General features: G+C 41.5%; 4 protein-coding genes across 8 annotated transcripts; 2 read left to right on the top strand and 2 right to left on the bottom strand.

Moving 5' to 3' along the window:
- The first annotated feature begins 14,877 nt into the window (after positions 1-14,877).
- On the top strand, positions 14,878-16,614 carry cart3 (cocaine- and amphetamine-regulated transcript 3). Its single transcript, XM_030045544.1, has 3 exons — positions 14,878-15,098; positions 15,584-15,667; positions 15,975-16,614. The coding sequence occupies exons 1-3, from the start codon at positions 14,913-14,915 to the stop codon at positions 16,080-16,082; spliced, it is 378 nt and encodes a 125-aa protein (XP_029901404.1). The 5' UTR covers positions 14,878-14,912; the 3' UTR covers positions 16,083-16,614.
- A 10,496-nt stretch (positions 16,615-27,110) lies between these two features.
- cdkn2aip (CDKN2A interacting protein) lies at positions 27,111-31,822 on the bottom strand. 2 transcript variants are annotated; one of them, XM_030047969.1, is made up of 4 exons: positions 31,654-31,822; positions 30,969-31,218; positions 29,982-30,103; positions 27,111-29,276 (listed from the first exon to the last, which is right to left on the bottom strand). In XM_030047969.1, exons 2-4 carry the CDS (start codon positions 31,214-31,216, stop codon positions 28,693-28,695), a joined length of 954 nt encoding a protein of 317 aa, XP_029903829.1. In that variant the 5' UTR covers positions 31,217-31,218; positions 31,654-31,822; the 3' UTR covers positions 27,111-28,692. The 2 variants fall into 2 exon arrangements, with proteins under 2 accessions (XP_029903829.1, XP_029903828.1); XM_030047968.1 differs by lacking the exon at positions 31,654-31,822 and adding an exon at positions 31,367-31,631.
- Positions 31,823-31,935: 113 nt separating this feature from the next.
- tubgcp4 (tubulin gamma complex component 4) lies at positions 31,936-40,808 on the top strand. Its single transcript, XM_030047824.1, has 18 exons — positions 31,936-32,152; positions 33,152-33,280; positions 33,641-33,763; positions 33,869-33,922; positions 34,085-34,141; positions 34,873-34,952; positions 35,393-35,594; positions 35,680-35,845; positions 35,959-36,083; positions 36,187-36,237; positions 36,322-36,427; positions 36,612-36,719; positions 37,367-37,511; positions 37,598-37,775; positions 38,465-38,599; positions 39,166-39,282; positions 39,383-39,522; positions 40,546-40,808. Exons 1-18 carry the CDS (start codon positions 32,075-32,077, stop codon positions 40,550-40,552), a joined length of 2,001 nt encoding a protein of 666 aa, XP_029903684.1. The 5' UTR covers positions 31,936-32,074; the 3' UTR covers positions 40,553-40,808.
- tp53bp1 (tumor protein p53 binding protein, 1) lies at positions 40,798-62,785 on the bottom strand. Of its 4 annotated transcripts, none has more exons than XM_030047669.1 (29): positions 62,680-62,785; positions 62,217-62,454; positions 60,202-60,289; positions 60,025-60,109; positions 59,871-59,938; positions 59,638-59,754; positions 59,105-59,159; positions 58,844-59,013; positions 57,998-58,124; positions 57,808-57,902; positions 57,528-57,715; positions 56,250-57,429; positions 55,040-55,156; positions 54,691-54,882; positions 54,440-54,506; positions 53,505-53,594; positions 52,613-52,910; positions 50,980-51,048; positions 50,748-50,900; positions 50,262-50,479; positions 49,719-49,889; positions 48,666-49,063; positions 46,541-46,732; positions 44,382-44,558; positions 42,994-43,182; positions 42,757-42,851; positions 42,341-42,537; positions 41,526-41,662; positions 40,798-41,124 (listed from the first exon to the last, which is right to left on the bottom strand). In XM_030047669.1, the coding sequence occupies exons 2-29, from the start codon at positions 62,394-62,396 to the stop codon at positions 40,937-40,939; spliced, it is 5,301 nt and encodes a 1,766-aa protein (XP_029903529.1). In that variant the 5' UTR covers positions 62,397-62,454; positions 62,680-62,785; the 3' UTR covers positions 40,798-40,936. The 4 variants fall into 4 exon arrangements, with proteins under 4 accessions (XP_029903529.1, XP_029903538.1, XP_029903548.1 ...); XM_030047678.1 differs by having other exon boundaries at positions 48,666-49,060; XM_030047688.1 differs by lacking the exon at positions 49,719-49,889.
- Positions 62,786-71,075: the final 8,290 nt, after the last annotated feature.

Here is a 71,075-nt window from a genome sequence, read left to right as displayed (position 1 = left end):
TTGCATTGGGGGACTAACAGCCAGCAGTTCAGTCTTGTCAGCGTTAAGAAATCAGAAGACATCCAAGCTTTAGTAGCATGCAGACACTCCTCAAGCTTGGCAAATGCAGAGCGGTCATTGTGCCTGATGGGGATGAAGATCTGAGTATCATCAGCGTAACAATGGAGGCTTATGTTAGAACTACAAATAACATCACCTAGAGGGAGCGGGTTAGAGAACAGTGGAGGGAAAAAAACGACCCCTGATAAACACCATAGTTAAGCTCTTGTTACTCAAAGGTCACGTAGGTAATGTAGTGGGCACACTGTTTTTTCTCTGAGAGATGGGATTTAAACCAAGAGAGTGCCAGGCCACAAATACCATGAATAACCCATTTTCAGGCTTTCTGACAATGACAATACAGTGTGGTCAACCGTGTCAAATGCTGCATTCAGATCAAGTAAGAGATGAATAGATGCAGCACCAGCGTCCACGGCTAGTAAGAGATCATTTATCACTCCAGTAAGTGTGGGTAGGGAAGAATGACAGTACCTGAAGCCTGAGTGAAACGCCTCAGATTGTTGGAAGACATACGGTCCAGAAGCTGAGCAGCTCCTATGTTTTTCAAGTATTTTGGAGAGAAACAGGAGATAAGAGATTGGTCTGTAATTATTTATGGCATGAGGGGCAAGATTATGTTTTCTCAAGTGGAGGCCTGCCAACAGACATTTTAAAAGCAAAAGGTAAAGTGACAAATTTAGAAGATTGAGCACTGTTGGGCAAAGAACAGAAAAAGCTCTATGTAAAGTTTAGCAGGCAGGTGGTCAAGCAGGCAAGAGGCTGGTTTGACAGAGTGCACCAATTTAGAAAGTGCATCTGAAGGGATGGCATCAAACTGAGTTAAAGAGTTAAAGAGACGGTTTTGAACATCACCACCGACTGAATGTACTTTTTTGCATGAATCTCAAATTAGTCTCTATAGTATTGAGACTCTTTGAAACTTATTGAAACTCAAAATGCACAAAATCTCTCTCTGGTCTTGAGTATTGCTAATTTTTGTCTAGGAGATGTAAATGTGATGCAAATGAGATCTCATCTTGAGTTTTAGGCCCACCTTGCTTTGGGCACCACCTGTTGTTCTTCATGGGTGGTGACATCGCTTGCCACCAACCACCAAGCCCCCTACTTCACCAAAGATCTGGATTTGGCATTTAGTTATTCTCTAAGGTAAAACTGGATTGCTGCTGGTGAATGTTGCTGACAATATATGTAATTTGATGGGTGGTATAATTATGGATGTGGTCTCAAAAATTTCAGGAAATCAACACAAATAAAAATGACAGATTACATGTGGTGGACATGAATAACATGAAAATTACACTCCTCCATCATGAATGGATTATGGGACATTAGCAGGAACTGGACATGCCATTTTCATCTGTTTGTTATATGAAAAGGTTAGTAAACGGCTAAGTTTCAGAGAATAAAACATCTAGGGTTAATACTACTTTAAGGTTTAGACAACTAAAATTTTGGTCAAGGGTAAGCTTCACTTGCAATAGAAAGTTTCAGTGCATGATTAAGAAATGAACCAGGCTTTACCCCTAAAGATTCAAGACTCAGGATCAACTTTACAACTTTATATAACATGATCATGCATAAAGACATATTATGTAACAAATGGTAACCACAGAGAGAGGGGAAAAAATGTGTTCTTCGGGCGATGTGTCTTTGTTTCAGTTCTATGCCAGAGTCATATCCTCACGCTGGTTGTTCAGATGATAAAACAATACTTTAAAAACATTTCATGGGATTGCAAAGGATGAAAGGAACCTACTGAAACTAAGCTGCCAAGTTGCCTCATAATGAACAGACATCACACTTGATCGTATTATCTCAAACCAGTTGCTCAAAGAGTTGTCAGGCCCCACATGGGTTCTACTGCTCATTTATTAAGCGCAGCAATGGCAACTTCCCCTTACAGTGGCTAAAGAACAACACACACCATCAAAGGAAACACATATTTCACAGGATACAGATTTGGAACAACAGGCATTGGGCTGCTGGAGTTGAAAGTAAACGGATCGGCCCATCTACTCCCAGACCTGCAGCCTAACTTTCCAACAAATTATTTCAACGTCAAACTATTTTGCCTGTTTCTGTGCATCTCCTATATGTGATTCTTGGTGGAGAAACAGACTTCTGACAGGGCTATACTGGCTGCTAACATCATCTTCAAGCTATAACCCAAACCTATACTTTGCAGAAACTTATACTTTAAAGAGGAATCTGAAGAGCTTTTCTGTGTTTTACTTTCTTCTCCTCCTGCTGCTTCTTCATTTAACTTTTTGACCACTGTGAACTGATCTGCTCAGTGTCCAGTACATTCAGTCCATCTGCCTTCCAGTGCTTTTTCAGAGCTGATACCATTTGCAGACCACCTGCAGCATTTCCTTCTGCCTCATCTCCATGGTTGTGGACATACACTTTCTTGTTGAAATTTTTGCCAAACCTGCCCCTGAAGTCTTCTGGCTTGATGCCCCCGAACAAGTCTCCACACTTCCTCATTTGTATCGTTTCATGATTACACATTGCACCGAGTCAAGTCTTTATACTTCCATCTCGTTCCCCCTTGGCCTACTTGATCTTAATCCTTCTCCCTGGTTGTTATGACATGATGAGGGATTGTTCTACACCTTAAGATGTTCCTGCTCTACAATTTTCCTGCCTTCAGCAACTTTAAATCCACAAACACTAAAGAGTAGATTGGTGAACTGTCTCCTTGATCTTCAAGATGCCTGTATTTATTTATCTATTTATTTAGTCAGTAGGTTAGGTAGTTAGTTAGTTGTTTAGACAGGAAGGTCCCACTGAGATCTCTTCTTCCAGGGAGTCCTGGTCAAGACAGCAGCACAATTAGATCCACATGGGAAAAAAAAATCACGTAATAGAGCACAAAACAATACATAAAAGCAGTACAGGGAAGGGAGGGAGGCATGCCGGCTTTGCCAGCAATATCCTCCAATGCAATAATAACTCCATTTCAGATTTACGCTATGAACTTAGTGGCTGGAAAAATTGCATACCTATTTTGACACACATTTAGTAACATGCACTCAATATTAGGCCAATATTCATATTTTTTTTCAAATGGCGACATTGTGTCACAAAATATCAAAACGTTCTGATTCAAAATGATGTGACTAAAGCTGCATGGTTACGGTCAACACTTTTATCATCATACTGCTGCAATATCATACAGTGAGGTTAAAGGGTTTGCCAGCAAAGAAACCCTCTATCCAAAGTTTCAAGAAAATACCTTGAGCATGTCTCCCAGGGGTGCCGCCAGGGATTTTGGGCCCCATGAAAAGAAATCTTATTGGGCCCTTGAATAGCCGACCTTTTTATTTCAGGCCTTTTGAGGGCCCCCTCCCCCATTCTGGCCCTGGGTAATCAGTCCCGCTCTTCCCCCCACTACGATGCCCCTGATCTCTCCTGTGGAGCCCCATTTCAGATTCTGACATCTGAGCCTAATCAAATATGTTTATGCTGAAGTAAAGGAATAATCAATACGTTTCTCACTGTTAAACATTGCTGCTGTTGGCACAGGAGATTAAAAAAAAAAACAGAATAATGAAGGCATTCAGCATAGCATTTCTTTAAGGCAAATCATTTTAGAGCCTGTTTAGATCTTTTTTTCCACGTGACATCACTTGTCACTTTGAGTCGCCACATTATGGCAGTGAAAAGCCTAGAATAGTACAGACGTTATCGATTTTTTTTTTTTTTTTTAACTCATCTTGAATGGCTAGCAGTGCCTTTCCATCTACCCCTGACAATACAGAAACTTGAAATTGAAATTGATTTGACTCCCAGTGGCACCCAGGTGCATCTAAAACCGTGAGGAGATTTAATTTTTCATCTGTTATACAATGTGACCTCTTTTTTCTAATACTCATTTGTGCAGGTAGAATTGGATACTGATCTATGGTCCACTTTAACTATTCAACTGGACTGTAAATGGAAACCCATTCTTTTCCAGTGTGTGGTGCCATGTTCGGCTTTCACGGCTATGAAACCTGATGGGATACTCTCTCTCTCTCTCTCTCTCTCTCTCACACACACACACACACACACACACACACACACACACACACACACACACACAAGACTCCTGAGCATGTTTTCAGGTGTATTTTTTTCTTCCATTGAACTGCATTACAACTGATATGTGAATTGTTTATTTAAGTGTGTTCCTTTAAGGGAAATATTTGTGTGTGTGTGTGTGTGTGTGTGTGTGTGTATTTGTGCATTTGACGTTCTATGTGTTTGTGTATGTTCATTTGCATATGTGAGTATACACACACACACACACACACACACACACACACACACACACACACACACAGAGAACAGCAGAGATTAGGGAGATTCTGTTGTTACAAAAACTGCAACTGTAATGATTTCTCTACACTGCAATTACACAAATGAGTGTGCATTATTTAAGAACAAATATAAGCCGTGTAGGCAGACAGTAGAAGAAAGGTCCCAAACTCACAACCTTTAATTATCTCACAGTGACGCACAAGAGCTCTCCTGAAGGATGCTGGGCTGACAGAGTGAACTTGTCCAACTACATGTCATTTACCGATCTACTGCACTCAGCGCCTTGCCTTTGTCCTCACGGTTCAGAAGACAAAGGTGGAATGAGGTATGTCTCCCTCATGAACAGTTTATTATTCTCTGCAATGTCATTATTTGTCTTCTTCAATACTGTTTTATTTCAATTCACAAAAGTTAAAGTATTAATCCCAGTGAGGGAGGTTCAAAGCTCCTTCGTCATTCTTTTAACACGCTTGAAATGTTCCACAACATGACAGACAGCTTAAAACGGACTTGACCAGCCCACGCATAAAGAATTTCAAAGGCTTGTGTTTTGACTCTATTGGGCAGCCTTTAAGGAGCTTAGCATTATGATTTAATGGGGAGAACTGACAGGTTTTGGCATTAATCATCTCCTTCACCCACACAAGTTTGAAACAGAGCCTCTTCCTCCCCTGTGCTATGAATTACTGCTAAAGATGCAAATCATGTCAAATATTACCAGGAGATTAATAAGAGGGTGGGCACAGAAAAAAAAAAAAAAAAAAACATATGACAGGTCAAGTGAAGAGATTTATTTTGACATGAGACAATCACCAGACGCTTGAACACATGAATTGTGCCAGGAGGAGTTCAGCAAAGCTGGTTAAGAGCAAAACAGGACGTGTTGCAACTGGAAAAAATAGGTGAGAATATTTGTTGGGGCATGTTAGACCATCTAAAATTAACTGATTTCATTTTCAGATGCCCTGTGCGTACACTGAAAGACTGGAGAGCTGATTTGTTAGATGAAGTGGATTCATGTTCTGTTCATTCCTAAATTTTTGTTACAATTCACAGCCCATGATACAGAAAATGGAGGAAATGAGCAGACAGTCAGGAGTGAGGCGCCAGTCATAAGTCACTTGGTCAATTATGACCCTGGTGTGTGTAGAGAAGCTGTGTCCTGCTGCTTTAATCACACCTTGTCAAACCTGGACAAGTTGGTGATTGAGTATTGGTGAGCCTCCACTGGGACCCTCTGATTCATCTGTAATCACCGTTAATTTGTCCTTGGAAACTAGAAAAGGGAGAGAGAGAATCTTCTAATACTATAAACCAACATGCACAACATCTGTGATCAATATAGTAACAATTTTACAGAATGAGCCCAGATACTTCCCTGTGAGGCTTGTACACATGCACATATTCCAGTGGTGCACAAGTGCACATATACAGCATTATATTGTGTCATTTTGCATTTGTCAGTGAGTGGAAAATTGTTAATAATGGTCACAAACATATCCATATGTATTGCATTTACAACACTATATGGAGGCCTAGAACAAAAAAAAAAAAAAAGAAAAAAAGAAAAAAGAAAAAATGGCATGGCATTCATCAAATTAGACACATTATGTCATTAAATTATGTAATTAAATGTCAGTTAAAATAGGTGGAGCATTATTGACCTCTCATTAAAACAAATTATTTATTATAAATAATGTCAGTTGCTACAATGCATGATAATGATATTTGGTCACTCATGATCATGTAGGACTTTAATAAAAACATGGTATGAAATGCCCTACAGTTATAGAATTACCCTTAAATAACACTTTCCCTGAGGAAAACTCACAAGTAAACAAGAAATTGACAGATGAATAATGAAACTGTGCGAGTTCAGTTGAAATAGCAGCAGAAAGGGCATTCAAGTCAATGACTCATTCAGTCATAAGAAATTGGCAGCGACAGCCAGTAGTAAAGTCAAGAGAGTATGTTTGTAAGATATTATATTCAATCACATTTGCTTCACACCTTCGGTAATTTTGCTCATTAGTCGGGGTCTTTTTTAAAGGAATGAGTTGAGATGCAGCTATTGGACGTGAGTCACCACTGGAATTAAGACATGACCCTGATGATGCTTTGCCAAGAGCTCGCTCCTACTCCGTCTAATGACCAATCAAAACTCAAAGAGAGAGGTATCAGTGTGTGTGTGGGTGTGTTTGTGTGTGTGTGAGAGAGAGAGAGAGAGAGAGTGAGAGAGATCCAGAGAGAGAGAGAAAGAGAGGATTGCTCTGACGTTCCCCACTTATGTCACCACATCCTCCTCCTCCCCTTCCCTCCCACCTCATTCAGTTTCCATATGAGGTGTTTTCTTCAAGGGAAGTGTTCTCTCCTAACAAGGCAGCGGGCAGCTAAGTGACAGTTGTATTGGTGTGTGTAATTAAGGCTTGGCACCACAGCTCTTTTGCTCTTGACTGGAGATTTTCCCTGTCTCTGTTTCTGTGCTCTCTCTCTCTCTCTCTCTGTTACTCCCTCTCCTTCCCTTTACATAAACTCCCAATTTACCCAGAGCAATACATCACATCTCAAAATCCTTAGAGGGGAAAAACAGTTAAGCAGAAAAGGAGGTAGTTCTATGCACTGGAGGAAGAACGTAATTACTCCAACACTGGACCATGAGCACTGCAAGCACCTGTCAGTCTGTCTATCACTGCTAGCCAAGCAAATTGCTGCTCTCATGTGAAAAAAGTGCAACCACCGTTTTTATGTTTTCACTTCACCTGAGGGATTACATACAAAAGTCAAGAGCAACCATAGTTAAAGGAAAAATGCTTTTCTCAATATCACAGTTGAAGCTTGGAGAGCTTAAGTAAAAGTGGTTGCAATTTCTACCTACATCATATCTTGACTACATTAAAAATCTATTACACTGATCATCTGTGAGCTCTCATTTTGCTATTGTCACTTCCACCTAGGCCATTCAACATTTTGGCTCCGCTATCAAGCCTCTCATGAGGGCGACACCAATGAGACGGAAGCTGTGAAACACGCACACAAACATTAATTTATCTTGAGAGAACAAGATAATTAAGTTGGGATTTTCGATACAACAGAGCTAAAATATATGAATTAAACTGAAGTAGACAGGCATCCGTCTGATAAAGGCTGACATCATCACAACAGTCTGTGACCCAACTAATCATTAAATCATTATTGGAACAAACAAGACAGATGTATTTTTTTTTTTTAATTGCAAGGTGAGATAATTAAACCGTTATCACACACAAAAAAAGTTTGATCACTAGATAATTAAGATGTGATCTCAGTATAGGGGAGTTAAAAAGTGGATGAGCGATCGCAGCCGCTCTCGCTCTCCATGATTAGATGCTCCCCTGTGGGCTGAGAAAGTTTTCCATCCTTGGGTTTAAATAACAGCTCATTCAATCCCCTTTCAATAAACTCCAAAATGTGTGGTGCTTAAACTTAAAACAACAACAACAACAAGGCTTCTATTCTTTGCTCCTGAAAAGTTGATATTTTACAAGGTTTTCACCCGACAGCAACAATAATAAAAGGGGCACGGAGAAGGTGGAAAAACAAATATTTTGAAAGGTTGAGGAAAAGATAATGGGAGCTGACCTCTGCCCATTATTATAATATCTCACATCAGAAAGACTCTCAGTCTCTCATACACAGATACACACACAGATTCACCTAGGAAAACACACATGCACACGGACACACACACACACACCTTGATTAGATGTTTCCTGAACTAATGACAATTGCCAATGGTGGAAACTAAGAACTGATTAGAATCAATACCAGTAGCACTTAATCCACCGACTTCAATGAATGCACAGGAAATAATCTTGGTGCCGCAGGGGCACAGAAACACAGACCGCTAACACAGCAATAATGTACATCCTGACACATATGCAGGCTGATTGGGGGCGATAATTAAAGGTCAAATTTTTAAACTCAACATATGTCAGATACCACTGGTCTGGTTTTGACATCACTTGGATGGCTCTTTGCACCAAGTCCTTGTGTTTTTTTAAAAAAAGAGTTTGCACCAACTGGTCTGAAAGGGGCTCCATAATTAGAAGTCCATATTTCAAACTGAAAGATCATAACTACTAAATTTATATCAGCAGTCTAATGACTGGTGAGATGACACGTCTTGTTACTGATTGGCCCAGTGGGTTCCTGCATCATTCACTGGAGTCCACGTTACCTAAGCCACAATGCTCGGGGGGTGATAAAATATGATGACACTAAACAGTACAATTACAGTTAGTGATTCAAGAGGTGATGAGAGCAGGTCCAGATATAGGGCTCTTTTTTAGCAATCTATGCCCGTGGTCTGACAAGCATGGTGCAAGTGCATTTAGGGCGTGTTGAAGTCCACGTTTACTATTTTAACGGCAGAACAAAGGGTCATTGTGCCAGGTGCATGGTTTAAAAGGGTTGTGCATAGTCTCTTAATTAATCATGCGTGTTTTGAGTATAACATGCAATACAACAATTAGAGCACTATCTCCCATTCTCTTGCTATTATATTGGTGGATTTGCCAGGTAAGAAGGGGGGCTTATCTGAAGAGGTAAGGGGTCTGCTCGTGCATAAAGTGAAAGCAAATGAGCAAATCATCTTCCACAACATCTGGATTCTATTAAAGCTCCCAGAGGTGAAGCAGGCGTCCTTGTGTGCATAACAAGCAGAGTGTATGTGTGTTGTGCACCCGACTATGTAGGTGAGCATTACTATCTTGATAATGCGCCCTTAAAACAGCAGTGAAAACTGTGCCATTGATTTCAAACACTTTTTTTTTGGTCAGTCACACAATCACTTTCAACTGCCCCAAGATAGACTGCCCAAGGCTGCCCCAATGCGCCAACAATGAGCCGGACCACACCTCATTTTAACCCATTGATATATGAATTATGAAAGCCTGAGTCAAGATTTTTTTCTTATGTGTTTTTACTCTTCTTAAGGCATGAAAACTTTTGTAAGTCTCCATACTTCTTTAAGGATGCAGGACTGGTATTACCATGTCATGATACTAGTATTAATATGTTTTCAGCAACAAGAATTGACAGTCTCTGCATAAACCTCAATGGGGGAGGGAGCAGCAGAGAGCACTCTAACAGCTGATATGCAATTCCACCATAGAAACCATTGCATTTAGGAGAAATGACTTTAAAACAGCTGTCCACTGTAGTGACCGCTATGCGCCAAAGGGTTAAGACCAACACGCTCATGGGTGCACAGATGGGCACAAGTGCAACATGGGCACTGGATGTGTCGGTTGAACACTAGCAAAGATACTTGCATTGCACTTGGCGCCACTTTGCACCAGGGTCCTTTGTGTGGAATGAACAGGAGTTGAGAGGTGTCACGCTCAGTTTCTGGTTACTGGTGGTCTTTGTCTCAATGGACCAGTACTGCTGTGTTGTGATTTATTATGGACCCAAAAGCAGAGACAACAGGTTGAGGAAAAGGTTGAGGATGTACTGTTTGTAATGGAGGTGAGGTGAAGAGAAGATGATAATAAGCTGCTTGGAGGTTTGGTCCAGGCAGGTGGTGTGGTGGAACGAAGCCGGGCTGAATGGATGATTAGTTGAAGCAGGGAGCTGCGGCAGAGCGGCGTGGGCGAGCGGAGACAGAGGGCAGGAGGGAATCCTGAGCACAAGAGAGTTCACAATGAGCATAAACAGGTTCGTGGAAACGTTGTGGGAAAACACTGGCAATAACCTTAGCAGACAAGCACTAAAGTGGCCAAGAGAGTTATTACCACACTAGAAAACTGAACAATCTGGTGACAAGTGGAAGGAGTGCTGGGGTTCTTATCTTGGACTGTCTATGGGTTGATTGGAGACAGCTGAAGTGGTGAAGCAGGAACCAGGGGAGAGGGAGTGTGCTGCACCCACGCCACACACACACACACACACACACACACACAATGAGGCAAACAGGGAGGGGGGAGACAACAGGGAACACAGAGAAAACAGAGAGAGAGTGCAGAGTCACAGCAGGAGCCATGACAGGTACAGTTTCACACACTGAGGCTGTCTCTCTGTTGGCAGATATCTCTGAAACTGATGAACGGATGAATAGTTGATTTCAGTTGGTGATATGGATCTGGTATTTTTGCAATTAGTTAATTATAGTTTTTTAGCCATAACTAGAGAATGAAAAAGATTAAGGCTTGATTCCATCTATTTTAAAGGGACAGTAAACTCAAGTAAAAATGTACATTTCCTTTTTAGAATTATTATTGGGTACTATCTTCATTATTTAAAAGTTCCCAAAGGTAAAACCTACTGAGTTTTAGGGGCTGCGTTTTCTACAGTGATACGTTCAGATTGAAACTCTTAGCCCTCACCTTGTCTGATGTAATATTAGATAAAATAGTTTAATGCTCCTTGGTAAAATGGAGGATTTATATCCAGAAACAAAGTCAGCATGCCATTCCAAGAGGTAAGCAGTTACTGTAACTACAGTTTGTTGTCTAGTAGAGGATAACAGGCACATTGAAGAGTCAATCAAAGGAGAGCAGGATCAATCAAACATGAGGTCGTATTCTGATTGGATTGCTCCATGTGTTTTTAGTTTGACTCTGGAGAAACCAGCTAATAGGTCTGTCTCTGCATAGAAAAGACTTTGAAATCCTGCAATTTAATATTTTCTACACTCAGTGATGACAGTAAAAATCTTTAATGAGAAAGCACACTTTAGATTACCAAGCCTTTAAGGTATTTTACAAAGTTAACAAGAATTAAAACACACATGAACAGAATGACGTGAATTTGGAGAATAACTCCCCATCAGTGAAGGTTTGTGTTCTTTGAGTGCTTCTTGTGTTGGATGGTAATCATTTCTGCCCTTTTCTTTCTTGACGTTTGCAGCTTCATCATGGGTGGCTGACAGCCAATCACCCGCTCAGCAGTGTGAACAATTTATTAGAGCTTGTCCTTGGAATATGAGGAATCTGTGGGGAACCAGACTTATTTAATTACATGGTTGCAATAACAATAAAGAAATATAATGTGTTTATGTATGTTAGTTTTTGCTTGAACCAAACTCTTAAATATGTACAAATGCAATTCCATGACCACAGTGAGCACTGGTTAAACTGAAAATAACATCACTTGGCAGAGTGAGCAGGTTTAGGGCAGAGGACCTGTACTTTCATTTGCAGTGTGATGCCATGGTGATACTTGTGCTACAAGCTGTTAGTAACAAGAAGCAGGTTGGGGGCAACTTTCTCTCCCACAAGCTGATTAGCCTTTTCTCAGCAGGACTCTGTTGACGGTTAGGAGCTTTGGTGCACTGGATATTTCTATGCAGCAAGCACCACGGTGAGACCAAGGTTCAAAAATCTAATCAAATGTTTTCTGGCCACAAGGTATTCATGTATGATTATAACACTGCCTTCACAACTCTTTAAGAATACATGTATGTAACACTGGGACTTACAAAACATCCAGACTGCCACTTCAGTACTTGTGGCATAACAAATCCTGTCCTTTGTTTATCCCTACTCCATTTTGACCTTTGTTTCATTTCAATAGCACTCATAGATTTTGGTTGCTTCACCTTGGATTGACATGATCTTACATAAATGCACAATACGCAACAGGCAGTGAAGGTCACTGCTGGGCTCGGTGATGTGCCCACTAACACACGTATTGTGCATCATCTCAGATTGTTTTTTTACAGTTGAAGTTGCCCCGTTTTGTGTCTTCACAGGGACAGGAGCCTTCAGGTCCACTCCCTGACAGAAAACTTCTTCAACTTTGTAGAAAACCTGGCAAATTTAACAAAAATTATCTAGCTTTTTGGTGAGACGTATTCATGTCAACAGAGGATGAAGGAGGATGAAGCAGATGTCCACATCACAGTCCTGGGATTAATTGATTATTTTTTAGAATGTACATTCCAGTTACAGGATAATTCCTGCACTTTTCCTTGTGATATCCAGATTTTTGACTGGAGGGCCAGGTCAAATAAATGTCATACATTAGGACAAGACACTTTGGGCTGTTTAAGTTTTTGTCTGTTGGCAAAAGGACCAACTCATGAATTCTAGATTATTTCATCTATTCTGGACCTGTTGTGTCAGTGAGCTCCAAATTTCATTTGCTATATCCAGTTGTTGTTTTACATAATCTGTGAAGCCACATTACCTAACTGCTTCAAGCATCACACTCCCAACAAAAGAGGGCAAAGCTTGCATGCAAACAATTGAGAACTATATTTAGAACAGGGCAGTGGGGTCTGCAAAATTGTGAACCAATGACAAATGACTGCCAGGGGTACAGCTGCAAAAATAATGAACTGGTAGTTGTGAATGAAACAGGCTGGTTGTTGTCATGAATAAAATGTTAAATTGGCATCGAAGTCATTAAAAGTGGGGAGAGAAAAATGAGTCATGCAGCCTCCGGCACAATCAAAGCTCCCAGCTCTTCCATCGCTGCCTCTGCTGATAGATCGAAACCAGGCAACACTGATATAGGGATCAAAGCAACTTCTCAAAGCCTTTTTTTAGTCACCACCGAACCAGGATAACCAGACTCTGCTGGCTCAAGCACATGATTAAGAATACAATATGTGCTGCAGCAGCAGTTACTTGCTGGTCCGTACTGTGCACTGATGTATCCTCGGCACTGGCACAGCTGGTTAAATAGCTGTAGCAGATGTAAAATATTTTGTGTTGTTGCTCGTTGGTGGAGAATGTGGTTGGAACAAAGGATGGACATGTATAATTGCAGTTAATTGTAATCACGGTTTCGTATTGCAGCAAAACTTTGGTTTCACCTGATAATGGGAGACTAGTATTAGCTTCTTTGATTGTCAGTATTCCTATTTCCACCTTCCCTGCTTCCTCTTTTGTAGCACCAACATCATTCAACCCAAAAAGGGCAAACAGCCTTATAACTCTGCTGATTTGCATGATAAATATCATGTTATTAGAGTGTTACAGATACAAGCAACAAAAAGATCTTCTCATCTGTCATCATGACTTATATAGCTCTTCATGCTGCAGTATGCTCACAGAAAGTGAAGGTTAATAATTAATACGTTTTAAAATGTATTTCATTTTTAAATATTTTTAATGTGTAGATTGAATTCTTCCTATTTCCTAACTACTGCTACACCCAAACCCTCTCAAGCTCTCTCTCTCTCTCTCTCTCTCTCTCTCTCTCTCTCTCTCTCTCTCACACACACACACACACACACACACATACACACACACACCAATATCCTTATCTTTTTATGTTATTCTTATTTAAATGCTGTTACATGTGATTTCTTTCTAGACATAAGAAATCAAATAAAATGAAAAACTCAATGAAATGATGAATGTTACCTTGTCCTTCTCACCAGTATTGGGTTAGGGTTAGTTAATGAAATTATGGTTATAAGACATGATATATATGTATGTATGTATGTATGTATGTATGTACACACACACACACACACACACACACACACACACACACACACACACACACACACACGCACACACACACGTATATATGTATTTATGTGTGTGTGTGTGTGTGTGTGTGTGTGTGTGTAATATTAAAGTTGACATATCCATACACTCTCCCATCACATCCAGTTATTTGGTAGAAAAAAAAACTGTCTCTTCCTCCAAATTAAAACTAGTTTACAACTTTAATTGGCTAACTTGTTCAGAGTGAGTATCATCCTGCTTTGATTTTATCCTGCAAAAGGATGGCAGTAACAGCTGACATCAGCGTTCATTTTCATGATCATTTTCAGGATAAAGAACTGTATTCTCACCATATTTAAATGCATGAGAGGGCGCACATGCCTGTTCGGAAAATGAAAATATAAAAGTAATGTTAGGAGCAGTGTAAGTAACAAATTACTGCACAAAGACAGTGACAAGTAAAGCCATGTCACTGAAGAAAATGGGAATGCACAGCACACCAATTCTCCACCTGCCCAGCACTTCACTCCTATGACTTCCATTCTAAGTTCAAGTTGAGGGACAGTCTCTACCTCCACTCATTTACATCTTAAAAAATCAATTGATACAATCTTGTTATTGTATCATTGTCTCATGGCAGGAGATCATGGTGCTGATCACCACCAAGATCAAATTATTATTATTTATTTTTGTCCAAGGCCAATGTGCCCACAGAATTCATGAAATATGCACTTATATGTTTGCGCTTAGATGTTTTTTCTTGAGATATTTGCCGGCACAGAGACGAAGTAACTCAAAAAAATAAATAAATAAAAATAGCCCGTCTTTGGTGGAGTTAATGAATGAAAAGTAAAGGATCACTTTTTCAGGTTCTGATGCTGCTGCTATTATTGTTGTTACTGTTGACTTCGATGCAGATTTTTGCCCAGCAACTTTTACGCAATGACTCACCCACGGCCAACGGCAGCTCTTACGCATGACCAAAAAAAAAAAAAAAAAAAAAAAATTCAAAAGATAAGGTGGAGCGAGCAGATGGGAAGAGTCAGATAAAAAGGTGTTTGCAGTGGAGGAGCCAGTATCTGAGCCGGGAAAAAAGGGCCACACATGCTGCCGTGCACCGGGACCATGCAGACCTCCAGGCTGCGGACCAGGGCGCTGCTCTGCGCTCTGCTGCTGTCCGCCGTTGTTGGAGCAGAGATGTTCGAGTCGGAGTCAGGAGAGGAGCTGAGCCCCAGAGCCCTGCGGGACTTCTACCCCAAAGGTCCGAACCTAACCAGTGAGAAGCAGCTGGTAAGCGCATCTCCACTCCTACAGCCACTCTGACCACCGACTTGTATCAGGCTCTATGCAAATCTCATAGCGACCAAGTTTTCCTGTTTTATCACTAACTTCTTTCTCCTCTTGTTTTGTGATGTATCACCTATGTATTGCATTGTTTTTCTTAGTGATGTAGTGGTAAATAATGTGAGAAAACTGACCTCCTGTTGGCGCTCATATTGCAAATAGCCACCGTCACAGACAAATGATAATATTTTGCGAAAAGTATTTATTTAGGTACCATTTTTACCATTTAAACGCTTATATTTGCATTTCACTGTCATAAAGAAAAATTAAAAGGTGATTTACCCTCCATTGCGCACATGTCTATGATATTACAAATACTTTCTGCTTTTTTTTTTTTTTTTTTTTTTACCTAAACAGAATTCCTTCCATTGCTAGTCTACGGTAGTACATATTTGCTCAGTCAGTGTGTCTTTTTTTGTGTGTTCCGACAGCTTGGAGCTCTCCAGGAAGTTCTTGAAAAGCTGCAAGCTAAACGACTGCCTCTATGGGAAAAGAAATTCGGACAAGTGCCCACGGTACATACTAAATAATACTACTAATAAAAATAAGGATGCATTTCCTCAGATTTAAGACAGGTGTGGGACTTCCAAGAAGTTCAGCTGAGACGCTGCATGTACTCGCTATGCTAGTTTTCCCCACACCGTAATGAGTTAGGCTACCTGTGATGTGTCCCAGGTGTGTGTGTGTGTGTGTGTGTGTGTGTGTGTGTGTGTGTGTGTGTGTGTGTGTGTGTGTGTGTGTGTGTGTGTGTGTGTGTGTGTGTGTGATGCTGGGGTGTTGGGGGTCATAATGAGACCTTTCTGCTTGTTGCGTCCCTCTCAGTGTGATGTCGGGGAGCAGTGCGCGGTGAGGAAGGGCGCTCGGATCGGCAAGATGTGCGACTGTCCCCGGGGAGCTTTCTGCAACTTCTTCCTGCTGAAATGCTTATGAGATTCGCCTGATCTGAATGTATACGGGGTCTGATACGAAACGTTGTTACACCATTCTTATGTAATATATACTGCAGTCAATTTTTTTAAAGATACAACTAAACAACAGGGTGCACTTTGAATGACTGACCAACCCTTACGAAAAAGAACTATAGTAATCCTATGGCATATTTCAGAATGATACTAAACAAATACCACAGGAAAACTGTTGAGTCTTCATAGGAGTATTATAGTGTAATTATAATGAAAATACCATCCAAGAATCATACGGTTTTCATAAGCTCACTCACATACACACTGTACATTGTAAGTAGGAATATTATAGTAATGCTATAATATAGTCACTACAAAATCATCTGAGTGCCATATCGCTGTATAAGTCTATAGTAATTCGTCTATAGTCATTTTATGGGAATATTATAGTGATTTTTCATTTGGGCAAATCCAACAATATCTTTTGAACTTGAACTATTTTGTTTCAGATGAATGTTTGTGTATGACTCATAATAAACTGTCACATCTTGTTTTGTAAAGCAGTGGAGTGGCCGCGTTTTTTTGCGCACGCGCATGCACGCACACACGCAGGCACAATTAGTCCAAAACTATTCCTCAAGCGTAACACCCAGACTTTATCTTGAAAGGGTTATTGTTACAGTACGTGTGGTGGAAATAGTTACGAATGAAAAAACGCAGCCCTACTGTGTGTCCATTAACTGCCATGACGGAGTGGCTCCAGGCTTTTCTTTATGACATCATGTGTGGCATCATGGAGCAGGATACTGCATGTGCATTCTTAAAGCTTAGTTTCTTTTGATTGTAGATTCACAGCTTTATGAGTTCCACGAACATTTCCCTCAACATTAAGCCTAATTCATGATGACAGTTAGTGTTATGTTTAGTGCGTAGAGGAAATCTCTGTTAGAAATTTTAAGAAGTGTCTGCCTTTCATCCTAATATTAGAGAGGAATGAGCTGGTGACAACCCTGATATATGGTATAATTACTTTTTGACATTAACATCTAAGCACCGAAAACCCTTAAACTATGAAAGCAATAACAAATGACTCTGGACTGCAGTGCATCAGTTTTGGGAGTCAACTGATGAAGTCAAAAACTGTCAGCATGACAAGACTTTATGATTATAGAAATTACTGTGTTAAGTTCACTCTGTGACAGCTAATGATCTCTCACGTAAATTAGTTATCTCGCCATTGAAGGCAGTGAGGAAACATGTCTTTAAGTTGAAGTGCCACTTTTGATTTTTTCCCAGAGTGGGCAACATAATCTGTATCATTATGTTCCACACCACCAAGCTTGCCCTTGCCTGACTACTTCCAACAAGCAGGCATCAATAATGCAGGGGAGACAAGTACAAAATGTTCACTTAGTCCATTTTGTCTTGGCTCGGTGTGTGTGTGTGTGTGTGTTCCTGTTTGGCAAGTCAGCGTGAACCCTACAGTAAAGCTGTGGAGATATTTTAGTTTTTGCTGTAATCAAACACTTCCCTGGCTGTCTCGTCTTGCCTGTGTTGTCATTATCATTAATCCCATTTCAGGTTCCATACACACATGAATGACAGTTACTTGAGAGCAGATTTCTACCTGAAGCACCGAGGATACCTGTAGCATAAAGATTACTCATAGAAAGTGAAAGTCAAGTATTATTTCAGACAATAAACATAAACACTAGTACACCTCTTAAAATTCATCAAAGGAAAGATAATTTATTGAGAGTGCCTGGTTTTGCCCACCCAATACAGTTTCTATTTATTACGTAAGAGAGATGCAGTTTATGGTGACGTGAAAAAAGTACAATTTGCAGTTCTTTTTCTGAGACTTTTATGAGACTCAGGCAGCAAGAATTTAAGCCTCTGTTTGTTATTGATTCATATAGGAGTTACTTAGGGAAGAGAGAGAATATGTGTATGAGCTTGTAAAAGCCCAGCTCCAAGCAATAGTTTTGAAGCAACAGTCCCAAGATAAACCTAGATAAATAAATGTTTTCAGTGTTTGCCTTTTTTTTTTTTTTTTTTTTAAGTATTTGTGGGTGAGTTTGGGAGAGGGGCGATAAAATCAAAGAACAATAAAGAAAGACTGAGATGGACTTGGTTGTCCAACTTCCTCCTACAGTCCAAAGACCCACAGATCAGGTGAACTGAAGACTGTAAATTGTCCACAGCAGGACCATATAACCAGGACCTGCTTGTTGTGAGGAGACAGTGCTAACAATTGAGCCACCACATCCCCAGCCCCCAACAACCCTGATTAAGAATAAGTGGGTATGGAAAATGAATAGATAATAAAGCAATGACAGTGAAAATGTATTAGATGAGATAGATGGAGATAGAAGATAAATAGATTCCTTTATTGTCATTGCACAGAACTGAGCAGCAATCTTCCCAATGGTGCATTCACACATAACAAACTGACATTAAAAATAGGAAAGAGTTAAAACTAAACGAATAAAAAAATAGTATGTGTATATGTATTTGTGTATGTATTTGCTGTAACCTATAAAACAAGATTTAAAACAATATGATAAAAAGTAAAACTTATTAGATGAAACAAGATGAAAAGTGATGCAAGCTGAAATAAAGAATGCTATATGAAAATGACAGTATTCAGAATATACAGTACATCAACATAAGTCATAATGTATGTCAGTGAGCTGGATTTGTAAAGTTACATTGAGTGTTTTGTGAACACACACAACCCTGGTTGTTTCTCTTTTGTCCCTCTGTCTATGTGTTGCTGTGCTTGTATAAGTGTGAATTATAGACAATGTAATGATTGTTGTCCACCCAGGTTTTTCATGTTTTCATGTTAGGATTGTTGATTATGAAGGAGGCAAAATAAATCAAGAAAAGACAAAAGATTAATACAGATAAATAAAAGATAGAGTCTAGTCTGGTCTGGATTAAGTGGAGGGCAGCTTCACTCCTGAGTCATCAGAGGTCCTACCAGTGACCACAAAGAACTACAATTGACCACATAGCTGTCAAGATCCCTGCTTGGCCTGGTGTTTCCCCTGCCTCTCTGTGTGTGGTGTGGATGTCTCCCGGCCTCTTTCTCTCTCTCCCTGCACACCTGAGTCATCCTAATTAGCATACTTGCCAGTCATCATGCCGTCACCACCCTGACCCGTGAAGCCCGCACCAGCCACCGTTCCCAGCTGGATCACTGAACCGTTCACTCTGTCACAAAGCCTGCAGCCACACCAGCCTGCCCTGCCAGCCTCGCCAGCCACACCACTTCACCTGAGCCAGCCACCTGCTCACCTTCCCAGTGCGCTCTTCAGTAAATCCATCTGTTTTCACCACACCTGCCTGCCTGCCCTGCATTTGGGTTCACCTAACTCCAGTCTCATGGCAAAAGCCCACCATAAGGTTGCTAGTTTGTGATTCTTCGTGGTACTTTGTGATCCTTTGTGGTTCGCTGTAGTAGAGTGTGGTTCTTTTTAATTCTTTGTAGTAGGTGTGTTACTTTTTTGTTCTTTGTACTTCTTTGTGGCACACTTTGTGGTAAGCTTTGAAGTTTCCTTTGTGATTTTGTGGTTGTTTGGTTGTTTGTGATACTTTGTGCTTTTTTGTAGATCATGGTAGTTTGTTGTTCTTAGTGCTACTTTATGGAACATTGTGGTATTTTGTTTGGCTTTATACATCTTTGTGGCAATTTGTGACACTTTGTGGTTCATTATACTGTTGGTAAATTGAAGTGAATATTGGAACCCCTTGTGGGTGTTTGTAGCTAAGGTACATGTATGCTCACACTCACTCACAGACTAACTAATATTATACTAACACACTAACTAATATTATAATGTCAGTGTAGCACATGAAGGTAGTTATATGACAACAGTATATCAGATCTGTCCGAGCCAGAATAAAACACTAGTCAGTCCAGACAAATATCCTTATATAGAAATAACAGTTGGAAAAATCAAAGCAACAGATTAATACACTTTTCTAAAGTCTACTGGCACAAACCAGACAAGGGAATTAAATGTGTGACACTGTCCATTTTCACTCTCCTGAAAGAGTACCAGAGAACGTCAGTCTCTGGTACTTTGGACTCGAGAGTTTTTTGAGGCTGAGATGACACCTCAGGAGATGTCTGTTCATTTGGATTATATGGTCTGCAGAATAAAGTCAACCATCCTTGATGTGCTATTTGGTGCAGAGCCACCTAAAAACAAAGGCTCTCAACCTTCTGCATCACATGACCATCATTAAGAATAACTTCAGGGAGATGGAGGAACAGAGAGGAACCTTGTGGATGAGGAAAAGCTCTTTGAACAGAGTGAGTAAATAAGAGGCATGGTGATAGAGGTGACAAACCTTTAAATGAAGATTATTGTGGAGGAAGGACAAGGGGGCCATGAGGGAACAGCAAGGGAAAGTGACAGATGGAGGACAAGATGGCACAGCTAGAGAAAGTGAGAAAGATAGACAGGTCCTGGACAAGATGGTTTAAGTACAGAAAGACAAAAAGCACCTTGAGAGAGACAGATGGAGAAGAGGATGTCACGGCTAGAGAAAATGCTGCTAGAGAGGGGCAGGGAGGCGGAGGAAAGGAAAGCACATAACAACAAAAAAGTTCATGTTGAGAGAAAGTCAAGTGGAGATGACGCAGAGGAAAATCTCCTGAAATAAGAAAGAAACATGGCCAAAATGACAGAATGAGAGGAAAGGGTCCTGGGAAGAGAAATAAAGGTGGAGAATGTGATGCACAGAACAAGAAGAAGTTCCTGGAGACTTAAAGTTGGGAAGATGACCTAGTCAAAGAAAAAAAAAAAATATATATATATATATATATTAGGAACAAAGAGAAAAAAAAAACAAAAAACGAAGAAGCCAAGAGCAACGAGGAACAAAAAAAAAAAAAAAAAAAAAAAAAAAATGATGGAAGAGGAGTGACAATTTTAAAAGAAAAAAATCTATAGGAAAAAGCCATGGAAGAAAAGAGGCAGAGGAGGAAAAGAAGAAAATATTTGTTGAAAAAGTGAGGGACGGGGGAAAAACAACACTGATATTTGAACTGTGGATGTATGTTTGACCCTCGCAGCCCACAACCTGCAAACTGATGAAGGTGCACCATGTCAAACCCAGCCAGCAGACACACATCAGCAGAGCATGTGCGTCAGCAGGTGCAAAATACTGGAAGATTGTGGAAAATACAATATACCTGACTTAAAACTACACAGCCAGGCAGGCCTCACAGAATGTGCCTTCAACTGCTGAGTTGTTTTTAATCCTGCCATGTGAATGTCCTTATATTTCATGCCACATTGACCTTTCATTGAAAATATTCTTGTGAATTAGTTAAAACTCATTAATTCTGAAATTAACATAATTTACCAAAAAGAGTTCATTCCTCTGTAAGTCATATTTCTCTCTTTTCTCTTCAAAGTGCTGTTCAAAAGATCACTACCATCAGCTTTCCCAACCTATTGACTGGTCCATACAAGGGAGAGAGATAACTTCAAAAGACTTATTGCTCAGTCTCACCCACTCTGTTCTTGGTTTCCGGGTCGGGATCATCTGGACCGCCTCCGCCTTCTTTTCCTGTGACTTTCCCCCTCCAATGCCCCAGCTACTGTTCCTCTGTCTGGCTTATACTGCATTTCTTGGGGAGGCTGTGAGACCAGCCCAGGACACAAAGGAGGCCCACTGGTCAGTCAGGATTTTCTCTGGAATCCCCACCTGAGATGACAACAGGACAAGCTTGCAGGCCATGGTTTGAGGTAGCCTTCCTGAAGTGAACAGCCTCTGGCTACTGGGTGGCATAGTTGACACTGACCAGATTGTGCTGCTGGCAACTGGCTGACTACAGGAGTGTCAGCACAGTCAAAATCCATTTGACTGGCACTCCTGTGATGGACAGTGGCACCAGGAGAAAGCAACAAGGCAGTTTGACACCGTTCTCTCACATTTGAGGCAGCACCAGCACAAATTCTTGATCTTAGCAGATAGATAGAGCCAACAGAAACAGCCCAATCTATTGTAATACTCAACTGTCTTCTGCGCTCTCCAAATAGGAGGTATGTATGGGCTATTTACATCACAGTGTCAATGCAGGATCAGGACAGCACTAACAGTTCCACCTGTTCCCCATGGCACAAAGCTACACTGTACAGGAGGCCACTTTTTAATCATAAAAAATTGCTGCTGAGCCTGGAGAAACACGTCAAGAGTTAGGGGTAGGACGGGCTTATCTTATATAATGTAGTATGGCATGCATAAAAAGTGGCACTGTAATTATGTTGTCCAGAACAATAACAATAAAGCTCTCTCCTCTTCTAGGTCAGCCTCCTGGGCGCCGACCTCATCCAGCAACACGGAGCAGTTTATCTGACCTTGGTGTTTCCAGGTCGTTCTCCCTATAAATCCCTTTATTGTCTGGTGTCTGGCAGCATGGGCATATACACTACTCACAAAAAGTTAGGGATATTTGGCTTTTGGGTGAAATTTATGGAAAATGTAAAAAGTTCACGCTACAGTGATATTATATCATGAAAGTAGGGCATTTAAGTAGAAGCATACACTGGTGATTTCCTCATCTCAAACAATTTCTTGAAACAAAAGCCAACAACAGCGGTGGATATACCACAACAAAAAATGTCAGTGTCAATAACTTGTCATGTGCCCTTGAGCATCAATTACAGCTTGACAACGACGTCTCATGCTGTTCACAAGTCGACTTATTGTCTGCTGAGGCATGGCATCCCACTCTTCTTGAAGGGCGGCCCTCAGGACATCGAGGTTCTGGGGTACAGAGCTCCGAGCCTCTACACGGCGACTCAGCTGATCCCATAGGTTTTCTATGGGATGCAGGTCTGAGAAAGTGCAGGCCACTCCATCTGAGGTACCCCAGTCTCCAGCAGCCGTTCCCTAATGATACGACCTCGATGAGCTGGAGCATCAAACACCTGATGCGAATTTTGCCGTTAAACTCCTTGTTAGAGAACAGCAACTTGTGCAAAAAGTACTGAAACACTGAACAGTTGGACATGTACATTCAAAAGTTTACAGAAGGTCACATTAAGTTCACCTGTAAAGGTTATAATGCATTTTAGGTTCATCCTGAAATTTCACCTGAAAGCCGAATATCCCTAACTTTTTGTGAGTAGTGTATATCCCTAGAAACCTGGACAATATCTCCTAACCAACGGCGGGATTGGCAAGTTCTTCACCAGCCCTACAAGTAACAACTACAGTCCTGGGCTTCCCAACACAGCGACTTGGGCTGCCACAATCTGACGCACATCTTTGTGGATACGCAAGAAGGTCCCCATTATGCAGGACCAGACAGCAGTAGGTCTGGATGTTGTAGTGTCACAGTGTCTCCAGACTCAGTGATTCCCCTCCCAGTTCCTCTGGTTGACAGGCTAGGGGAAGTAGGGTTCCAACATTGCAGAAGGTGTGGCTAGATTCATCTGGGCTCACGTACCGCAGATGGACCTCCTTCCCAGATCTTGGCTCCCCCCAGAGCAATTCACAGGCCACCCCAAGTTGTGTGGAATATGCCATAGTGTGTAGCTTCCTCCGTCTTTGTGCTTTCCACCATCTCCTTCTATGTTCTGGGAGCCTGCTGGCCTACAGCTCGCTCTTCCTCAAGGGGTAGAAAATTGAGGAAGTTATCCATGGCAACCTGGTCCACCACATCTGGCTGGTGGAATCGATGGATGACATCCTGGAGCTGAGCCATCTGGGTGTTGGGATCATCCTCTGTCAGTATCACCAGCAGTGGGACTGTTGGGCCTGATAAGAGCGGGCAGGAACAAAAACCCACTTTACAATTCCAGTCACGACCTCCAAATATGCTCCCATATCATACAGCCAGTTTAGTAAGTAGCTGGAAGGCTGACTTAAAGGGTCATACCTGTGATTTTGCATGTTTAGCATAATATCTACAAAATGTATATATTTTTATATGTTTCTGTTAATCCTTTCATAGCCATTGGTTTACATTCATCCCACAACAATATGAAAATTAACTTTCAGAGACTTCAAACCTTCTTCACACCAGTATGTCTCCATCTGCATTGTCCACAGCTGTAGTGCAGGGATGTGTCTGTCAGGCTAGACACACACTATGGAGACAAGGTATATGACACAATGTCCGTTTTGGGGAGATATTTTAGTGACAGCCATAACTGGGTGTGGAGTAGGGGATTTATGACCACTGCAGAGTGGCAGGGCTCTGGAGGTCCATTACACATGTTTCCTCACTGTCACTGCATTCTAGCCACAGCTCTGGGGAGTGGTAGACATGGTCTACCACCTGACTGGTGAGAAAAAATCCAACTACTGGGTATCAGTGGTAGTAACCAATCCAGGCCCTGTCAGACAGGATTCACTTGCATTGTTAGATGATGCCACCCTCAGTAGTGTTGTCATCTTCAGGCCCTGAAGAAAAGTGGATGCAGAGTGATATGCTCTTGACCTTTTTTAAAGAGGGGGTGTTATAGGGTTCAATGGACTCACTATGATTGGCTCGACACATGCACGCACACTCTCAGTGGACTGAGGCAACCATAGCGGAGCCAGTAAGAGAACTCCACAAGAGGGTGAACCCTATGTGAAATATATGTATGTAATTTTAACAGGTCTCTCTCAAAACAAACCATACCACTCATGCCCGCATCCTCATTCAAACCATTGGCTGCACTTCTTGCAAAAAAATCACACAGACATCTGATAGCAGGCATCCTAAAACTTGTCTGTTCATATTAAAACTAACAAGCAGTTACAGATGACCATATCCATAGTCTTAACAGCCCTATACAGGCTTGAAACAGTGCAAAAACAGTACAAACAGGAAAAACTGTACAGCTGGCTTGTAACCAAAGTTTTTCCAATTCTGTGTTATGTTTCTATGTAAGAATGATGGCCCATCAAAGGGTTGTGTAAGTTTTTCCTGCTCTTCATAAGATGATCCTGACCTGGGAAACCTTCAAGAGAAAATAAAGCTGGAGGACAGACGTGACAGTTTCCATTGTGAACATGCAACAATGATTCATAAAATGTGTGTATCAGCATTACATTCACTGTTATATCGACAGCACAGTAACAGACAGCCGGGCAGCCTACATCACTCATGACCTAAAAACCCTGCTGCCCTCTAGTGGTGAAAACTGAGTTTCTCAACACAGTTTGCAGACTCACTCTGGTTAAATCGGCAAGGTATGTGAAGAAGTTAGACCAAAGAAAAAAAAAAAAGTTAATCAGTGAATTTGGTGGTGAATTTCCATGGAATTATTTTCTGTCTAACTAAAAAAAAGCCCGCTTCAAAGTTCAAACCACAACTTAGGAAGCAATTTACTGCACTGCAACCTAGGAAACCACATGTTGTCCAGTCACTGCTTGTGCTCAAACAGCTTGCCTTTGCTAATTAAGTGGCAAACCACCAAAAATATGCCGTGTAATGATGTGAATGCACAGCCAAGTCAACTGTGTTGATAAGGCCAAAAGGATCCTGCTGGTAAAGACAATGAGGGGGTCAGACATGAGTGTCAGTCAAATCATTGTGTTTAATGACTTGATCTGAAACTGGTACCACCTACTCACTTTGTGTAATGAGCAAATAAGTCACCTAGCTGTATACAGACTTTCCAACTACAACTAATGAGCAGCAATACTATTATTTTTATGATAATAGTCAACATATATTTTGAGCTTTTTTTGTATTGTCTATACTCTCCAGGGTGCCAGATAAGCCCAGAGTGGATTGAATTGATGATAAGGCGGATGATCTGAAAACAAGAATTACCCCCTTTCATCATCAATAGCCATTAACAACAACACATTTTAAAAAGAAATGGTTATGTAGATAACCATGGATCTGGTAGAATGACGAATGATCATCATCATGATCTAGTACCTACTAGTATTACCTAATACTTAGTGCTGTAAAGGTGGGTTCAAAACTTTGCTCCACTTCTTGTCTTGAACATTCCAGGGTGTTTCGAGGGACAGGAATAAAAACTAGCAGCCTTTGGACTACATCTATTGTTAAATAGATAACCTTTGATTTGTTTCCATCTCATTCTGAATGATGAGACAGTCTTAAATGGGATGGCTCATACTAACCGGGTGGTGAGGAACAAGAGACTCCAGGTTGGCAAAACCTTGCTGGGCAGCAGACATAATGCTGTCTGTTGAAAAAGTAACAGTCAACATGTTTTCTTATATTTCTCACATGTAGTTTCAAGTTTCCATTAGTCACGAGTATTTGTCAGTGTTTTTAACTCAACAAGTTAGTCTAATACAAATATGACAGATACCTCTAACTCACTTGTGCACCCTGGGAACTGAACCAGAGGATATTATTCATCTACATACAAAAAGCACTAGAGTAAAATCACTGAGGCAGCCCTTGCCTAGTACCTTTAAAACTGCAGTGAGTGAACTAGTCAGCACCACTGAGGCCTATCTGGCATGAAATCATAGCAGCACCGATTTCCTGAGAGGTCTCACCAACAATACCACAACTGAGCTTAAATAGAGCATTACTGTAAGCAGCAGAGATGAAAGTTAGCATATCAAAAGGGTCAAACTGTTACGATAGCTTTACAAGACTATGCAGAATCAGTATTTTAGGTTTCTGGTATTGCAACATATACATGGTGGAACTCCCTGTACATATGGCGGACAAAAATGAACTTTTTTAGACATAGATTCTATGCCAGTAACTAATAACTAGACATTAACACAGGCAATGTGTGATATTGAGCTGGTTAATTCAAGTTGGACATTAATGTGTCAACTATCACACACAAAAAAAAAAATCACTGTATGTTAACACAAAGTATCAAGAATACTTACAGGTTTATCGTGATCAATTTGATAAAATTTTCCATCTAAAGGATGATTTGGACACATAAAAAACTATAATGACTCTCCAATTAAACAAACATATATTCATGTCTTTAATAGGGCCGATAAGAACACATAGGCCTTTCACAGGCTACTGAACTAATGTAGGCAGAAACAAAACAAAAAATATGCACAGAATCAAAATATACATCCCTTGGTTAAATTATGTTTATTTAAAAAAATATATAAACAGGACCACTGATGTAAACATATAATAATATGGACCAGTGTGGACATTCACACTTCAATACACTAACTTTCATTCAATCCAGATTGAGAAAAAAAAAATTTGGACACCACAGCAGCATTTCCCCCCCTAAATAACATTAGAACTATACACATTAGATTTAGGAAACATGTTCAAAGAAATAATCTAAACCCCAATAGTTTAAACATAGTGTAGCACTCAGTGGTTTTTCAATTTTCAAGGTTAGGCCTAAATAAACTAAAACAAAAGCCTTTAGTGCCTCTGTGTATGATTTGACAATGGCTATGTATTTGAGAAAAACACAAAAGTTGATAACTGTAGAAACATTAGTCAAAAATCACTCTGTGGCTATAGAATGAAACTCAAAGAAATCCAACCGTCAGCAGAGGGCTCATCTGAGTGAGTCACAAGGTGGAGTTTTTTTTTTTTTTTTTTCCCCACCGGTTAGCTGATTACAGCAGTCTGATGTGTTCCAAATTTTCAGCAAGAACAATATTGCATTCCAGAGCTTTCATCAAACTGCAGACAGGTCAGACTATGTTCACATCTACCACGTTTGCAGCAGTTCAGTCAAACTCTGTGGAGCATTTGCTGATTTCGTTTGGTTTGTTTTGCTGGATAAGAACAATGCCATTCAAACTGTGGTGGCACCAAATAACAGCACTGAGAAACACAAAAATGCAAGTCTCAGTCCTCTTCCAAGAGAACCGCAGTGCTGTTTGTTAGGAGTTAAAAAGTAACCCAACTAACTCCAAGAAACAACCTGAAAACACAAGGTTTTATAGGTATAAGGACACTGATGTTGACACCTACGCCAAAGGAGCTCCTAATGCTTGGAAAGCCCGGCATAACAAAATAAAACAAGGACAAACTGCAGTCCTGACTGACGTTCATTTTCAACTATTTAATCATGTCTTCCCCACTGGTATGAACACCAGGGAAGTTCAATTACAGCAAACACCTCAGAAAAAACCGCCGCGCTTATCTCAAGTCACAGGGACTGGAATAGAACCTTTTCATTCCCTCTTCTTGAAAAGCTTGAAGATTCGTCACACATTGGCTTTGAAAAAAAAAAAAGTCTTCTTCCTCTTTATCAACAAATGTAGCTGTGATCCTTGTGTTTTTAAAGTGTGCCTGACTAATCCAGGCACCTTGTTTTTTTGGGTGATGTTGTGCTAGACCATGAGTTATGATTAACTCCCTCAACCACCAACATCTCTTACTAGGCAGGAGTTAGGCATGGGTTAGACCAAAGACAACAAACAAAGTGTGATGGCACCCCTAAACAACCGAGCCAAAAAAAACCCCAAAACATCAGAGGGACCAAAACCAGGCAGTTTGGATACCTTGCTACCCATAATATAAGACAGTAAGCAAAACAAAATAGTACTCTGCAAGAATTCAAATCCAGCTGAGTATCATGTTAGGATGTTTGATGGCATGACAGTCTGGTCCCTACTCAGGATCACTTCAGTAGCTCCACTTCCCGATGCCCAGACAGGCACACTGGTTTGTTTGCTTGGTCTTCCTATGATGAACCGTCTTCCAGCTGCTCTGACTGAAAGGGGTAGCTGAGTGCAGGTGGAAACCCCTGACTCCTAGGTTGATCATCCAACAACATTAAGTCCTCTACATCTTTCCCTCTGTACCTCCGTCTACAGATCTTCACTGCCACTTTGCGACCCTGAAAGACTTTTAGGGCTTCTTTTGAGGCCATGGCTCTGGCGGCGGCCTCGTCACGCCCATACCCTGTGCCCATGTACACAGTCTGACAGCGGAGCTCACACACGTGGCCTTCCTTCTGTGTGCGGCCTGCAGGCAAGTCTGGGATGTCTTTCAGTGGCACGATCACACAGCTTAGGCTCTGTTTGCACGACTCCACGCAGCTGCGGAGGATCTCAAAGTGGTCCAAGTTAGGACCAAAGCCCCCAGCTGACACCAGCTTCCAGGCCACAGCCTTGTAGAGGCGGTTGAAGAAGGGCTGGTGCTCAGCAGGAGCCTGTGGTAGAGGTCCAGATTTCTGATTGACTGGCCGTGCTGCTGTCTTCCCAGCAGACCGACCATCCACTTCATTAGATTTGGGCCTTTTAACACAGCTGTCAGCATCACTCCCTGCAGATGACAGCACAACATGCATCACAGTGAGAGACTCCACAATAATGCCCTTTAATGAGGATACAGAATCCCAGCTCAGGTGTGGAGGTGCAGAGGACATGCTATATGTAATTAGATCGAGACAACATTGTTACAGAAAAGAATACTGAAACATCAGCCAGACAGTGGACCACAATCCTGGTCTAACAGTCTACAGCTATTTAGTGAAGACTTGCCGTCACATAATTGAAACAAAAATTGTAAGTAATCATACTTCTAATGACAATTATTCAAGTTCAGCTCTCATGCATTTTAATTAGTCCAAATCAGAAAAACACCAGTTTTTTGTGGCATTTTAAAAAATTGGTTTAATTACATTTCCCAGGGCAAAACAGTAAACAGACCATACTTAAGTAATAAAGTCATATGGTGATTAAGCAAGCCCACTTGTTATTTGGCAAAACCTTAAATGCTGACATGCAGATGAGTCAACAAGCAGATTCCAAGACTTATAAAAAGGCTACATTGTGGGCAGCCACATTCATGGACAGTGAGTGATTATGTGATTTATGTTTAATGTTATTATTATTTTTATTGTTTTATTTTTCTCTCTGAAGAGAATATCCTTCTCAGCAGGTAGACAAAGGGGTGAGCGTAGGGTAAACCCTTCAGGATTTATTTCACCCACTTGAATTTGACAACATTGATGAAAATGTACATTACCAGCATTGGCACTCCTCTTCCCTTTAGCCATGATTTCATCCCTTGTTGTTCGAACTGGAGCATCCTGAACAACTATTCCTTCACCCATCTCTTTGATCTTGTCCATTATAGCCTGTGGATACCTACAGGGTGAAAAGAGCAGAAAACAACACTCCTCATCTGTGCCTCCTTGATCTTTGGTTGCCAAACTTTATCAAATTTTATAGGAATCACTGGGTCACTGGCAAAATGATAGTATCATGATATTTTACCCAAGATAACAATGGTATCACAATACAGACGATTCTGCGACATGCACTATTTTCTGAAATAATCAGCTATGATACATCACAATATCTGTAAGTGAAGAAGAAAAAACAGCCTGGAAAAAGCAAAATAACTTCCCAATAAGCAGGAGTAAGTCGTGTTTTTCAGTGTTTTAATGTGCACAGCGCCTGAAACATGAACATGACAGAACTAGGGATGCATGATATTGGATTTTTTTTGCTGACATCAGATATGCTGGTATTTACCAACTCTATTGGCCAAGTGCTGATGCTGATACCTATATGTGCACATGTTTTTTTTTTCCAACCTAATTGCAGAGAACATCAAGTGTTTCCTGTGGTGGGATTAACATATTATTATGCCTACTTTGATAGTGTTGTCTCACTGATCTCACAGATGCAGACACAAAATACAATGCTTTTCATAATGTTCACATTCACTAGAGTCTCGAGCATTTAGGCATAATTAAAGTGACATCTTATTAGCCTGTCATATCGGCTCATTGTGCATCCCTAGCCAGAACGATTCCATTTAAAATACATTAAGGCAGGGAACAAGTACACGTAACAGAAACTCAAATGTGCATCTGTGTAAATGAACTTGAAAATTCAAATACTGATACTTGATACTAAGTGTGTCGATAATGTATCACAAGAGGAAGTAGTGCAATGTATAGCATTGTCAGTTTATTGTCCCACCCCTACTGTCAACATGTTGTACCTGCAGCCGAGGAAAACGTGATTGGCCCAAACCATGGAGAGAGACAGCAGCCTGTCTAGACTGTTGCTGGGAGTTCCTTGCTCAATAGTGGGGAAAGCCTCCATGTTTCTCAGGATGAACTCCCTTCTGGCAACCCACTGTTTGTTGGTCTCACAATAGCCCCTGAAAGTCTCCACCCACTGGGCCAGCTGCGGGTTCTGGCCCAGGTATTCAGAAACAATGTCCTCTCCACTCCTCTCCTCCGCCATCACTGCAACACAAACACAACAAACGCACGGAAAATACAGGACTGGTTCTTTATTTACGCGGCAGCTGTTGTACGATAACAATCAAGTTGTGCTTAGATTGAGTTGAGCTAACTAGGCCTTACATGGGAGTTAGAGGAAGAGAAGACATACCTTTGTAACTACTAAAACGCATGTTTACACCTCATTACAGCAGCAAACAGCGGTGTTTTGTTACGCCTGTGCCTGCCATTAACGTGTTAGTTAGCTTAAGTTTTGCAGAGTAACGTCACCGTTTGCTAAGGCTCACTTTAGCAAGAGCTAGCTGGAAACAACGGAAGCCAAAATAGCGTTAGGGAGAATGTTAACATCACCATTGCTGACAGGTTTAAAGTGTTAACAGCAGCTAGTGCAGCCTGTGTTTGGAAATTATTTTAAGAGAACAACAACAGGACACCAACCTTTGAAGGCTCTCTCCGTTGCGAGGTGCACCTAGCTGGCTACATGACCGACTGATGACGTCGGGATGATGCGGCCGTAGTTTGGATAAACTGGACTACAACTCCCATGTTAAGACGCTTCCGCTAACTTTAGCTGCTTGTTTACGTCATCACCCCGCAAAAGTCGTTTTGTGGCCTGAAACGTTGCCCTGGTGGTTAGCTACCCTCTTCATACAGCGCTACGAAAGCGAACAGATAACTATGTGTAATTTTTAAGCAAGAGACACAACACAGACAGACAATCAGAGCGCACGTCCTCTAATAAGGCTTTGCGTAATGACGTAAACAAACTGCGACAGCGTCACCGACAGTTTGTTTTGGTTGATGAATGGACAAGCCCCGCACAAAACTGACAAATTTCCTTCATCTGAACTGAATTAAGATGATTCATGAGCTGTTGCTGGCACTGAGTGGCTACCCTGGGACTATTTTGACATGGAACAAACGAACAGGTTTACAGGTAAAACTCACAGAAATGTTTCTGGTCCAGGTTGACGTTAGCTCCCGCCCTAAGATGTCTTGCATGTTCATTCATTTATTTTGTTGAAAATGTCATCATGCAAACCCTGTTAGTGTTGTTATAATCCTAATCGAAACAGTAAAATTACGAGCTCCTTGCACCAGAGTCACATAGTAGCTTTTAGGGCTGTGACGGTATGTTTATCTCCCGATTTGATACTATCTCAATACTATGTATTGCGACTCTACAAGTATCGCGTTTGATATTATGAATTATGGCAATTTTTGTTTTTTGATTTATCCTCTACTTTGTGTATGTAAAGTTTCAAACAGCTCTGGTTATCCTAAAGGTCACAATAGGTCATTTTATGCAGCGATGTCAAGTTTCAAAAAATGGTCTCACCACAATGAAATGGCTTCTATAAAGGCTGACATTATCACACATGAGTAAAATGGACCTCACTGAATCAACAAGAGTCTCAGCTTTCCAATCAAACCCAATTAATGCAACTCCAAGACTGTTTAGGCCCCGTTATGCAGAAATACATGATTGTACAATAGGTGAAAATAACGCATTTGTACTGCATGCAAAACCTGCATGGTTTTTGCCCCAAACTGCATGGGATTAGCACAAGGTGGGCACGTCTGCAAAGGGGAGACATGGAACCCACTTACATTCAGGTATTTTGACATCAGAGGTCAAACGAGCCCCTTGATTGCCAAAATTTGGCCTAACTTTGGTGCAATATTTAGTTCCCTTGCTGACAACCTGACATGCTTGGTACCAACAGATTCCTGAGGTCATGTCATTCCATATGATACCAGTATCTTTACTTTAAGTTGATTCAGTAATAATAATAATAATAATAAAAAAGATTAAAACATTGTTTAAAAAAAAAGTGATACTTAATTTACTTAAGGCGACCCCCCTCACCCCTCACCCCCACCTTTAGTAGTTTTATTGATATGACATACTTTTTTTTTTTTTTTTTAACCTCAGGTGTCTCAGGACCTGCCTTTCCTTCACCCCAGTGAAACCAGTGTCCTCAACCGACTTTGTAAACTGGGATCGGACTACATTCGCTTCACAGAATTTATAGAGCAACATACTGGCCATGTCCATCAGCAAGTGAGGACTCCCTACATGCTTTATGAAACATTTGGATAGATGTTGTTTATTGTATTTAAAATCAAAATGCAGTGATATAAGATATAAAAAAAGTTTTGTTGCTGGAAGAGGCAACTTACTTAACTCAGTCATTGTTTATCACCATTTAGTAATTGAATTAATCACTTGGACTGGATTTGACCAGTCAATGCAGTAATGCTGTAAGTCGTAAGGGCAAAAAAGTGAAATGAATAAGTTTAAAAACACTCCAATGACATCTTCAGTTTTGACAGAGTTAAGCAGGCCTATCAGTCTTTGCTATGGAATATATTTTAAATGAAGAGATTAAGTGAAAAGTTACATCCATGACCTGTTCTGTAGGAACATCACACAAACCAACCCAACCAGGCTGGACTCAATGGGATTTACCTGCGGGCTTTCTGTACCGGGCTGGACTCCATGCTACAGCCTTACCGACAAGCCCTGCTGGATCTTGAACAAGAGGTATGACTCATGACAGCCAAATGTAGCATTTTTTCCAAACAGCATTAATGGTAATGTCACTCATACCATATAACAACATAACAACTTGTATGCTCTGCGTTTCAGTTCCTTGGAGATCCACATCTGTCTATATCCCATGTGAATTATAAGCTTGATCAGGTAAAACTCAAATCAAATTCCTGAGCAGATAATATTTTGATATTATTAGTAAAATTCCTTTTTTTGTATGAGATTTGTAGCATAGGGCTTTACTGTGGAAAGTCTTTCCCATTGCTGAAACCTGGCCTGTTTATCTGACAATCATAACTTTTCTCTGTTCAGTTTCAGCTGCTCTTTCCCTCTGTGATGGTGGTGGTAGAGACAATAAAATCACAGAAGGTAAGAATTGCTTAAAGGAATAGTTCACACAGAAATGAAAGTTCAGTCATTATCTACTCAAATGAAGTTCCATTGTAGTTTAGAGGAAAAACAACCACACAGCATTTTAGGCCCCAAAAGGCATAGAGTCATATTTCTCCAAACAGCTTGTGCAGCATACCGGTAATTCAAATGTTTTGTAGGCAAACAAATTGCGCTGTGGGTCCAAATGTCCATTATTAACTTAATCGCCAAGTGGAAGATATACTTTATTGCTCTGGTAGAAGACATAGGTAGATATATAGATAATACAGTAAGTATACTGAACATTTGGTTGTACAGTACAATTTCTTTTCCTTCAAAACATGGATGAGAGTTGGGAGAAATATGATGGAGTTTATGAAGTTATGCTTGTTATAGAGCTGTAAAAAGATGGCCTATTAATTTCAATAGTTTGAAAGAGGGCTGAAGTGGAACCACAGTGGCTGACTCGCCGTGTGTTTGGTGGCCCTACAAACTTACAGTAAGTGGAGTTTTGACTGACATGGAGGTGAACGGATAATAACTCTAATTTTCAGATGAGCTGTTCCTTCAGATGTGCCCACTCTGAAACATGTAGAGACTCCTTGCCTCCCTCACTCAGTTAATTGTCACTGTGCAGGGACAAACTGTCTGATCCTTGAGCACCAGCTAGGTAACAGAGCTGACAGGAGCATGGCCATCTGCTCTTTCTCTTTCTCTGCTTGCTTTAGATCCATGGCTGTCAGATCCTGGAGACAGTGTACAAACACAGCTGTGGAGGCCTTCCCCCTGTACGCATGGCTTTGGAGAAGTAAGTAACCTCACTGTGGGAAGAAAAACAACTCATAACCGTAAAGGTGATGTGTACAGTAAGGGATTTTAATGTTACGTGATCGCCTTGTCTGTCCATACGTATGTCTGTCAACTGAAAACTCAAAAACTACTCAACAGATTTCAACAAAACTAGCTGAGAAGGTTTGGTCATGGGCCAGCAAAGAAGTGATTAACTTTTCGGGCCAATTGGCCTGAAGGGGGCATGGCATAGCACAAACAGGGCCATGCTTTCTAAATACATTCATGCAACATCAAGGTGACACTGACCAACTTTTGGCTGAATGGAGTGTGTCCTGTGACAACAAGATTACAGAAAGGAGCAGGGCTTAGCACAGACAGACAATTTCCAGTTATGATCTTGGCAGAAGTGTGCACACCACTGAGTGCCTTCTTTTTTTTTTGTTTTTCAAAATGCAGGATTCTCGCAGTGTGCCATGGTGTGATGTACAAGCAGCTGGCAGCTTGGATGCTGCATGGATTGCTGCTGGACCAGAGTGAGGAGTTCTTTGTGAAACAGGGTCCCAGTGCAGGAGGGGCCGCTGCCAACCAGGAAGAGGAGGAGGAGGACCTGGGAATAGGAGGGTTGAGTGGGAAGCAGCTCAGAGAACTACAGGACTTGGTGAGAGCACCAGCAACACGTTACAGAAACAGGCACAAATCCAGAGTTAGTCCAGAGTCTTATGCATCTCTGTGTTGTTGTGTAGAGGCTGATTGAGGAGGAGAACATGCTAGCCCCCTCTCTTCAGCAGTTCTCCCTGCGAACTGAGATGCTGCCTTCTTACATTCCAATCCGAGTCGCTGAGAAAATCCTATTTGTGGGAGAATCTGTCCAGATGTTTGAGAACCACAACCACAGTCCCTCCAGAGCTGGTAGTCTATCCTGCTGTGATCGAAGCAGAGCATCTTACTTGTTCTTTTTTTTTTTTTTTTTTTGGTGTCTCTAAGAGATAACAGTGCATTGTTATGTTGTTTCACTGTTTTAGGCTCCATACTGAAGCACCAGGAGGACATGTTCGCCACAGAGTTGCACAGACTCAAACAGCAGCCCCTTTTTAGCCTGGTGGACTTTGAGAATCTGATCGATGGCATCAGGAGCACAGTAGCCGAGGTGAGCTCATATTGACAGTATTATTGCTGCCTTTTCTTTCAGCTGAAAATACTCTGAGTGTGAGGAAATTAAATAATCACAATGTGTATCAACTCTCTGGCAGCATCTGTGGACGCTGATGGTAGAGGAGTCAGATCTGTTGGGACAGCTCAAGGTGTGTATCCCCAAACCTGCTTCTGGATTGTACAGTTTGCACAGAATTAATTATTTAGACTATTCCTTTTCTATTTCCTTCCAGATTATTAAGGATTTCTACTTACTGGGTCGTGGCGAGCTCTACCAGGTTTTTATTGACCATGCGCAGCACATGCTGAAGACCCCGCCGACAGCTGTCACTGAGCATGGTAGGCTTTAATCTTAGTATCTGACAAAGAATCATCACTGTTTCTACATACATCATTCTTCAGTTGATTAAATGTATTTACACTCAGGACTCATTGGCTAGTTATGATAGTACTTAGCATGGAAAAACAAAAAACAAAAAACATCCGTTGTGTTTGCTGCCATGACGCTGTTTCTTGTCTGCAGATGTGAATGTGGCCTTTCAGCAGGCTGCTCATAAGGTCCTGCTGGATGATGACAACCTCCTCCCTCTGCTGCACCTCACTATCGACTACCAAGGCAAAGACAGCAAAGGTTTGTTGCTGGCTAGGGCTGCAACTACCACTTATTTTCATTGTTGATTAATCTATCAATTATTTTTTTTCAATTAATCATTTTTAATCATTTATAGTGTTTGTTTGTTTGTACAGTGTCAAAAATAGTGACAGTTGCTCAAGAGTGATGTCTTCAAATTGCTTCCTTAGTCTGGCCAGCAGTCAGAAAATCCATTGTGTTATTTTTATAATGATATGAATGGAGGAAAGTAAGCATTTTTGAAGCTGTAACCAGCTGACTGAATGACTAATTGTTGCAGCACTATTGCTGATACATAGATTACAAGCTTATAATATAAAGCTTATATAGGAGATTAGTTTCATATGAAGGCAAGAGCAACCTGGATGATGTTTCACTGATAGAGTCAGAGAGTTAAAAATCTAGAGTGTGCAGGCCTTATCAGTGTAGTTTAACCCCCTGTGGTCTCATAACAAGGACACCATTAGGGGCAGATTCAGAAACTCCAGCGTACTACGCTGCCAGTGCTATTTGTGGTTGGAGAGCTTTGACATCACACTCAAAGCCAACAACTCTGTGTCTCCTATTTAAATTCAGGGCTGTAAGGTGTAGTGTAATGCTTTAGGTGAGCACCCTCTAGTGGGTGATCATTGTGTTTGTGCTTTCAGAGGCGACGGGCACCAGAGACGGAGCCACTCCTCCACAGGACACTTCCCCTCGAGAGGTGCCACCTACTGGCTGGGCAGCTCTGGGTCTGGCCTACAAGGTCCAGTGGCCTCTGCACATCCTCTTCACTCCGGCTGTTCTGGAGAAGTCAGTACCCATTTAATTTTCACTTGTTTTGTTATGTTCACCTAAGCACAGCTGACTTGTGTCCTCTTCTCCTGCTCTGTGTCCAGGTACAATGTTGTGTTCAGGTACCTGCTGAGTGTGCGGCGGGTGCAGTCGGAGCTGCAGCACTGCTGGGCGCTGCAGATGCAGAGGAAGCACCTCAAGTCCAGCCAGACAGATGCAGTCAAATGGAGGCTACGCAACCACATGGCTTTCTTGGTCGACAACCTGCAGTACTACTTGCAGGTAAACATGCAGTGAATTGGAGTGCACCACACACGGTGTTGCACAAAGAACTGTTGTGTTTGTGAAAAAAAATCCCTTTTTTCTTTCTGGGTCCTTCTTGTTCTTTGTAAATCTTTTTTTTAATTCCATCTGATAACTGTCCAAATGTAGACAACATGAAGTCATACTGAGATATTACCAGTACAGCTACAGTTTGATGGCAGAAAAGGTTTCAGCTATGTATCAGTCCCTCCCAATCAAAGAGAGAGCTGTCTAGTGCCACCATCTTGCACCAATCTTCAAGAATCATACACGGAGAAATATGTTGCAGAACAGGTAGGGAATCTTATTTTCTCACCCACAGTAGCAGAAAATAGACCAGGATGCAGTGCAGCCACAAGGCACAGTATGTTGTGTGTTGAGCAAGGGGGGCCACTTTCACTTTTTCTCAACCGGAAAAACTCGGTTTCTTGCTGCTGTTAGTGGTCTCTGCACCTGCAAGTCTTGGATGCAGCAGGTTCACACCCCTTCTCTGCAAAAGTTAGCAAAAGCCATTTCATTCCAAAATATCTCTTGGAATTCTTCTAACAGTGTAAGACAAGGGTTTCAAGCCCAAGTTGTTTCATCTCAAAGGGCTTCAGGCAACACATTGCTTGCAGCTGAACGTCTAACCAGACTTACCGTGTTTTCCTATTTGTGCCTGTCCTCAGGTGGACGTGCTGGAGTCTCAGTTCTCTCAGCTGCTTCAGCAGATCAACTCCACCAGAGACTTTGAGAGCATCAGATTGGCCCACGACCATTTCCTCAGCAACCTGCTGGCCCAGTCCTTCATTCTCCTGAAGCCGGTCAGCAACTAACATTTACAGTGGTTCTCTACCACTGTATCCAGCATCTGCACCCGCAGTATTGTCTAACACTCAGCTTTGTTCTGGTTGTATACTTAAATATTTATACACTTATACTCTGGAACCCGGTGCAACATTCTCAAGACATATTTACATTATTTTACAATAAGATAGTACTTTTTGTCTCCATTACCAACATCCATAGTCTCCCATTAGTGCGGTCAGATTCCAATAGGGAGTCATATGCAAGTTGTAAAGATCAGAAACCTATTTTTTAGATTCATATTTAAAATATTATACAATACATGTGCTCCCTAAAAAAGATGCATACTCTCTAAATTCTTTAAAAAATGGAAATACCATGTTTTTAATAATTTGTTTTGTTTGTTTAATTTGATGTACAAGAGAAAACCATCAAGTTAAATTGTACCATAAGTTAAAGTTGTTTCAAGTACCAATTTATTTGGCCAATAAAACTGACTCTGATTCCGGATTGAGCCAGATTTGTTCTTTGGCCACTCCATAGGAGCGTATAAACTGATTTCTATGAATCCACCACTCCTCAGGTATTCCACTGTCTAAATGAGATCCTGGAGCTGTGTCATAACTTCTGCTCACTGGTCAGTCAGAATGTGGCGCCGCTGGATGAGCGGGGAACTGCTCAGCTGGACATCCTGGTCAAGGTGCAGTCGCTTATCAGGCCCAGCTTGTAGCCAAGTCCTGATGTTCCATGAATTTGGGGTAGTGTCAGAAATGATTTGTCAAATTTGTGTCTACTTTCAGGGCTTCAGTCGCCAGTCCTTCTTGCTATTCAAGATCCTTTCAAGTGTGCGCAACCACCAGATCAACTCTGATCTGGCCCAGCTTCTGCTCAGACTGGACTACAACAAGTATTACACCCAGTCTGGAGGCACTCTGGGCAGGTAGGACACAGAAAACACAAATAGCTGTTTTTATACAAACATGGTTAAATCAGTGTTTATGATATCATGATGTGACACTTAACACAGACCAGGGTAAAAGATGATTTTTTTTAGCCCTTCAACTCTCAAATTTGCTACATAAGTTGATCCTGGGGCCAAATGACTATTTATTCTTTGAATTTTAAATTTACTTAACTTCTGCAGAAGGCAACTTGTGACACCAACCTGTCTTGGTGTAGAAATTTTTACCCGTCTGATACTCCAAGCTGGTTAAAATACACTGCCAACGACACATCATGTAAAATGTTGGGCCAGTGCTTTAAGTGTCATATAGCCCAGGTTCTTTTTGGCTATGTACAGCAAACAGTATCAGCTGAAGAGTTTGCCATTAATACAGCAGTCAAATTAGCAACCACAAAACTAACATGGTGTTTGTTTTCAAAAGTTAATCTGAAAACAGGTCTGTTTGAAAAGCTGAGCCTGTTTTGCATTTACATTTGTATTCACAGAAGATGCTAGACAGTAGTGTTGGCCTCAAAATCACATTGCTTTGTAACTGTTCCCATTGCAGCCCCATTTTAGACCAAGCAACAAACAGCAGCTATGCACCAGAGAAGTTCATACATATAAAGTAACGTTTTAAAGTTTTTCCCTCACTGGGAAGTAGGGGCCAGCACATCACCGTATCAGGTGGTTGGTCAGAAGTTCAGTCCACAGCAGCCTCTCTCAGAATGCATTGGCTGGATTGCCATGAAATTTGGTGACATTTATGTTGTCTCAAGAATAAAACCTGTCAATTTTGGAGACGCTATCACCTTTCCACTCGTGCCCCCAGCCAGCCACACTGTTAATATGGCACACTATTATATACAATGTTTGTTTTTTTTGCCATTGTCATGAAGTTTTGTTAAGGAACCTTGGCAGACCTGGAGTGTGCCAACACTCATTTGGACCTTTTGAGCATTTAATCAACGTAAAATTATTCAGTGGGGTCACAGAAACATGAAATTGCTATCGTTTCAGCTTCTGAGTGGGAGATTTGGATTAACATTTGGAACAAGGCCTGCCTACCCTGAACTCTCACACTGGACAGAAGACATGACTTGTGCACAACTCCTGTCAATCTCATCCTTGGCTTTTGTTGTGGCCAAAATACATATGTTATGCCTGGTAAAATTATCCTCAACTATAGAACAACTTTTTGTATAAATTGTAAATACTGCAACCCCAATGTGTGTACCATTCTTTTCTACAGTGCAAATAAAATTAAAACCATTAAAATGAAACAACTGTCACAGTTTATTATTTCATAAAAACAAACTGGTTAAAATTATATACAACAAAGGCATGCAACATAACTAATACTGGACATTTAACATGGTTGAAGGCCGTTTAATTAACACGTGGAGTCAGATTATGATGAGCGGTAGTCATGGTGATACTGAGGCTTGCTATGGTAACCCAAACATTCCCCAGAGATCAGACTCTGGATCAGCCACTCAGGAGACACCAGTGGGACTTTCTGTGATGTCACACTCTTCTGGACCAACGGTGGGCAGGCGTTGTCTGTCACCACAACGTCAAACTTGCCTGCAGGGATGTCTGCAAATGGACAGTAAAAAAAAAAAAAGACTGTCAGCTACTTGTAAACATAATATCCTTTTAGGGCAAAGTAAGGATGCACAATATACTGTATATCTGCATGCAATCAGTATCAGCTGATAAGGGCTTTAAAGTGAAATATCAGTATCAAATGAAATTTTCTGCCAATAAGATGATACTTTAATTATGCCTAAATGCTTGATGCTCCAGTAAATGTGTACATTTTGAAAAGCACTGTATTTTATGTCTACATCTGCCACTGGACCACTGCAATATAAATAGCCATAATAATATTTTATTTTCACTACAGGAGAGATTTGAGCCAAAAGATTTGGAAATTGTTGGCATAAAAATCTGTGCATGCCTAGTGCAAAGTATTTTGAGGGGCATGATGTCTGTACCAGAACTATCTTTGTCTGACTGGAACTGCCTGACAGTGGAGGCGCCACTCAAGGTGAGGAGCTGAGCCCACAGCTCCACCGGTTCCTCAAACACCAGCAGCACCCGCAAGGACTTGAATGGGCTGCAACGAGGGTGCCTGATTGGGGAGAGGAAAAAAAAAAACAAGAAGTAACTACACTGCAGTAGAAATTAATCTGACTTCTATCGCGTTTTGTTTCTTTTTTTGGGGCATTTTTTTTATGAGAATAGTATTTGTCTGGTATGCTGACAAACAATTTGCACCAGCATGATTTGCTTTATGTACAAACATACCACATATTATACATTTCTGTCCCACTGCAGAAAACTAGTGGCAGGCCATTCAGAAGATATTATCATTTCCCTTTCTTGATTGATTTTTTTTTTTTTTTTTTGTGAACCATATTCCATTTTATTTTTGTTGATGCAAAGGTTTACTAGTGTGACACTTTATTTATCTTTCTCAGAACACCATGGAAACAGCTGGTCCTAAACGTTCCATAATTATCTACAGCGGTCCCATTGGACACAGTAGCTGCATTCAGAAGTACACAGGGTGAAATGCAATAAAGGGTACTCCTAATTATCCTGAGCTTTTTTATGCCCCCATATGCAATTTTACAAGCATTGTATCATCTTACAAGGACATATGTAATCTGAACTCCCATTAATTTCTGACCCTGATACAACCCTACTGCAGCAACCCCACTTATCAACAGTACTTGATGTCACCTCCCACATCCATCACATTGAACCCCAAGCATGAGAGGAAACATCACGTTGAGCCTCATCTCACCATTCCACTATGCTGTCGTCTGGGCCGATGCCAGCGGGCAGCAGGTAGTTCCTGTAGTTGAGCAGCTTGTTCTCTTTGCAGCAGTCTCGTACCCATATGTGAGAGACGCATGGCACACCACTGGCTACACACAGCAAGTACTTCGTGGTACGGCAGTGCTGGTCCGCAATAAGCAGGCTCTGGTATGCTGCCTTGCACTGAGGAGGGAGTCAGTCAGAGAGGGATGATTGCATTGTTCAGGGAGCTTAAGATTTATCTCTACAGATGAGTACTGCAAAACTTCCCACTATCCATGAAGCTTAAACAGTGACCAAATCTCACACAATAGCCAAGGAGTGTTGTTTGTCTGGTTCTCTCTTTTGTTGATGCAATTAAAGCCCCATCCATTATGTGAAGTAGTTTCATAGTGCACTTACCTGTTCCTCATTGAAGTCGAGCAAGATGAAGCCTCCACCTGCCTGCAGCTGGGACTCAGTGTAGCCTTTGTTGTATGGAGCTGTCTGCACATATTCTGTTGGGGAAAGAATAATTATGAGTCCTACAATCATTAAAAAATGCTGAGAAGGGAAGCTACAACTGTTTTGGCATGCAGCAGCTGCTGCATAGTGAAATGTTCAAAGTTCAAAGTTGTGTTGTGAGGTCAAAGCATAAACCTTCATCATCATCGCTGGCTAGCGTGTTGGTCAGTCGATCGCTCTCAGATGAAGCAGTCAGCATGAAGGCAAAGCCCATGAAGAGAGATGTGTTCTGGGGCAGCGGGCCATGGGTCTGTGCCAAGTCACAAGACTGGCCGGGAAGGTCTGTGCCACTGCCAGACGTGTTACAGACACCAACACGCTGAGCTGAGGATATGAACAGGAACACAGCGACATGTTAAAGCAGAGAAGGTGGCAACTGTAGGAATCTGAAAAACAGAAAGCTGGGACATTAAGTATTATTCTAGGATGCCTAGCAAAGGAATGGAAACTAGCCTTTTGGCTAACTTGGGTACATTTACCTTTCTTTGAACATTGATTTATGTACATTGTCACTTTTCAAATAAATAAATTGAAACTGAAATCAAGTATTAACAAGTATCAAGACACTATTCACAGCTAGTAACACCAGTGAGTTTAAGAGGAATACACCTTTCTCATCTCCCCTCTACCAGTGGCCCAACACCAAGATAACACTGGCAGCAGATTAATTACCAAGTCAGGCTCGGCAGGGGATGAAAACAGCAGTAGAGGACGGACACAGGCGATTTGGAGGTCAAATATGTCTTAGTCATGCTCAATGCAAAATCACATATTACTGATTTCACATCATACAAGAATAAAATATGAAATCTGACAATCATTGATTGAAGCAACAACTCCAGTCTTATAAAAATATCAAAAAACACATAATTATTGAGGTTTCTATAAATCGTGCCTATTAAAAACATCACAGAGATACACTAAGTCATGCTCATACAACTAGAGTCAAGGTGCTGATTTAAAAACATTACAGAGGAGGTGCGACACTCACTCTGATGTTTCAGCCAGCACAGCCTTCATTAAGGCCATCTTAGCTGAAACATCACGGTCCAATGAATAGATTGGTATTGTACAGAATGAGTACAGTACTTTACTCTCTTCTCCTACAAAAATAAAAAAAATAAATAAATAATAATAAAAAAAAAATAAAATCAATACACTTCCATAAACTGTAACCAATGTAACACATACTGACAAACAAACTTAAAATTGATTGAAATCTCTTAAATAGTTTAAAACCATGTGCACTGACACCATAGTCGCATTATGGTTAAAATCTTTTTTGATGGCTATAATCAAACTGTGACTCAGTTTACAAAGAATGTGATCAGGATGAAGACAAAAAAGGAAATCATGGGTGAAAGAAACCTTGAACTGATTAGCGGTTTAAGAATTAAAAATCATGAGAGGGCTGCACTTTAAAAATCTTGCAATACTGGAATTACAAAAAGAAACAAAAAACAAACAAACAAAAGAACATGTGTTTAGCTGCAGTCATGGTTTAGGAGAGCGGGGGTCCGTACCAGCTCTGGCACCTGGGCCTCTGCGGCCTCTTTTGGCTGGAGTCCTCTCCACAGAGCTCATCAGCTTCCTCTTCCCAGACGGGCCGGGGGTGCGGGGGCTGCTGGACGAACTGCGGTTAGGAGTCACCTGACCCTCAGGGCCTCCCCTGCGCCTCCTCTTCCCTTCCACCAGGTTATCTGTGGAGAATATTCCAGTGTCATATTTTAACTGTGATCAAAATAACATAACCCTGGTCATGTGGCCGTATAAACTATATAGTCAGCATGAGCAGCAGTAGCCCCCATGGCAATCAAAGAAAAGGCCGCCACCCACAGAAAATCCAAGGAGAAAGATGTCATGGCTCTGGACAGTTTGACTGACAGGTTTGAGGCTGACAGTCTGATTGACAGGTTTAAACAAAAATTGTCAGAAAAAAATCTAGTATTCTTGAATTCATGAAATAATGGGATTTGTAAAATTTGAAGCAAATTTTAAACTGGTATATGCCACATCAAAATATTTAATACGTACACTCAGTGGCCACTTTATTAGGTATACCTGCACAATCCAATACTGGCCAATACGACTGTTCTGCCGTAAAGTTTACTTTTCGGATGCCTATAATGCTCAGGATTTCTTTTTGTCACAGTAACAGAGGTGTTCATTCAATTCTATGTTTGCAATTTGAGCTCACAGTTAATGCTGCTGTTGTACTGGACTGCATTTTATTGAGAGGTGTTTCTAATATTCTGTCCCCCTCATGTATATAAATAGGGAGGACAACAAATCAGAAACAACAATTAAATGTACACATTCTTCACAATGTCAACAAAAACTGAACATTAAAAACTTTCTTAAAAAGTAGAATTTATGGCAGAGCTACTGTACTGAACTGCATTAGACTGTACAGGTGGACATAATAAGGTGGCCACAGAGTGTATAATCAGCTTCATAGGCTGCTTTTCTGATGCTTGAGTTTTGTTGGTTATGAAAGTGTCATGAAAGAAATTAGGTTGCCTGGGTGAAGCAACTGTTCTGGAAAATTAAAATTCAGCAAAATTTAAGCAGCATTAAGCACAAAGAAAGAAATAAAAATAAAGAAAAATGAATATAAAGATAAACAAAACCGTGTCACAAAAAATGTTGCACTGCATGCTTCAGGGGAAAATAATATTTTATACAAGTGAACTCAGTATAACAGATCTGAAGAAATCTGAGTTTAATAAGTTAACTGCTAAACAATAAGCTTGTGCTTAAGCTTCATGTGAATTACTACGAAAGCACTATGAGCTAGGGCTGGGTGATTATGGCAGAAATCAAAATCACGATTAATTGAACATTTTACCTCGATTACGATTAATGAACGATTATTACCGATTATTATAGCTTGAATCTTTTGCAAACAAAACGGCAATGTCAAACTACAAAAAGCTGCATCTCTTCTAAACAAATATTATTTCAAGTAATATTATTGCTATATTATTAGGAGTAGTATATATATGCACTAATAATAATATAGCATGCCTGCGTAGTAAGCAGGCTATATTAATTTCTCAGAATTTTGCTCCCTAATGATTATTATTATTATTATCATTGTCATTATTAGTAGTAGTAGTAGTAGTACAATAATTAATCATCAGTATCTAGGCTATATATTATTGTCATATCTATATTATTCTTTTTCTTATTCACTACCCAGAATCACGGAGCGACGGACGTATGACATCATGACGTCAGTTAGCCTCTGTTGTTCTTAGCAGCCAAGCTGTGTGCTGCCTGTGGGCTAAACGATGCGGTGAGGCTCTTTTGGTGTCTCTTTTTAATCAGCACTGCTTAAACTGCTGGAAGTCTGCAGTGTACAGCCTGAGTGAGGAGGAACGTTTACGTTGACAGCAGGAGCATTTTGTGATGTGACGTGTTGTGGTGTGGTGTGGTAACCAGAATAACCGACATGGGCAGGATTATGTTGGTTAAGGGCCCTAAATGTCGATTTCGATTATTTTTCGATTAACTGCCCAGCCCTGCTATGAGCAGTAAAGTATTTTATGAATGTAATGTTTTCCCCTACAGAAAAGAAGAGGATACTAATTGTATTTGGTGTTCGTAAGTTGGACTGACCAAAGTATGCTCTTAGAAGATAGCATGAGAAAAGATGTCTGGCTCGCTGCAGATATCTTACCCAGGCTGATGTCGGAGGCCTTGGCCAGCGGAGTGGCAGGCTCGTAGGGCCCCAGGCTGTGCTGCTCCCTCAGCTTGTTGCCTTGCTCCAGGGACAGGATGACCGAGCTCCTGCTGTACCACTGCCGCTGACCCTCCCTCTCCACACTGTAGAACAGCTCGTGGCTCTCGGTTTTATGGCCCTTCACAACACCTGCATGCGCACACACACACACACGCACGCACGCACCCGCACACACACAAAGGAGGCAAAAGTTAGAAGATCATCAATATTCTTGGTTTGAAATTTTATTACAAACGAGGGCCACACCAATACCTTGGTTTCCTGCCATTGGCAATTTATTTAAATATCAGTCAGTGTTGTTCACTGCAGATGTGATGGAGGTTCATCTCTGACCAAAGCTACATGAAGTAAGTTGAAAAGCCTTGAACTATTAGGACATTAAAAAATGTCGTTGAATATTTTGTTTTAGTAAAATAATTCATATTAGGCCTAATGCATCCCACTTACTCTGAGCCACTATAGGGGTAACCTTGCCTGAAATTGTACATTGTGCAGTATTTTGTTTATTCACTAGAGGGAGTAGTGTTCATCACAAAGAACCAAGCCTTCAACCACACCCTCCATCATAGTTAGCCACCTTTTTTTAACAATGCAAGTGATGGGATAGTAGTATATTTGCTTTTAGGATTATAGATTTTTAAAATTATGTATCACTGTTAGGTTTACTTCTAAACAGTCTCCAGTCTCTGTATGCGGAGATGTGAAGTGTAGCTTAACTGTATGATCACATCCTAGGATGAGAAAAATCATACACCGGGGCGCAGCTTTTCTTTTTGATCATGCTGCCCTGGAGGCGACCTTTTCCACCAAAGGAATGGCAGAAGCTCGCAAAGGAATGCTGCCCTCTCAACCTTCTTCACCAAATGCTCACCTATAACTCTTCTTTCCACCTCTAAAACACACAGGTGCAGATTAGCTGAGGTCCATACAGTCCACACAGAAAAATCAACACTGCATACCAGACTCCAAAAACTCTACAGGCATCCTGGACACAGAACTCACCAGCATTGGACACTTTCCCCTCCCCATGCTGGCAGATATCCATTAAGGCCAATTCACATTTTTGAGAGTCAGAAACACACTCACACACACAGAAGTCATGTTTGGGCCGTGCTGTGAGCACACCATGCAAATAACAAGAAAAAAAGGAAATTGCATCCTGTGCATCAGAAAATGCTTATTCTGCCTGCCTCTTTTTAAAAAAGACTCTGACTTTGTTACCCTGTTTTCACAATGACTTGAGCTTCCAGGTTGAAGACAAAGGAATTTCAGATTTCAGTTTCAACCTGTCCATGATGGGACTGGCCAGACAACTGAGAACACATGGAAAGCGTGCCTACATGACACTGTATAACAAACATGCAAACAAAGCTAATTTTCTGGAGTGTAAAAGGTGCTGGTTTACTCATGTGTCCCAAAAGAAGAATGCCAAATCAAAATCCAACTCAAGTCCCTCATCTTCTGAGTGCTCTCCACCCAGAAAATCTCCCTTTTTGCTACTAGTTTTCCTCTGTCTTCATCTGTGAGCAGTTTACACAGACAATGAGGCTGTGTTTACAAATGGAACAAATGGAAACTCATTTTAACCAGTTTTACATCAAAGTTAGAAGTTTGAGCCTCAACTAAGAGTTTTTTATTATTATTTTTAAATAAACTTGGGCTGGTACAGGACAATTCGGGCTTTTTAAACGCAGACCCAACATCAGCTGATAACACCATAATATATTTAAACATTATTGGGAAGCAGAATTTTGCACACAGTAACTTAATAGAGCTGCTAAGTGCTGTCTTTGCACACAGTAACTTAATAGAGCTGCTAAGTGCTGTCCCTAAAAGAATGTCATTATTCTGGGTGTCAGTGGAGGGTTCTACTGTCCCAGGATAAATCTATATGTTGTTTCAGATTATAATTCCTAACAAAATATTGGCTATCAGCCACTTCATACAAAACTATCAGTGCTGACATTCAAAAACATACATTAATCAAACCCTATTACATACAATCTCAGTTATGCTGCCAGTAGAACATTCAACCTACAGCGCATGCCCCTCCTCTCCTCACCTACGCTGAAGTACTCGTCTTCCAGCAGAGCAGTGACCTCTGTTTCCAGGGGAATGGGATCACACAGCAGGATGTCCTTCCCTGCCACCTCACACTCATAGCCATCATCGAAACGCAGGCGGAACCTCCCCTCCCCGGCGTCCTTGATGATGCGGCCTGAGTAGAAATAGCCATTGGAGGACCACTTGGCCACCACCCGCAGTCCAACAAAACTGCTTCCGGCTGAGCTCGTATCCTCTGGAGATGACCTGAGGGAGTCGGAGTGGCTGGGTAGCTCGGTGTCTGTGGGGCTGTCAGGAAGGCGGCGAGGATACAAACGAGTATAGGGCTCATCCTCTGAGGAGAACTGGAGGTGGCCGTGAACACCCGCCCTGTGGACTGCGCCAATACCACCTCTCCTTGGAGAGAGACAGAGTGTGTGTTCATACTGCAAACAGCATCAGACACTGGTTTAAAAAAGGGCCCTACAATAGGGATTAAGATTTTCCTCTTTATCAAAAACATTTTCTGCAGACAACTGGATTTTGTTCGAGTGGTTGAACTCCAGTTAAACCATCACAGCTAGACTGGGTCTCAATTGGTTCCTTTCACTAAATAATTGATAAAGTCCTTCCAATCAGATGCTGCGGGTTTGCCTCATTTGAATTAGTGAAAGCTGATGCTGCTGGCCTATCATGGTCCAGTACTGTGCTTGTTCTGCCTGGGAGGCCTTAGTCTTCCAATTTATTTGTTAATTCATAAATATCCCATTAACAACCCAATTTCCCCTGGGGGGTGGAAGTATTTCTGATTTTGATTCTGATTTCTGAACTAAACTGTATGTATTTACACATACAGTTTGTTTTTATCTTGAGCCAAAGACCATTTGGAAACAAAATCAAAAAATTGAATGCAGACAATCAGTGCAAACATGAAGTACTAGAAGATTAGTAAAGGAGGAAATGTAAAGAGTTATACTGACAGTGTGGGCTCAAGCAGTTTGCCTTGGATTGTGCTTTTTCTTCCTTGTCTGTGCATTCTTTAAGTGCAAGGTGAGCCCTAGGGAGGACTCACCTAGATAGGGAAGAGCGGCATGGGGGTCGGCCCCTCCTAGCCCTTCCTCTGGTGGTCATTGGGATGAAGGCCCGGGACCCTGGGGTGCCGTAACCTCTTTCCTTTGTAACCACTGACCCTGCCCTGTGACCCCTGTGACCCCTCTGTTGCTGCCCACCTCCCCTCCTGGGGCTGCAGACACACAGAGGGGACGAACGGAGCTGGTCAGGTTGCACAGACACTGATCTAGGGTTACCTTCAAATTCAACAGACACCCAATGCAGCCTGTTTAGGAAGGATGGGTGTCTAGTTACCCTAGATTACTGCCTAAGAGCAACTTGTACCTGATGCAGGCAGGGATCAGTAAATCAGAGTGGTTGCAGTAAGAAATTCAAGTGTTAGAAAGTCAAAGAAAGTGAAGTAGTGATACAGGCACTGGCATGCAAGTAGTGGACAGAGATCAAGCAGAGAGGCTCATTGATAGAGTGAAAGAAATATTAACACTTGATTTGGACCACAATGACATAAAAATGTTTATCAGGTGGCAATGGGGCAAGACACTACCTGATAGATCTGGCCCCTCGGCTGGGTGGCATGATGAAGTCAGGTCTGGCATTGCCTGTGCTACTGCTGGTTCCTCCAGAGCTGTGCTGCAAGCTGGAGGCTTTAGACGACAGGGAGCTGACATCTGCAAGATCACCAGAGGTCATGGAGCTGCCCGTGCGGCATGGGGAGATGTCGCCATCCAAAACCTGGCAGTCTACCACTGGCACCTCAGTCTCCTAGGAAAACCAAAAAGTTAGAACCAAAAATAAGAATGCTGTTAAATTTAAAGGAGGGGTTTCACAGAAAGTGGCATTTTGCTAGCATCTGTGAGCATGGCTGTGCCAGGCTACATATGTAGAAGTAACTGAAACGCACCATCATGGCCATTTTGCCACAGTGAAACTATGGGCAGTTCAATGACAGAAAAGCTCTAAAGCCAGAAACGGGAGAGATAAACGGTATGTATTGTCATCAATCTAAGTGTGGCTCTTTACTGTTGGTTACCTCAGTAACTTTGCGGTCCACCTCTTTTCCATCTTCATAATACACATCTGTAATGATGCGTGTGATGGTGGTCCGCACTTCTTGGATGGTGCGAACATGTCTGCGGTGGGATGGGCCAAAAGTTCTTCTAAAAGATGGGGACTCTGGCTCACCCTGTCGATCAGTGATGGAAGAGTGTTAGAACTGGGCAACAGTCACAACTGCAGGCTGTACGTCTGCAAGATCCCCTTACCCTGCTGGCTGGAGAGCGCAGTCCTGGGCCATCAAAGCTGGTCTGCTGCGAGACAGTCCTCTGCTGGAGCTGAGATATGGAGAGAGACCCAGGTTAGAATAATAAACATCACCATGGCAAGTGTCTTAATACATATGTAAACAACAAGACCTGAATTCAGGGATATCATGACTATTAAACAATGGAAAGAGATAAGTCCCAGCAGACACTGTAGTGGCATTATGTTAAATTAGCACACATGCACATATTGAACCACAAAAGTAAAGAAACAAACAAAAAACAATTACAACTACACAGATTTCTTGAATAAATGGCTTCAAAATTGAATTTGTATGGTACAATTTGAAATTGAAAACAATGACTGGACTAAACAAGAAGAGGGGAGTGCTAGCCCACTTTTGGCATCCTTGCATGGGACGACTGCATTTAAGTCAAGGTAGTCCTTTGTGTCCAGATACTTTAAATGTCTCAGGAAGCCCACTCCAACTTGAGAGAACTTAATTTGAATTGGGCCATGCTGTCCCCCACCAATGGGGCAGTCGTAACAGAAAGTTAGTAGGGTCAGTTTTAGGAATTTCATTTGCTAGCTTATGACCTGTGTGGTTGCTCTTTATGGTGCTTTTAATGTTTCTTGGGTTATGTGACTGGGACAATAAAGGGATTGTACTGTATTGTATTGTATTAATACCTCTGGCCAGAATCTACACTAAAGAGCACAACCAGAAGTGGGCATAGCCATCTGTCAACCAACATGATGGCAGCTATATGTCTAGTCAGAGGTGACCCCTCAAGGCCCCTATGGACAGAGTGCAAAAAACAGAAGTGGGCATGGCCCAAACACTGTGAGAACTTAATATGTGGTTTCTTATCCCACAACAAACCTTGTATCAAACTTTCGTGGTGTTAGGCTACTATGTTTGGAAGTTATATGACTTTTTGTGGCATGCCACACTTAATGCCATGCAGCCTTAACTAAACAGACTTAAGGTTAAGATTATGGTTCTGCATACGCGGAACGTATGGGGGTTGTGCGAAACTTACGGGGGTTGTGCGACTGCCGCAGAGCCTTGCCGCGCACCTCCGAAAAATTGTAACTACACGGACCCCACGTAGCCCCCATGCAGGCCCCCCACAGACAACAAGAGCTATGATTGGTCTGCCGAACTACATCATTTCTGGCATTTCGCCCCTCTGGATCTACTGCTGCTCCTTTTAAAAATGGCTCTGCCGGCACAACAGCAGCAAGAGCAGCGACCATCTGTCACAGGGTCTTCGTAGGTCTCCATTTTGGAGAATTACTTAGCGTTTAACGCAGAGGCATACCGGGCACACACCATTTGCGTGGCAACTGCGTGCGCATTGCATCGAGTGTCCGCAGAACCATAATCCGGCCTTTAGAAGTTTTGGTCTTATAAATTTCCAATTAACATGAGCCTGTCATTTTTTTGTATTAGATTGCACAAAACTGGACTAGCAGCTGGGGTGGAAAGGCCTTTGCCACCATATGCCAACCCCTAGATGCACCACTGCATTTATGCAATTCAAATACAATCTCTACTAGCACAAATCTCTTTCATTTTTCCCATTTGTGCCATTGGACAATTAAGATGCATGCTGTAACTGATATAAAAACCTTGTTGGGTGGACTGAGGGTGATGGTGTGGTCAAAGCTGGTTTGCTGGGAAACTGCCTTTTGTCTGGAAACTGCCCTGTTTGGGGTGGACGGCTCCGGTGCTCCAGGCTCCTGTCTTTCCTCAGCAATAGCTCCAGACTCAGAAGCAGAGGCAGATGGCTCGTTTGCAGTCTCCAAAGGTGTTGCCAACACTTCCTGGTGTGCGCAGGAGGCAGGCTCTGACTGGCTGTTAGGGAGGCTGTGGCATCCCAGCGACGAGGTCGGAGAACACCTCTGTGGTGTGACAAAGAGCTCCCCCCTGCAGGGATGTTTAAAGATACAGATGTGATACTAAGGGATAATCACACGCAAAGATTTACCCACTACTATGGATGTTAGAAGAGCATTTTAAATCTCAACATTAGCCAGTGCTTCCAGTCTTTAGTACTTGGAACCATTAGCTGCAGTGAAAAGGTGAAAACAGGGCATTCTTATTTAAGATCAGCAAAAAATGAACTTCTCTAGCTATTTACTAAGTGCTAGAAAACTGAAAAGCTCAGTAGCAGACATTTTGTAAAACATGACCTTGCTTTGTCAAAATGGGAGGACAAAACCACACATAACCTCTCCTCATGTCTCAAGAGGGTATACATGGCGCCAAAAATAGCCATCCATCCCACCTCCAGAATCAAAAAGTAGGTCTCTCTCTCGATCTCTCTCTCACACACACACAGTGATCCCCCAGTAGACCTATTTCTATCTATTAAAATATGTTAGAAGAGGGAAGAGCTATTATTACTTCTCCAGGTCAAACAGACATGAGAGCCCTCAGCAGATCAGAAGGTGATACTGTCCATATTAATAAAAGACAGCATTCAATGTATTCATGTGTTCTGTAGCTGTGTGTATTTACCTGACAGGTGTAGTGTTGCCAGCTGGCTGGCTGTTGCTCTCTGACTCCAGCTGTCTGTGAACCTGCCTGACACGACTGAACACTGACGGACTGCCAAGGACACAAAACAATACATCAGTACTGTTTCCTATGCACACACTTGTGGTGTGCATAGGAAACTTGTGGTATCTTTTCATAGCATCAGAAAGACCCACTGCCAATAGATTCCCCCCAGGTGGTAAAATAACTCATTCATCTAAAAGTGTCTCTTGCGTTGTAGGTACACACAGGCATGCAAATACATCAGGGCCTGAGCTGTCATGTTTTAGTTTGAAAAATGGACCATTAATTATATAACTTTGCAATTTTGACAGCTGAATCAGGTTTTTGTGGTCATTACATGCCAGGGCTCTTTGAAAATGGTCCAGTTCATTAATGCATCTGTGTCCATCACAACGCTGCTCTGATGATGAAGCTGGACAACCCAATGCACACAAGGACATAACAGTATACTTCATTATAGAGCTGAACACATTTTTCACATCTACATTACAAAAAAATTGTTGAGTTTAAGCAGAGGTAGTGATAACATCACAACAATTCCCAACAAGGCTTTTTTTTGTTATAATGAATCTTTTGGTGATTAAGACCTGTTGAACCCTCTCACCAAGCCAAATCACCATCAAATCCATAAAGAACTAAAGAACATCCTTAATGATGTATTATCACTGTGTGATCATCATGCGTTTCTATTCGAGCACTTATGCATGATGATTGCGCTGTGGGAACATGAAACTAATTTAAAATCCACTTAGAATACATCTGGCTGTTATCTACCAGACAGTAAAAAATGAATCCAATCCATTTGATTTAACAAATTGCTCAAATACCAGAGAAAAAAAAAATCCCTCACATTTAAAATTCAGCTAATATGCATAGAGACAGCAGCAAGTTACCTGGTAACAGCCTTGGGAACAGTGGTAACCTTGACAACAGATCCTTCCTCGCCTGATAGTGCTGGCTCTGAGGGAAAGAAATGTATTACGGAGATAGTGATGAGAACAAAAGTGCATGCAACGTCGCCATGGATACCATCTTGTCATTCTTGAGAAAATACATGCCTGATGTTCAAAATGGGCAGAAAAAGTGTGGGGAGGATATACAGCACACAAATGATTGTTCTAAATTATGTCTGCAAGGTTCCTACTCTGCAGGCTGAAGCGATCTGAGCTGCTCTCTTCAACGGGGGTCACTAGTTTCATCCGCAGGCTCAGCTTCCCATCTCCTTTTTCAACCGTGTCCTCCCCACTTTCCCCAGACACAATGTCACTGGCTGCCATTGCAGTATCCGCAGAGACATCACCCACCACATCTGACTTTTCCGAAAAAGAAGTGATCTCTGGGGAACCAGGAGCAACAGGAAAGAAAATAATGTTAAAATTCAACTCAGTATGTGTGAGGAAAATAGCAGTGTTTGACTTGCCAAGAAATAGGCAAGGTAATAAGTGATAGGCAATGAGGGAGAGCACTAAAGTTGCCTTGCAGCTGCAACCCACCAATCGGAGTGCTGTGTCTTGGCGTCTGCTTCAGCTGGTTGACCAGAGGGGGTGTGGCACTGACAGTAGGCCCAATCACCTCCCCTTCCTTAGGAAGTGTGAAATGGAAGGGGATTTCTGCAGTGGAAAGACATGAATGGATATAGAGATTACAGCTATTTCAATGGATTGTTTACGCTGAAGTCAAATGTCGCTGAACAATATCACAAAACGGCTGATGCAACCTCACCAGCTCCTCTAATATTTATGACCACGATCGATGTATCTCATCCACCAGCTCTTGCGATAACTTTGCAGGCTAGCCTCACTGTTAAACATAAAAACACTTCACTAAATAGCAGACAATATCCACTTTCTACCATATCTAGGTATGGTAGAAAAAAACCAGTAATAGCATACTAAGAGCAAGAGGTCTCCAAGTTAAGAAAAATCAAGAATTGCGTCCCTTACTCAAAATACGCTGTTCTGCCATGGATTTCTCCCTGTATGGTGGCTCTTGATCTGACGGACTGACACTGAAACCTGGGGTTTACCATTAATATTTTGGAATATTTTATGCTTAGAAAGAGGTAAAGTGAGCTCAAAAGTATGACATCATGTGAAAAGTATATCTTGTATGAAAACCAAAAGTATAGTCAGGTTATTTATAACTCTAGAATAACACCAGAATTCCCAAGGTCACTGGAAGATATAAGGGACTGGACAGAGGATCTGTAACCTTCGTAGTGACAATCGTTTGGGAGACGAGTACCATATCTTGTTTGAATGTAAGCATAATGAATTACAAGCACAGGTATGTGTCCAAGTATTATTTAAAATATTGTTTAAATTAATTTTGTTATTACAATCACATAAGCCAAAAATTATCATTGTAAACTTGGTGCCTTTTTGAATTTTGTCCTTCCTCTGTTTAAGTGGCATTTGTTGTTGCCATGCTGTGTGCCACCATTTTGTTACTACTGTATGTCCTGTTTGTGCTCTATACCAAGTGATCATGGTCTTGAGAAAATAAAATTGAGGAAAGAAATTCCATTGTAGCTGAACTGGAAATATCAACATAAATTTGGCCAGTTAACTGGGGGGTGATGAAAAAATACACCAACAAACAACAAAATGTGCCTAGATATGTTACAGACATTGCCAATGCCAACAGTGGTTTAGTGGCTCATTTTCCCTGTTAACATGTCAGGTTCACCTCTGCCCATCTTACCTCCTGAGCTATCACTGAGGCTCTTGTCTTTGAGCCCCTCTGGTTCAGGTGCCTCCCTGCCAGGAGCTACCTGGTCCTCCTTAGACTGAGACTGAGACCTGTGGCCATTGGTGGAGACAGGCACTTTGTTTGTGACTGGCTGGGAAGCACTCGTCTTTGACTCAGATGATGCCTCTTTTCCAAGGATCTGAGAGGCTGCCTCGCTCTCTTTAAGCACCAAGATGCAGCCATTCTCCTCTTCCTGTTCTCCACTCTCTTCCTCCATGGGCTCCGGAGATAACACCTGGCTCTGGGAGAGAGCCAAACCCAGACCTGAGCTCTCAGCTCCCACTGTGCTCTCCTCTCCCTCCTCCATCACCACTTCCTCCTCTACCTCTTCCTCCTGCTCACCCTCATCCATCATGTCTTTCTCTGCTTTCCTGTTACCAGCTGTCCCACATTCCTGTAAGGCTGACTCCACTGACTGACTCTTCACAGTTTCCTCTCTTTTTGAGTCTGTAGCACTCTCCACACTCTTCACCACATCTATACTAGATGTCTGAGAGAACCCAGACTGTGAGGCCAAACTACTGGCTGTAGTGTCTGAGGGAGTTTCCTGCACACAGCTGTTAACAGTCAAGTCTACTGTGTCAAACTTTGGTTGTGACAGCGATGCTTTGTCTACAGAGCTCGCTGATTTGCTCCCATTGTTACTGTCGCTTACATTCACATTTTGTACATTCAAAGCTGCTGTGGTCCGTTTCTTTGTGTCAGACTTTTGTGATGGACTGGACTCCTCAGTTCTGGCACTTTCGCTGTGGTGCTTCGGTGAGTCAGGAATTTTGGAAGATTTGGAATCAGCAGCCATTTTTGTTTCTGAGGGGACACCATTGCTCTCACTTTTCTGAGAGCAGCGTGAGTTCGCAGAGTCATTAGTGTCGACACCGAGCGGCTCTTCCACCTCCTCTATCTGTGTGGCCTGACTGTCGTCCTCAATGTGCTCTGAAGTCTGCTGAGCTGCGCTACAGCTCTCAGTGTTCACAGAGAGCTGCAAAGACAGAGTGGACGGTGCTGACTCCAGAGGTGGAGTTTGTGTCTCGTGAGGCAATGGCGCGGATGCTGTCAGCTTCTTCTTATGTGAATCTTGTGGAGCTGCGGTGCTGTTCCCAACCTCCTGGCTCTGAGTCGGGACAAACACATCCTGGGAAGACAGAACAAGAAGAAAGAAGTGACATTTGCATAAATCATGGGGCAAGTCATGAGAGCTTAATCATAGCGCATGTAACTCAAAGTTCATACATGAGAGAATTCAGGCTGGGACGGCATAGACAGAGTTCTCTCCAAAACAAAATCAGGAGAATTCTGAGACACAGGAGTGGATGCGGATGGGCGTGGCTTAGAGACAGGTTCCGTCTCCATCGGCTCTTCTTCTTTTTTCCCTGATCGGTCATCTGGAGGCAGTGAAGTGTCCATTGGCTCATCAGCACCTGAGGAGACAAAAATTTTGCTCTATTCATTCACACATTATCTTCATCAGTTCAAATAAATCAGTAGTCATTCAAGATGTTTAAGTTGTTACCATGTTGATTCTCTGGCTCTGTTGGTGAACTGGGAACAATTAAAGGAGTCTGGCTGAAGTTGTCTGGTGTGGGGGCTACATAGTCAACAGAGCTCCTAAAAAGGGGAGCACAAAGATAATAATATCAGATCGTTTTATGCCAATGCCAAAGGATGGGATTACATGGTTTAAGTGTACTCTTGTCACATACTGGGATAGGCTCTCTTGCACCAGAGTGCCCTGGCCTGAGAGATGCAGCAGTCGCAGGGTATGGGCTGGTGTTGCAGTAGGAAGACCCTGGTTATCTGGCTCAGACACTGTGCTGTCCACAGCAGCACCTGAGAGCAAGACAAAGGTAAAGAATCAAATATCAAGAGAGAGAGACTGGAAGTAGTGCTGAAACACAGTTGCTTAGTGGATTAGTCAATTGACAGAGAATTAGTCATTATAATTTCAATAATCCCTTAATCATTTTAATCATTTCAGACAAGTAGAAATGCCAAAAATCTCCTGATAAAACATTTACTAAGATGTATTAGTTTTTTCTGCTTAAGCCATTCTAAAATTAATACTTTTTTTTTTTTTTTTTTACTATTTTTTTGGCTCCTGGTCAGAATAAGGAAGAAATTTGAAGACGTCAATTTGGTCTACGCTAACTTCCAATGACCATTTGTCACTACTTTTGACAGTTCATATACTAAATGATTAATCAAAAAATAGTACATCAATGGACAATGCAGATCATTAGTTTTAGCTCTAAATGGGACACATGTCACCGTGCACCCTGCATTTCTATAGCGCCATTATGCAGCAAACTGCAGATGTTCATATGTGGATGGATTATGCCAACAATTTTGATCAGGACACAGTAGGTCTGTTTAGTTCACACAGGCAGGGGCCTGGCGTTTGAGCAAGATTTACATGATCATGACCTTGCTAGATGGATACACAAAATGGAAAAGCCAATAAGTCTTCAAATCCAGATTGACAGCACTTATCTGTTAGCTGTAACCCTTAGGTACATGAGTGTGCCATGTGCATCTATACATCAACCCACCTGTCTTGTCAGCATCGAACATGTCCTCTTGTGAGGACAGTATTTCAGAGTCCTGCTGGTCCTGGTCCCCAGAGGTATGTAAGCCCTGGGAGTGTAGCAGGGCCTGGACACTCAGCTGCCTGCCTGTCTGACACCTGGGCTCTGACGAGCTGCTGGAGCTCACCTCAGATCTGGAGGGAGAAAGAGAAACACTGCTACAGCACAAGGCAAACATGGGCACCTACAAGGAATGTAGAATTAAAACATGACATGCAACTATACCTCACTGATTTGTTGTTCTGACTCTCTGACGTCCCAGTTCTGATGTTTTGTTCAGCTGGCAATTAAGAAACAGGTATAAATCAGATTTGCTCTTAACCCTGTCAGCGAAGCTGACAGCTTGCACTGAAGGCTACACGGTCTGGATGTCAGTACAAAAGCTCTAATCAGACACTGAATGAAGTACTGTCAGCATCCAGTTGCTATAGCATCCAGTGTAATTATGGTACATGCCGACTTCACCATTATATACATGTATGCCTTCTACCAGAGGCATCAGAGTGCATGGGCAGTTATTTGTGGTTCCCCTGGAGCAGGTAAGTCACTAGCTTCCTCAAAGATGCTGACAGGCTTGTTCACACTGGTTGTCTCTCTGCCAGGCGAGACCCATAAATGTTGAGAACCTTAGTCATCCTTTCACCATAGCTGTGCTAATGTTCTTTTCATCTGTCCAGAGGAGACTGCAGACCTTCCTATGTGGCGAAAAAAAAAATGAAAAAGAAAATCAGACCATCTATAAATAAAAGCCTTATTACCTAGTTTGGTGTGCCTCTCGCTGTCTGACTGAGGGACAACATCCTCTTCCTCCTGACTGTTTATTACCAGACACTGGCTCTGAGAAAGCTCAAGAAAACCAAACTGAGATGTTCCACCTGAAATACATGAATACAGACATCACTGTAATATAACACTGATTTTTTTTTTCTTTTTGAAAGTTCAAAACTGAACATGTACATTAATCTTCACAACGTGTGGAAATAGCTCCTACTTTCAGACTCAACACAGTGAGTGGTAGAATCAGCACCAGAATCCATATCAGTGTCCTCTGATGCACACCTAAAAGACAACGCGCCAGAGTCAGAACACCACATCCATACCTGATACGATGCATTAATTAGCAAAAATGCCAGGTCATCACATACTTTTTCTTATTCGGAGGAGGGCAGATGTTTATGACTTGACTCTCCTCCTGGAATGCTGAACTGGGGCTGGCAGTCGCCAGAGTGCCTAAGGAAAGAAAACAACCCAGCTTGTCTTTCAAGTAGGTTGACAGTTGAGTCACACATGCAGGCTAGTTTCATCTATAGCAAAGTACTGACCTGGTCCAGCCTGGCTGTTGCTCTGGGAGTTCTCAGTTTGGCTGTCAGTCTGAGAGCATCTGTTTCCGAGTGGGGAGGATATCAGTTCCTATGGGGGAAAAAAACCCTTCAGCAATCTAATGGAACAACTATCCTACAATCTACACAATATATTAAATTATTTAAAACTTTTAAGATAATGAAGTGGAGGGAGAATCGGTTTCCATCAACATGCCTACTGCATTGGTGCATCCAAAGTTGATACCTACTACTCTCCCGCTAAAACATATATATATATATATATATATATATATATATATATATATATATATATAAAAAACGTTAACCCTCAGATTTTCAAGCGGGTGGCATAGGGATGTCCTCATCTATTAAACATAATAATAATGTACCTTAGTCATAGAGCTACTAGCAAAACATTCACTTTGATTCAAGAGCCTTCTGGTTACTAAGTCATTTGCTGTAGTCCAACCTGCTATGCTGACATTAATGAAAATATATTATGTTTGTATTGATTAAGGTGCACTATAGGACTACTAGATGGTATCAAGAGCAGTGAGTTTGTTCATAAACTCTTGGCAAATACTCGCCTCTCCCTTCTTGCAGTCTCCACAAAGCACTTTGGGGTGGGACAATAAACCAGTAACACAATATCTAAACATATATCAATACACTTGTGCAAACTATTGACATTTGGGTTGTCAACTGCATCTGCATAGATGCATACTTGAGTTGCTATGATGCCTATTTGTTTCCTGCCTTCATGTATCTTAACTGGAACTCGTACCTCATGTTCATGTTGCAGCTGCTGTGCATATTAAAATGCTGAAAAACACGACTGATTCCTCCTTATTGGAAAATTATTTTGCTTTTTCCAGGGTGTTTTTACCTCTTCAGTAACAGATATTGTGATGTATCATAGCTGATTATCTTACATGTAACATTTTGTAGAATCAACTATATCATGACACCATGGTTATCATGGGTAAAATATTTTGATAGTATTGTCAGTTACCCAGTGATTCCTACCCCTATAAAGCACATATTACTGTCAGGATCGTGAACAGGTTCTGAAATTGCATAGTGTAGGTTTAACAGAAAATCTGATCGAACTTAAATGACTCATGCTGTTGGAAAGTCATACATTGCTAATATATGCATATATTACATAAGATTTATTTCAGAGGTGTAAAGTAACTAAGTACATTTACTCAAGTACTGTATTTCTGCACAGTTTTGAGGTATCAGCACTTGTATGTGTCCATTCTGTTAGGATTCATACTTATACTCCACTACACTGGAGAGGGAAATATTGCATCTTTAAGTAAACTAACACTGTCTTGAGTCTAATGTTTTCATGGCAAATGTACACAAATACATAGAAAATGGAGCAAAATGCTCGAGTTATGATGGGGTAAATTGTGAATGGTCTTGAACTCCTGAGGCATCTATAAGTTATATTCTTTTGAGACTTGAGTGCAATTCATCATTCTTAAACACATCATAACAAGGTGGGATGCCCTCCCCTTTAAAGCAACATAGTCTGCCTTTAAGTAAAGGTTCTTGTTAATCCTACTTCTGACTTGCAAATCGGCAATAAAACAAGGAAGAAGAGGAAGAGGAGGAATGTTAGACTCCCCTGGTGCTGCAGCTTGAAATGCACCAGCTCTGTGTAAGATAAAGCAGGGAGGGCAGACATGTTGAGGAAACCAAGGTAACTCGTGGTTTCGTGGGAGGAGGGGGCAAGAAAAAGGAATGGCTGACCTCGGCCAGGCAGAGCAGGCTCAGTCTGATATCTATTCTGTCTCTTGATGCAACCAAATCAATATTAACCCAGATAGCATGCAGGCTTTCTCCCCTACTTTCTGGCTACACACCCTCCACACTTGAATTCACAACACCGTGGGAAAGTGGGTCACACAGCAGCAGCAACAAGGCGCTATGGTTTATTTAGCCCTCCGGTTAACGCTATTTTCCGGGTAAGTGGCAAAGCAGGAATGGGTAGACCGTCGGCTTACCAGAACCGGGCTGCGGGCGGTGGGCTGCAGGTTGGACAGGCGGCGGGACAGAAGAGCTCGGTAGCTGCTCTCGGGGTCGTCCTCCAGAGCGACGCTGTCCGGCTGGGAGTCCTCCACGATCAGGCACGGGTTCTCAGGCTGAGGCAAGCTGGAGTCCAGTTCACTTCCACCGGGATCCATGAGGCCAGGCCGATCAGGCGGGACGAGGACAAGTTACAAGTTGCTAGCAGCCAGAAAACTAGTGGTGAAACAACAAAGGAAGCCATGAGAATCCAGAACTGTTGCCTAGCTACCTAGCGATAGCATGTTAGCTAAACTTGAAGACTAGTATTGCCACACTGTGTAAGCTCCACCCAAAAACAACCCGTGGTGCTACACAGTGTCGTGCTGCCGCTGTGTTCAAAAAAGCAAAACAGAACATACTACTGCAATGCAACTACACTGATAAGCAATAAAGACAAACCGCTAATGTTTTTCCTCAGTTTACTGCCTCCATCCCGGACACACACACGCTCTCCGGACTCCGGGGACGCATCCACCCCCAGCTCCAGCTCACCGTGTCGCGCGGCAAAACTCACTAGGAGCGATTTCATTGGTCCAGCAGCAGCGGTGACGTCGCACACAGTTGAGTTTGGTGGTTTCAAGGTGAACACACAGTGTATTCAACAGTACTGTACCTATAGAAGTCAGTCCTGATGGGATCCTGTCTATCTGCATTACATGATTCAGATTTGTTAACAGCAAATTACTATAGTTTTAATGGACAATGTTTGGTAGTTCTATGTACATCCACTGATGCATGCTTGACTACTGGTATTTTCCTATATTTTCCATTTTTAATGAATGGTGCTGACAGTTTGTGCATTATGGTGTGGTACACCCTGTAGTGATTAACTGTATGAGGAGAGAAATTTAGGTCAGTGCTTTGCACAGTGGGATCTCAAGGACCTTCAGGGGTCCTTGAGGGGTTTCCAGGGGCTCCAGCAAAATGAGATATAGGTTAATTTCACTACTGTTTCTCTCAGCTTCCACTTACCATGAGGAAAGAGGGCATAAAGATGAGTTTCTTTATCCTGACTGTTAAATTTCCACCTATACATAACCGTAACAGTTATGTATAGGACATGAAAAGTTTGGGAACAGCTGATTAAGGTTATTCAAGAGCACAAATACTGATTTACCAATTTGATTTAATGATTTAATGTGATTTAAATATGACTGGAAGTGGTAACTGCAAATGCAAAAACTGAGTAAACCTTCATTAATCCTCATTAATTACTGCAGATCATTGTTTTATGAGCTTTAAGTGGACTACGTAGTGAGGACAGCTCCCAGTTTGGAAGAATAGACACCCTGTCATATTAATAACTTACATTAACTTGTCTTTGACTCTTTATTGCCTCTGTTTCTATGGTAACACCACAGTTTCTGCAACATGGTAGTGCCAGCAAACACAGATTAGCGAGCAAATGCTTTGAGGTCGGTTTGGGAAAGTATGAAATTCAAGACACTGATATACAGGGTGTAAGGAAAGGGACTTGCTGCACACAAAGTCCTTAAAATGAGCCCTCATCTGGACTAATTTAGCTCAGCACACAAAATGAGATCACAGCCTGCTGTAGGGTTGCTTGCACATCTCAGGTGAGCCACCGGGTTTCTTCACCAGCAGCTCCTTCATGGGTTGAAGATCCACCCACTTACAAAAATATATATATACAGTAATCCGTTGATGCATTTAAAATGATACACTGATACCACAATAAATCAATAAACTATAAATAATGTCCTACAGGAACATCACATGAATATGATCACAATAACATAGCAGATAAAGCACCATAAAGAACTAGACCTAAAAGCTGGTTCTGAACTCATTAATGACTGAGTCACTAGTGATTACCAAAGAAATACATTCCCCCCAGGAATATTATAGTGATTTTTCATGAGGCTAGAGATTGCAGTTTCCTTGACAGCTCTTAATGGAGGCACAGTGTGAGAGATATAAGCCTGTGTGAGTGCTTGATGCCTCCAGGGATCTTTTATTCTGCTCCAAGTCAGTTCCAGGTGCAGGCTACCAGCTCAGCTACAGGCCTGGTCACAGCTGTGGTACACAGGACAGCAGCAGTGATTTTACTCAACATGAGTGCAATATAAGGACACTGAAGAGGCTGGCATCAATGCAACCATGAATACCTGATTTGGCCAAATAACCTGACATGCACCTCAGATTGGTTCAGTTCATCCAGCACGAGAAAAATAATTTGACTCTCAGCTGCATGCATGCTGCTGGGCTTTAGCCTCCCACAAGCCAGCCTTGCAGACGGGCACCGCAAAGTTCAGCGTTACGTCGTCGTTTCTGCAGGTCGGGCTGACACCCACATTAAGAAATGCGCAGCCACTACCCAAAATGTCTAATCTGAAGCACCTCTGCCGGAGCAAATAGCACTCACACTGGAACACACACTGGATGCATAGGGTGCTGCCCGTTTCCATACTATCTTTAGGGTTATGCTTCTGATATGCAAAAGGAACATAAATAGGTTTACCTTAGAAATTAATATGTTTGCGCTTGGATATTCCGATTTGTTTCACTGTCGCCTTGGTTGCAATAATAATGCGTCCAACATCGCCCAGTCCTTCCTTGCCTCTGTTTTCCTGGGAGTCAGGGTGTGGGATACACGCATGGCACGTAAAGATGCAATGGCATTTTTTAATGTAGATAGTATGCTCATTTCCTCTTGGTTCAGACGAGCCTTCGCCGATCGTTTTTTTTCTTTCTTTCTTTTTTTGGGGGGATTGACTTCCTTAATTTCATAAAAGCGCAAGCGTACCTCACCTCAACCTCAAACTTAAAGTATTTTCTGAATAAAGTTGCTATAATGCAATATAACATGCATGCAATATTTACATAGAATAGACAACCTACCTTCAGCTGTTGCATTTGAAATAAATAGATCCTTCACAACCCTGTTGTAAATTAGCAGCAAAGTGAAAGACTTGTGTAATTTGTGTAATAATAAATAAATAATAATAATAAAAAAATAATAACAATACGTGGGGTGAGTTTGGGGTCTGTTGTATCCATCCTGCCCGTTCTACTGGAACATAAAAAAAACTCAAAACTCATTATTTTTTTTATGTTTCAGCGACCTGGGCAGGCTGTCATGGGGTTCAACTGTGTCTCAGTGTGGTGGGTTCACTTTTGAAAATCAAATAAAAGGTAGGAGAAATGAACATAAAAATGTATTTGTGTTTGGAAACATATTAATAGTGAACTGAGGCACACAGCATGAAAGGTTTGCTTTGTCTTATTTTAATGAGATGTTTTGGGGCACCAACAAACTGAGTGAATTTGAATTTGAACCATCCATTTGAGGGCTTTGGAAGTAAACATACCTTGATCTTTAAATAATTCAAGACACTTGCCATCATTTCCTTCTGGATTTTCTACACACTTGTTATCTTTGGTTATAGAGTATACAGTGTGCTGGTCTAATAGACCTATTGTTTGTGTTGAGGATGGGAAATACACTTACAAATTCTCCAAACATTATGGTTTTGCTCACAAAATGGCATCATGCACAGTGACACAGCAATGAGTAGCATTATATATCAAAGGTAAATCAGTTTGAAAATACTTAAAAAAAAAAAAACTGCTATTGATAATGCAGTTTATATTTCTGGGAACATTTTGATGTTTGGTGTATGTTTCTCATTCCATTAGAGTACAGGTCAAAAGCAGACATGATGTCACCTTGAGATTTTTCCAGCAACTGTCTGATATCTGAAAATGATTCAGCAATCTAAAACATTATCAGTGAACATCAGGTGCTGGTGTCTGTCTGCCTGTCTGGGCAAATGCTTCCTTGTAAAGCTGCCATTTGCACCAGAGCTCAGTCATGCAGGGGGAAATCCATCGTTGAAGAGGCAGAGACCAATTTATCCACTTAGACCAGCCTCAGTGGGCCAGAAAGCAAAGCAAATGCAGGTTATGTTGTGTAAGTGGTGGGACTTTCAGTTTTTCCTGACTGGAAAAACTTGCTCCACTATCACTTCCCCCTCCTACATAGTGTACAGTAACCTGTTTCTTTGTTTTTGTTTTTGTTTTGTTTTTTAAGGATGAAAGTTTTCTGCAGCTCCCCTTCTGTCCAGCAGAGGCCAGTACACACTCTGAATGCTGGGTGCCTCAGTGCATATTGGGAAGTGCTGACTCACCTATGGTTGCACACATTATCCAGAGGAGATGAGATTTACACTGTAGGCAGAGATGTACCAAATTAAACCCCCAGTGATCCATCACCGCTGCAGGAGATGTCACTGACTGCCACCTCTCAGCCACACCAGCACCACAACAACCCCTCTTTCACACTGCAGACAACATGAGTATAAAGGGAAAAGGAGATTAAAGATCACACGGCAGCAACAGCTCTTGCTTAAAAACTCATTTGTTCCTACCTCTTTCAAATTTTTAAACAATGCTGCTTGAGGCTGAAGGGATTGTGCAATATTTTCAGGGTTTGCCATTGAATGTGTGCAACGTGTTATGTGCAATGTATGTACACTATTTTTTAATTATGTGCAGTGCAGATTATGGGATATTTATTGTTGTGACTGGTACAGCTGGTGCTGTTTTTTGTTTGTTTGTTTGTTTGTTTTGTTTTGTTTAAATGAAGTTTGTTTCACTGCCACTGTTGAGGCATTTATGTGTGCAGCATTTGAGTACAAGATAAATTTCCCCACATGCACCAAAAAGTGTATTGTATTATATTGTACTGCCACAGGATAATTTCTGCCTTTGACAAACTATATAGCCATACTGGTGTTCATTCTGACCCTGCTTATTTAAATTCAATTTTTTTAATGGAAACACTTCAGCTCCAGACAACTGCAGGTTAGGTAGGTCACAGAAATGTCCTTAGAAACCATTCAGGACGTGTTAAATATCAAGATCCCTTTCATAATGTTCTCCTAATCAGAAGCTGTCTTGACATGACAGTACTGCATGACCTATTTGTGGATCCTGGAGGTTTTCAGTTGTCAGAAATGACTTGTCATTTGTTTTCCTGACCCTCACAACCTCAGAGAGCCTTATTACTATGAGATTATGAGGACAAGATTGGCTGATCAGTATCGTGTCTTTTATATCATCAAATTGTGTGGCTGTAACACCACCTCTAAGCCTTTATATGATCACACAGAAACCAAGAAGAAATTTTACATGCTTTCCTTCATCATACAGGTACTTGCTACCCCTGGACAAGTAATTCCCATTTCATCTGATTCATATATTCTCATTCTAGCATAAGAATCTGGTTGTAAGCATTTGAAACGAGGCACAGCAAAATTGCACTGCAACCTTTAAATGATTAACGATTAATTAACGATTAAAAAGAGATACGCCAAAGGTATTTTCTGAGCAACACAGATAATGATATGTCATCCAAAGTCGGGGTATCTTTTTAAGGCCTGAAATGCAATGTGAAACAATTATACAGCAGGATGCAGGAATAGAGGGTTTACATCATTTGTGCCACTATAAAGCTTCCAGCCCAAGTGAGGCCTCAGAGATGATATCTTACACCATATCTTAAGGGTCCGTAAAAGCTGTTATTTTTCCAAACCTCTCCTTTCCCGTCGACTCCCTTGCCTTTGCTGTAGCTTGGACGACTGCCCAGAATGCACTGATGTCTGCAGTGCAGGGCACTCTTCATCCACCAGGAATATGATGAAGAAAAATTGGTTAGATAGCCCCACGTGCAAATATCTTTTTTGTTGCAATAAAATCATGATGTTGTCTAAAATAGGGGATTGCCTGATCCCAACAGTCTAAATTTTTGCAAAAAGTTGCAAAGAAGTTAACATTTAGTGTGTTTTGATAGGCAGTTTGGGTTGGATGTGCCCACTTCTACCTCTGTCTTACTTTAAATCAGTGTTTTACATTTGTTATACTTTTTTTTTTTTTTTTTTTTAGCATTGGTTTCATTGACTGTACAATTTAAATCAGTCAACTTCATATCCATATTATCCAAAGTCATATTATCATCAGGGTAATAGTAACGATGATACTTTTCATTATATGTATTCTGCACAATTTTAAATCCATGTAATGCCAACTTGTACCTTTCATTTTGCAGAATGAGCCGTATGAAGTCTAAAATAACTGCTTTTCTATGTTAACTGTAGGCCTTTGTTGTCACTGTCAGACTCCTACACAGATAAGGCATTGTTTTGTTCAGGATGGGAACAAAGACGTGCCAGTTTGCTTCCCAAAGCTTGTTGCCTGGTACTTGCAATGACACTGATATAAATAGAACCTTTATGTGCTAAAAATGTCCTATCTTCAGCATGTTTTTGTCTGGCAGAGTTTAATATAGAAACAACACCAGGGGTGCTGTAAGTGACACTGATAACCCCCCAGAGAGGCTACACAAGGATGTTTACAGTGAGCTGCTGGATATAAAGGCTCATTATAGCTATATAAATGTTTACAAATCTCATCTGGGGAAGATAAATCGGGAATGACAGTGATTATAAAGCTCATAGGAAGTATGAGAAAGGATCTAAATTATCATCATCACCACCATTTACCATTGTTAGCAACTATTCACTTCATCTTCATCTTCATTCTCATATAGAAAATATGGTAAACATAAATTCCCATATCCCTCTTTTCTTTGTCCAATAATCAGCTGTGACATCAAATAGTCACATAAGCCGAGATCCAATCAAGTCATCGCCTCCCACAGAGCCACACCCACTTGTTCCTCCTACTCATCCTGCACTGTCATGGTGCTTGTTCCGGATGCAGTTGTCATGGAGATGGAAAAGGGCTCAGCGTCCACTAGTGGCACTGTTACCATGGAAATCCCCATCGCAGCATTAGAGCGAGCAGAGCCGGAGGAGGCTGTTCAGCACCGTGGACAGCACCACACTGGAGCGGCGATCCAGCACAGAAACTATCGCATGCTGGTAGTGGTGGGAGAAATTTCAACCAGCCATCACCTTGAGTCTACCAAGAAACAAATCACAGACGGTAAGCCAGCCGATGGATAGTGAAAAATCTCTGCGTGGCAAGGAATCACTTCCACAAGTGGTTTCTCTGCTCAGTATAAATTATCTTCCTGTCATTGCACTGTATTACAAAATTCAACTTAAATGTAATCAGTTCTATTTTCATTGTAAGTAGATTTGTTTACAACATTTATGTAGAGTTTATCTCCAAAACTCTGTATATTAATAATAATAATTTTAAAAATACTAAATTTATTCATTCAAAATGAGGGGATCCAGTAGTTAAAATTGTTGTCATCTTGTCAGCAAATTACTTCATTTGTGTAGTTTCCATTAACAAGTACTACAGTTTATTCAAAAGCGGTGCAGTGAACTGTTAAGTGAGAGTAGGTGTTATTGTTTAAATGTGAAAGAAACAAGTCAAACGCAGGCCCAGCAGGCATACCTTCCATTAAGTAACCTGTTTTATGTGTTATTACTTTACTATTGTAAAGTGGTTGAAAATAGAGGCATGTCTTCTGGCTCAGTGGGATATGGTGACTGTCCCCAAAATCAAATATGTTTCCATATTTACTTGGTGTGTGATGTTAAATTATTATTATTGCACTAAAAAATGAGAGTGAAAATTGCAATAGCAGTAAATAATAACCCAGCGCATCATGCATAAAATGTCAGTAAGATACTCATAGGCTCTTGAATGAAAGTTGCACATAATTTGACTATGTTCCCTCAATGATGAAATTCTCATTAATGATGCATTTATTTAACAGGCTTGTATTCGTGGGACATTGACCTGACCGTTTGTGACCTGAACAAGGAATTGCAGCTCTTTGCAACGAGGCACTTGGCTCAGTTTTCATCACAGGTCAAAGGTCAGTCTTGTTTTTGTTTTTTAAAGATTATTTTTTTGGCATTTCTGCTTTATTTGTCAGTCACAGTAGAGAGAGACAGGAAAGACAGGGGAGAGAGAGGGGATGACATGCAGCAAAGGGCCTGAGGTCAGATTCGAACCCAGGACGCTGCAATCAGGGCTCAGCCTTGGTACATGGCTCCCCGGGTCAGTCTGAGTTAATTGAATCCACACAATGTATGGAAGCAGTTGTACTGTAGTGTGTACTGGTTGTCAGTGTGACACATGCACATGAGCTTTTATCTGATTTTATTGCTTTAAGACGATAATTGTTGGTCTCATCCTGGCGTCTGAGCTGTGATCCTATCAGAGTGTAGCAGGAGAGATTTAGTGCTCTGCATTACCTTGCACTGGTCTTATCGTTGATGTCTGCTCCCATGGGGCCTGTGTGCAGCTGTGACTGCGGAAAGACACCCTGACACACAGCAGATCAGATTGCGTTGAGTCTGAGTTTCCAGAGCCCGGCAAAGACATGTCCTGTCTCCTTTGCATCCCTGGTGGTCTTTGCCCTTTAGTTTGCAGTCCCCTTTCTCCAGACATGCATGGGACGGTTTCCAGGGGAGTTGCAGATGATACAGCCTGGATCAATCAGGCCCTCATATGCAGGTTGCATGTCAGACCATGAATCAATGAGTCTAATGTGAGCTTGAACACGATCTGCACAGGGGAAAATAAGATCTGGTCCCACTCCCTGCACTCTGCATCACTGCTCAGTGGTTATTAAAAAAAAACAAGCACTTGTATCACTCACAGATGTAATAACCTCATCATATTCAGCATTTGCTTTATTTTGATAAAATGAATTGAGCTATTCAAGACAGGAAGAGTTGGAAAAAAATGTCTCTATTCACTTCACTTCACCGAACAAAGACACAAAGGCTCTTAGATCTTACTCTGCATCTATCCTCCCACACAATTTATCGACCTGCAGTGTTATG

This window comes from Myripristis murdjan, chromosome 3, assembly GCF_902150065.1.
Source record: "Myripristis murdjan chromosome 3, fMyrMur1.1, whole genome shotgun sequence".
Classification (NCBI taxonomy): Eukaryota; Metazoa; Chordata; class Actinopteri; order Holocentriformes; family Holocentridae; genus Myripristis; species Myripristis murdjan.
The sequence above is the reverse complement of the archived record's forward strand: the minus strand, read 5'-3'. Positions and strand labels throughout refer to the sequence as shown.

What these genes read in the sequence shown, in the direction of transcription:
- tubgcp4 (XM_030047824.1), top strand. Translation starts at nt 32,075, where the DNA reads ATGATTCATGAGCTGTTGCTGGCACTGAGTGGCTACCCTGGGACTATT. An exon ending in ACAAACGAACAGGTTTACAG is followed by an intron (nt 32,153 to 33,151) that starts GTAAAACTCACA and finishes TTTTAACCTCAG; the next exon opens with GTGTCTCAGGACCTGCCTTT. An exon ending in ACCTGCAGTACTACTTGCAG is followed by an intron (nt 37,776 to 38,464) that starts GTAAACATGCAG and finishes GCCTGTCCTCAG; the next exon opens with GTGGACGTGCTGGAGTCTCA.
- cart3 (XM_030045544.1), top strand. Translation starts at nt 14,913, where the DNA reads ATGCTGCCGTGCACCGGGACCATGCAGACCTCCAGGCTGCGGACCAGG. An exon ending in TAACCAGTGAGAAGCAGCTG is followed by an intron (nt 15,099 to 15,583) that starts GTAAGCGCATCT and finishes GTGTTCCGACAG; the next exon opens with CTTGGAGCTCTCCAGGAAGT. An exon ending in AATTCGGACAAGTGCCCACG is followed by an intron (nt 15,668 to 15,974) that starts GTACATACTAAA and finishes CGTCCCTCTCAG; the next exon opens with TGTGATGTCGGGGAGCAGTG.
- tp53bp1 (XM_030047669.1), bottom strand. Translation starts at nt 62,396, where the DNA reads ATGGATCCCGGTGGAAGTGAACTGGACTCCAGCTTGCCTCAGCCTGAG. An exon ending in CGAGAGGCACACCAAACTAG is followed by an intron (nt 59,160 to 59,637) that starts GTAATAAGGCTT and finishes CTTAATTGCCAG; the next exon opens with CTGAACAAAACATCAGAACT. An exon ending in AGAGCCAGAGAATCAACATG is followed by an intron (nt 57,716 to 57,807) that starts GTAACAACTTAA and finishes TTGTCTCCTCAG; the next exon opens with GTGCTGATGAGCCAATGGAC.
- cdkn2aip (XM_030047968.1), bottom strand. Translation starts at nt 31,388, where the DNA reads ATGCGTTTTAGTAGTTACAAAG. An exon ending in CACGTTTTCCTCGGCTGCAG is followed by an intron (nt 30,104 to 30,968) that starts GTACAACATGTT and finishes TTCACCCTGTAG; the next exon opens with GTATCCACAGGCTATAATGG. An exon ending in GAAGAGGAGTGCCAATGCTG is followed by an intron (nt 29,277 to 29,981) that starts GTAATGTACATT and finishes TGTCATCTGCAG; the next exon opens with GGAGTGATGCTGACAGCTGT.